The following is a 63957-nucleotide window of genomic DNA, read 5'->3' as shown; positions in this document are numbered from 1 at the left end:
GGTTCTAGCCCCGTAAAGCTAATGCACCTCCAGTCCCGTGGGGGCTACAGCCCCAGAGGACGGTCGAACTCCGGGGCAGACCCTGCACGCATAACGCCTGCGGGAGTCTAGAGGGCTATGAAGGTCCGCTGGGCGAGGCCCTCCGGTCCGCCAGTCAGGTTTTACCCCTCATTCGTCCCGCCCCTCAGGCCCCACCCCCACCGCGGCGCTTGCGGGTCAGAGTGTTCTTCCCAGCATGCATTGCTCGGGATCTGCAAGTCCGGCGGCAAGCGCGGGGCCGAAGCGGCCTTCCCGGAGTCCTTTGCGCGGCACTTGGCGACAAAATGGCTGCCCGAGGGAGACGGGCGGAGCCTCCGGGCCGGGAGGCACCGGGCCCCGCGGCGGGCGGCGGCGGCGGGAGCCGATGGGCTGAGTCGGGGCCCGGGACATCGCCCGAGAGCGGGGATGAAGAAATGTCGAGCCCGGTGTCGGGCGGCGTGAACTTGTTCGCCAACGACGGCAGCTTCCTCGAGCTGTTCAAACGGAAGATGGAGGAGGAGCAGCGGCAGCGGCAGGAGGAGCCGCCCCCGGGCCCGCCGCGACCCGACCAGCAGGCCACCGCCGCCTCCGCGGGTCCCGGGGATCCGAAGAGGAAGGGCGGCCCGGGCCCCACGCTCAGCTTCGTAAGGAGCCGCGGGGGTGGGGGCGGGCGCCAGGGCCTGCCGTGGCAGGGGGAATCGGCCCGAGAAAAGGGATCGGGATTCAGGTCCACCCTCCGACCCCGATGAAGGGGCCATCCGGGTCACCCGTTGAGGATGCGGAACCTGGATTTCCGATGCGCGAGGTTTGGGGGTGGAGGTGGAGATCCCCGGAGCTTGCCTTCGAGAACCGGGAGCCGAGGCTGGGGAAACCAGGATTCCTGTTTAGTGGTACTTGAACTTCAGGTACTGGGACCATTTCTCAGTATTCGGAAGGGAAGCAGATTCAAATCTGGAGTCTAAGATGTGTGTAATAGAGACTCAGACCGCTTACTGTGTGACTTAGGAAATTTGCTTGACTTCCTGAGTCTCCTTCGGCTAGTGTCCGTTTATTGAGCACCTTACCTTGTGCTGGGCATTGTGCTTAGGTGCTGGATATGCCCTGTTGAACATGACAGACAAGACCTCTGCTTTCCTGAGCATCTGGGCCTATCTTCATATTTTCTGTTTGGAAAAATGGACATTGTCCCATCTTCTGAAATGATGAGGGTTCAGTGAGGCCATCCTGGAAAAGTGGTTAGATAGCATGACGCCTGTCTTATAGGAAGGGCTAAACCAGTGGTTCTCATTTGGGGAGGATCCCCCCATTTAGCAAAGTTTGGAGACAGTTTTGGTTGTCAGAACTGGGGGAGTGGGGTGTTATTGTCATCTGAGTAGAGACCAGGGATGTTGCTCCACATTCTACAATGCACAGGACAGCCCTCGCTGTCCCCCACCCCATTCCCCAGCAAAGAAGGATCCATCTCAAAATGTCATTAGTGCAAGTTTGAGGAGCTCGAAACAAATGGCACCTTTATTGATGGTCCACTCTGAGCTTGCTTTGTCTCTGGTATTGAGATCAAGTCCCTGTGGTGTGAAGAAAAAAGTGTTGACTCGAGAATAATGGAGTGGGGGTCAAGTTTCATCATCCACCAAAAATGGGTGTGAGACTAGTCCCAGCAGGGCAGGTCACTTAATGCCAGGTTGAGGGGAGGAGATGATGCCTGTGAAGGCTGTTGCAGCCCTCAGTCAATGGGAGAAGATGGAGGCCCAGGATGCAAGTCCAGACTGAGACTTCTGTTTGAGGAAAGGGAAATGTCAGTACCTGGGTTGGGATGGTGTAAGAAATGTGTAGAGGCCAAGTACCTCTCCTTGAGTGGGAGTAGCAGTAGTTGTCACTGCCTTTATTCATTGTTGTTGGAGCACCCTATAGAAGCCAGGCCAGGCCAGGTTAGGTGCAGGGGATACATCGTTGCTTAGTTGTTACGGATGCTGCTCTGTGGCTTGGACCCACCTGACCCTGAACCAGCTCTATTGTTTGCTGCCAGGATGACCAAGGGTAGGGGCCTCACCTTCTCGAAGATGTTTCCTCATCTATAAAATGAGGATGGTTATAACCTTCATCTTAGGGTAACTGTGAATGTGAAAGGAGATGATGATACATTCAAAGCACTTGGCACAGGGCTTAGCATACAGTAAGTGCTCAGTAAAGGGAGGTGTTGCTGCCTGCATGGTCACTGCCAGGGGAGGGTGAGGTTTTAGCATGGAGAGTGAGGACAGAGTCCATCCCCACGGATGTGGGGGTTCTTCTCACTCCGTGGGAAAGCAGCCCGGGTGCCCAGGATTGCCTGGGCATCATGGGCCCAGGACAGGCGCTGAGTCGCGTGTGCTCCTCTCTGATTGCTGCGCAGGTCGGCCGGCTGGCGGAGCTGGGCGCGGCGTCGGGACGGGCCACCGGGCCGGGCTAGGAAGGTGTAGTGGGCCTCAGCGCCGCCAAGGGCGGGCCCGGCTCCTGTAACCGTTGCAGTCTTCTGTCCCTTCACCCAGGTGGGCAAGCGCAGAGGCGGGAACAAACTAGCCCTCAAGACGGGAATAGTAGCCAAGAAGCAGAAGACGGAGGATGAGGTGAGCAGGTTGTGTGTGGGGGGCTGCCCAAGTGGCCTTTCTTTTCCAGCCTCAGCACCTGGCTAATGAGCCCTGTCCCTCCCTGTCTAGCCTCCGGGCCTTGGATGTGGGTACTGGGTGGGGGAGGAGGGCTTTCAACAAGGACTCCAGATAACTTGACTCTGAATATCTTTACCTCAAACCTACGACCTCTGGGATGACACTGGGGGTGGGTCAGCTGTCTCAGGACAGTCCTGATCCCAGTTCCTGGCCTCCCTGGCATCCCCTTCCCAACCTCCTGTGCCCCCCCCCCCCCCACCCCACAGGTATTAACAAGTAAAGGTGATGCATGGGCAAAGTACATGGCAGAGGTGAAAAAGTACAAAGCCCACCAGTGCGGCGACGATGATAAAACTCGGCCCCTGGTGAAATGACTCCCTCCCCCCACCTGCCCACGGCCTGGGACTCTGCGATGTACATAACTATTTAATGCGGCGGCAGCGGTGGCAGCGGCGGCAACCTTCCCCCCAAGGACTTACACACAGAAGGAAACTGAGATGCTTCCCGCAGCTGCCGGCGATCCTCCAGGACTCTTTTTTACCTTGAGCACTTGCCTCCTGAGACTTCATAGAACAGTGGTTTACTGTCCCCTCTTCCCCTCCCATTTCCTCGCTCTCTCTGTCTTTCTCATCTCACCCTCCCCTTTCCTCTCCTTAGCCATCACTTCTGGAAAGTAAAGAACTTGATTTAGTGCCGGAGCTGAGTGCTTGGTTTGCCTTCTTTGCTCTCTCCAACCTAAACCCTTCCCCTTCAGCTCGTACCGTCCCACCAAAGCCTGGGTCTGGCCTGGTGACTGGGGGTTTGGCGAGGATGGGGGCGTGCTCTATCCAGTAAGCCTGGATTCTTCCCCAGGACCCATTTCCTTCCCACCCTGACTGCACCACCGTTGTTGCTCCTTATGTTCTGGGTCTCTTCATAGTCCCATTTGGCTGGGCTAAAGCTGTCATTCAGCAGACACTGAGTACCTACTGTGTGCCCTGGCTGTGCTGGGCCGTGGGGCCACAGCAGTGAACAGAACAGACTACATGTGCTCCCTGCCCTTGTGAAAGGAAACAGACAAAAAAGAGAAGCCATTTTGGGAGGTGCCTGTGAAGAAGTGCTGGGTAGAAGCTGGGGGAGTGGGTATATTTTTGTTGACATCTGATCTGAGACCTGAGGGAGGTGAGGAAGCGAGTCCCTAGGTAGAGGGAGCAGCCAGTGTAAAGACAAGTAGGAGAGTGCCTGGCCCTTATGGGGAGTTTTCAGGAGGCCCATATGACAAGCCCTGTGAGTGAGGAGGGTAGGTGTATTAACATACATAGCCTGTGTGTTAGGGTGGGAATGTGGGACTTCATTTTGAGTGAGAAGCATTTGCGGGGGGAGGGGATTGCACCAAGATCAATACAGTGTGTTTTATATCCTAACAGGATCTCCCTGGCTGAAGGGGGGCTGGGGTAGAACCTGGGAGATGAAGGCCAGGCCATGATCAGGGGAGCAGCGGTGGTGGGGTGTTGGCAGTTCAGGAGGTGAGGAAGGCTAGGATCTGGATTCCAGTGAGGCTCCTCTGTCTTGCCCGCTACTTGCAGTCCTTCCAGGGAGGCTGGGGTTGGCCCCACGCTGGCTGTGTATGTGATCAGGAGAAGGAGCTCACTAGGGCTTGTTTGTCCCACTTACAATCATGACTGTTGACCAGTCGGGACTGGGTGTCCTAAAGAAAGTCGGACTCCCCTAGTGACCCTCTAATGCTCTTTGTGCTTCTGTGCCTTCCTGGCCCCTTTGTTCATTCTGGTAGAGCTGTAATGTTTTAAGATGCCCTTGCCTCCCAACTCCTTCTCAAACCTAATAGACTTGAAGCAATATCTGGGCCCTCCAGACATGAATGCTGAGTAGCTCAGCACTCCAGCAGGGAAGCCATCCCAGGGCCAGGTTCCTGTCCCCTTTCAGTCGGGAGGACCACAGCTTATAGGATCATGGTGGTCACTGGGACAAGTGGAGGCAACAGGAGGAAGGGCAGACAGCTGTGGTTTTGGGAGAGGGCTGATGTGGCACCCGCCTGGCCTTAGACTCTGTCTAGCTTGTGGAGGTTGGGGTGGGGCGTTTCAAATACTGAGTACCAGAACAGACTAAACTCCCTGTCCTAGTGGAGCTAACACTCTAGTTGGGGGAAACAGACAAGAAGCAAAGTATAGGACACATCAGAGATAGTTAAACATTTTGGAGGAAAAGTATGGAAGGAGGACCGTGATGAGAGTGGGAGAGCTGGCAATTTTAAATTGGTCAGGGATGGCCTCCCTGAAACACTATTTGTCCCAAGTTCTGAAGGAAGTGGGACTGGCAGTGAAGATGGTCCTTGGAAGTGTTCCAGGCCGAAGGAACGGCAGGTGCAAAGACCCCAAGCTGAAACCATGCCTGCCTTGAAGAAGAGGGAGCAAGTAGGTTTTGGAACAGGAGACATGTCCCCTTTCACTTCCTGCCTATACACAGTAAGGCTTGTCTGGTTTATTTTCCACGTCGGCTCAAAGAGCTCTCTTTCCTACTTTGGGGCTGCTGAGCTGGCCCAGATGTGATGTTAGCCTTGAGGATGTAGCATTGGGGGGAGGGGACATAGGAAGCCAATGGAACCACCTCTATCTCCTCCTCACTCAAAGCCACCAGCAGCTGCTGGATCTTAAAAAAGAAACACAAGTGGGAGAAGTAGGTCGACTCTGCAGCAGCTCAGCCTCTATTCTGGAGCGTCAGGAGGCAGAAGGAGCTGATGGAGTCCTGGCATCTCCATCCACAGTGCTCACCAGCCCTGACCTGGGGAAAGTATGAAGGGGGAGGAAAATCAAATTTCAGGTTTTGGTGAGTCACATAGCCCTGGCTTCAAACTATTCTGGTGCCTGTTTGCTGTGTGATCTTGGGTAAGTCAGCCTTTCTTTGGTTAAGGTTCTTCATCTGTAAAATAGGGGTAACATGCAGAAGCATCTCTAGAGACAAGCACTGTCTGAACGTTAGGGAATCAATGTTCATTCATACAGTCTATGTTAACCCTGACATTAAAAAAAAAAATGTATTGGGGAATAAATATTGGAGAACAGTGTGTTTCTCCAGGGCCCATAAGCTCCATGTTATTGTCCTTCAGTCTAGCTGTGGAGGGCGCAGCTCAACTCCAAGTCCAGTTGTCATTTTCAATCTTTAGTTGCAGGGGCGCAGCCCACCATCCCATGCGGGAATTGAACCCACAACCTGTTCAGAGCTCCTGCTCTAACCAACTGAGCCATCTGGCCGCCCCAGCCCCCAGCCCAGATATTTCAAACAGCTGTCTTTGCTTCTCTGGGTGAAGCAACTGCCTTGTGTTTGGTGGTCATATTTGAGAAATCCTGACCTTTACACGCAGGTGCAGTATGATGAGATGCTCAGGCAGGGAGGCTGTTGTAAAGTGAGAGGCGTTTGTCTCCCATCTCAGATTCAAGGTTGGGGAATCAGCTCCTTGCGTTTCTTGCCCTAAACGCTTCTAGTTGAAATAAGTTTGCTGTGCACAGGGCTGTTGTGAGAATTACGTTTGGAAACCCTCTGACAGACAGTAGGTGCTTGAGGAATGTGTGTGGGCGGGGGGCAGGGGGACGAGAGTCCCAATTCAGTATTCAAATCCACCAACTGGGGAGAGGAAGAAAGACTTCCGTGGTCACACGAGGCCCAATACTGTGGATCACACAGGCAGCAGGGGCCACTTTATTCTGCCCGGACTCCTCTCACCCTTGAGGTTTGTGCAGGGCTGCTGGAAACCGGACGTCTTAAAAGGGAGGGAATGAGCACTAACATTCTCTCCTGCGTCTCTAACTCGCTTCCCACATGACCCTTATCTGGGGCAACCACCAACCCTGAATAGAAAACTCCTACCGTTCGTACCCTTTCCCCGAATCCTCCAAACCTAGTTCCAGCCGCTCAGCCTCACTCTTCCTTCTGCTCAACGCCCACATCCAGGGCTCTCTAGATCCCCGAGTTTTGAGTCTCAGCCAGAGCCCGTAAGCGGGCGCCTGGCAGGACGGAATTTGTAGTTCCAGGCAAGCTCCTGAGCCAGGGAAGGCCAATGCGCATGCGTAGGCGCCGGCTTTTCGCACGTGTCCTCCAAGTCTGGTTTCTGTCTAGCCCAGCCTGCTGAGGTGAGAATTCAGCCCGACTGTCGGACGGAGTTAGGCACCAGCTGACCTTTCCGAAGCCAGTACTGGTTAAGAGAGGTCTTAGGTCCTATTTTTCATGAGTGAATGGAGCCGGAACTGACTTTGCCAATGGGAAATGGGCTGAGAAGCCTGTTCACCTCCTCCAGGCTGGGGCAAAAATTGACTTCGTGCCTCTCCCGAGGCCAAAAAGTCTCGGGACAGGGCTGGGTTGTCCTTTGGGATCAGAGACCTAGTTAATTAAGTAAATTTAGTAAATATTGATTTAGGGAAGGGCTGAATACGTGTACAGTGAAAGTTCGGCCTTGAGCCTCGGGGGCTAGGCACTGCGTTATAAGAGAACAAATTTTGGTGATGCTTAACTTAGATTATCTCTAACCAAGCAAACTATAAATATTCTTATACTCATTTGACAAGATGGGAAACTAAGGCTCCGAATGGCAGGAGGTCACCCACCTTGTTATCAGTAGGGTTAGGAACAGAACCGGGTGCTTCTGGGTCTCCATCTCCTTCCTGCTCTTAAAAGAAAAGAGGGCCATACTTTGTCCTCCAACGGCACAAGGATCACGAAAATGTGTTTTTCATGACCCTGCTCTTGCTTGAATTTCCTGGGCTGTTCCACTTCATTCAACTTCAGGTGGGGAAAGGGATTAGGCTTTTTGTTCCAGCGTTTATTTTATTAGTTCATTTCATTTAAAATTTTATATCCTTGTGTTTTTTTCATATCTTATTAAAAATCGTCAAACAGTACTGGAAAATAAATAACGTAAAATGTGGCAGAGGCTTCTGTAGGAACCCAGCCCGTCTTAGGCACTCCCTTTGTCTGGTTTTCCTTTGTCTCTGGGGTATAAATCCACCCCAAGCTGTCCCCTTCCACTCCTTCTTTGCGCACACAGACTGTGCTCCCAAATACCCTCTGGATGGGGACAGGGAGAGACAGTTCAATTCTTAGAGGAGGGGGTGACAAAGATACAGCTGACTCTAGCCGAGAGGTTCCCGGGTCCACGACACCCCGAAAGTGCCCACGCGCCACCAAACTCAGTTTCCAGCAAAGAGCTGCTGTCAGGCCGGCTTGAGAGACGCTGAGAGAAACGAGACTCTGGGAGGACCGGCGGGCCAGAGAGGCCAAGAGAGCCGTCAACTCCTCGGTCACGTGACCCGGTCTCGGCGGGGACTGGGTCTCTCCGGTGCCAGGCCACGTGTGACAACCGCTCCTTCCGATTGGCTGGGCTGTATCAGTTTGAACGGCATACGGAAGCCGCCTTAGCTCATCCACGGCCGCGTTTTTTTAATTCCCTCTCTTTGGCTCCCTCCTTCCGCGCGAGTCTCAGGAGAAGCCGCAGCGCAAGGCGCCGCTGCTCCGGCCCGGGCCGGGTAAGTGGGCCTCATCCGGAGCTAGACCGTCTCGGCACCGGCTTGTTTCGACCGCCGCCAGGGTCCGGACCTATGCCGCACGCGGCCCGGGCAGCCGGGCCACGCCTGACCGGGAAAGGCCGAGAACCCTGTTGGGCCTGATTCTCGAGGCAGAAAGAACGGGCCGGGGGGGAGGGGGAAACCGAGCCGGGTTTAGGGGGTGGGGCCTCGAAGTCGGGCTAGGTCCCGGTGCCGCGAGAATCGGGTCAGTGGGGCGCCTGGGGTCGGGCTCCAGGGGATCTGATTGGGGGACGTCGTGAGGATCGGGTATGTGTTTTGGGGGTGTTGTTTCGGCGGGGCTTGGTTGGGTCTGATTGGGGAGGCCGCATTGAAAAGTTGGGGGGGCTTGTTGGACTCTGATAGGGAGGGAGTCAGACTTCCGCCTGGAAGGTTTTGCTGGGTCTGACTGCGAGGCCTCTCTGGGATCCGTTGGGGGGAATGCTCCGCAGGGTGTTCGGCCAGGCCTAATTGGGGGAAGCCGCAGGGATGCGACGAAGGGAGTTTCCGGCTCGAGATGGTGGGGGGCTTGGTGGAACTTGATTGGAGAAAGCAGCAGAGATCCGTCAGCAGGAGTTATTGCCGACCGGGGCAGGGGGCGGGAATGGGGGAAGGCTTGCCCAGACCTGATTTAGGAAAGGGACAAGGACCCGTCCAGGGGGCTTCTATCGCGGGGTGGGCGGGCTTGGCAGGCTCTTTCGGAGAGACAACGCGAAGCTATCTGGGGATTGCTTCGTACCTGAGTAAGGGGAATCGCTGTACGGGGTCTAGCTAGGTCAGAAAGGGGGGCGTCTGGCATCCGGCTGAGCTTGGAAGGACGGATAAGGGGAGACGGCAGGGATCAGGACGATCGGAGCGCCTTGGGACGGTGCACCTGGGGAGGATCAGGGACCAGACCGGGCAGAGGAGGCGTCTGAGATCTGGTGGAGTTTGCGGGCTGGATTTCGGGAGCAGAAGGGGTATCTTTCGTGACCGTGCCTGCAACGGGGAGACCAAGGCGGCCGAGGCGCTATCATGGGCTGGGGCAGGGCCCCTGGATGGAGAAGTGGCTGGGCCCTCGCCTAGTGGCTGCGAGGGAAATAAAAGCCTTAGGACCCGCAGCCAGGGGAGGCGGCAGGGGCAGCCCTGGGACGATGGCTGCGTGTCAGGCCTGATGAGGACCCACTGGGGGAGGCGGCAGGGGCAGCCCTGGGACGATGGCTGCGTGTCAGGCCTGATGAGGACCCACTGGGCCCTGCCACCGCCTCCCATGGCCCGGTTCCACCCCACCCCCCCGCCCGTACTACCAAGCCCACGACTGCGCGGCGGTGGATGTCTCAGTTGGCAGGGACCCCGCACTTGGGCTGGCGTGGCTCGGCCTCCTCCACCTGTCTGCGGAGGGCGCTCCTGTGGTGCTGCCGCCGCTGCCACCTCCCCGGGGGCTCAGCCTGCGTCTCACACGGAGCTCCGTCTCACACGGAGCTCCGCGGACCCAGCGCTGACCCAGGCCCCTCCCCTCACAGCTTGCCTTGCGCCATGGACTGGCAGCCAGACGAGCAGGGCCTGCAGCAGGTCCTACAGCTGCTCAAAGACTCGCAGTCGCCCAACACAGCCACACAGCGTATCGTGCAGGATGTATCCTTCCTTCCTTCCGGGCCTGCAGGCCGGAGAGAACGGGGACCACCCCCTAATCCCCAGACTCTTTCTGCAGTGCCTAGGAGCTGGCCTTGGCAGAGAATTAAGGATTAGAATTTAGGGTCCCAGTCCCTGGGGAAACGCGGCTCTATTGGGGGGGCACCTCTAGTTGGCACTCAGCTTTTGTTTAGGTTCATGGTTAAAATTTTTGTTTCAATTGGTTGTTTAGAATACTATAAGTTAAACTTTTAAAATATTTAAACCACTGGCAAGTTTCACAGGAAAATTCGTATTCCCCTTTTTTTAAAAAAAGCTGGCAACATTAGACTGTTAGCAGAGCTGAGAAGCAGCTGCCACCTTCAGACAGAGCCAGGTAGCCAACCCTTTCCTGCTCTGGCCAGGTCTTCAGGAGTGGTGGGGAGCTCAGGTATGCTCCCCCACCCTCTGGGTGAATTTGATGTGCCTGAAATGCTGCCTTCTTCTGGGCATGGGGGTTGATAGGTGTGCTCCCAGGAACTGGCTGCTTGGTCCCAGTGGTCAGAGATACTGTCAGCTACATGGTAGTAAGGGGGTCCCCCCCGGGGAAGCCCTTGTCTCCCAAGTCCCTTAACAACCTGACAGAAACTCAAACAACTGAACCAGTTCCCTGACTTCAACAACTACTTGATCTTCGTCCTGACCAGACTCAAGTCAGAAGGTACGTGGCCCTCGGTGCCCCTCCACAGGCCAGACCCCACTTCCTCCTCTGGTCCTCTGAGCCTCAGTCCTCTTCCCCCAGATGAGCCGACTCGCTCTCTCAGTGGTCTCATCCTCAAGAACAATGTGAAGGCGCATTACCAGAGCTTTCCTCCGCCGGTGGCTGACTTCATCAAACAGGAGTGTCTCAACAACATTGGCGATGCCTCCTCGCTCATCCGAGCCACCATAGGTGAGGCGGCCGGCTGTAGTTGGCCTGGGATAATGCCCTGAGCACTCACTTGGCCAAGAATGGTCTCAGCATGTTAAGGGTATGGAATCACTGGGGATGGTACGACTGTTACTACTGCCATTTTGCAGATGAGGAAACTGAAGCACAGTGAGGTTAAGGGACTTGCCTGGTAAGTGGCAGAGCTCAGAAGTGACCAGTGCAGGTCCATGCTCTGAGCCACACTCCCTCCTGAAACAGCCTTTCTTTTTTTTTTTTTTTTTTTAAGATTTTATTGGGGAAGGGGAACAGGACTTTATTGGGGAACAATGGTCAAATTGTTGTCCTTTCAATCTTAGTTGTGGAGGGTTCTGTTCGGCTTCAAGTTGTTGTTCTTTCAGTCTTAGTTGTGGAGGGCGCAGCTCAGCTCCAGGTCCAGTTGCCGTTGCTAGTTGCAGGGGGTACAGCCCACCATCCCTTGCGGGAGTTGAACCGGCAACCTTGTGGTTGAGAGGACATGCTCCAACCAACTGAGCCATCCGGGAGCTCAGCGGCAGCTCAGCTCAAGGTGCCGTGTTCAATCTTAGTTGCAGGGGGCAGAGCCCACCATCCCTTGTGGGACTCGAGGGATTGAACTGGCAACCTTGTGGTTGAGAGCCCACTGGCCCATGTGGGAATCGAACCGGCAGCCTTTGGAGTTAGGAGCACGGAGCTCTAACCGCCTGAGCCACCGGCCCGGCCCGAAACAGCCTTTCTTGCTTCTGAGGCAGTTACTTAATGTCTGCAATTTTGTGTTAGGTCCTGAGGGTGTAGCAGATTAAAATCAGAGCTCCCTACCCTTGTGGAGTTTGGTGTCATTAATGATTTAGCTGAACTCAATCAAACCAATAATGATTTAGCTGAAATGTGAGTTAGCTTTGCCTTGGTGTCTTCCTGACTCCTGGAAGGCTGCCTGAAGGAGTTAACAGAATGATGACCAAGAATTTTCCAGCAGTGTTATCTTAAGTCTTTTCACTACTGTTTAATACCAACCTTACTATTTGTTACCGACTTATTTCCCCACCCCCAGCTTTATTGAGATATAATTGACATATAATGACTTATATGTCTTCAAATCTATGTCAACTTTTAAAACTTGCTTTAAAAAGGTTTTTGTATGTAACTGTTTTAAATGAAAAGACAGATATGCTTGCCCTAAAGGGAAGGCAGTCTTAAAATGCAGTAAATACAGAAAAATGGTATTCAATTTGAGATAGCTGCTGGGGCATGCCAGAAGGGCTGATCTTTGGGCCTGCTTCCTCTGTGAAAGTGACCCTTAGCTCTGCCAATACCCCTTCTGAGGCCAGCAGAAGGATCTGGTCTTACCAAGCTCATCCAGGTGTCAGGTTCTGCCCTGAGTACTTGAGTTAAGTCACCGAAGTTTCCCAGTAGCCCTAGGAAGTCATTGGTCTTTGTCCCCATTGAAGCACAGAGAGGTTAAGTGATGCAGCCAACATCACACAGATAGGGATGGGACTGGGACTGTCCTCAGTCTACCGCAGGGAGCACTTTTCCTAGCAGACGTGTGACCGGGGTCATCTAGAGTGTTGGCAGGGCAGCTTCTCCCCCTGGGAAACACTGCCACCTCCTGGCTTTAAATACCATCTCTGCGCACGGACGTCACCCACATTCAGCTTCACTGCCCTCACGCTTCAGATGCCTGCTGCAGGTGGTACTTGCGTTTTGGGTTTCTAGGAAGTAGTACACGTCCTCCCTGAGGCCACTGCACCCTGCAGGACCTGTCCCTTGCACCCTCCCAGCCCTTACCTTACCCCACTGAGCCCCATGGGCTCCTCCCTCGTCTGTAAGCTCTCTAGGCTTGCTCCGGCCCCCAGGCTTTTGCACTTGTCATTCCCTCTGCCTTGGATGCTTTTTCTCTAGGGACCTAGATGGCTTCTCCCTCACCTCCTTCAGGTCGTTGTTCTGATATCAAGATGTCACCTGGGGGAAGCTCTGGACACCCAATTTTAAATTGATACCCTCACCATCAGTCCTTGTTAGCCGTCTTCTCTGCTTTATTTCTCCCCTTAGCTCTTGGTGTCTAGCCTCCCAGTTCCTATGTGGGTTTATCTTGACTTCGCAGCCTCCTTCATTAGACAACTTCTAAGGGTAGGGACTTTGTGTTTAGTTTTGCACTGTACCCCAGGGCCTGGAACAGAGCTGACTTACAGTAAGGCTCAGAGAATCTCAAAAGGGGTGTGTAGGGCTCTTGGGGGAGAGAGTCTGGAGAGTGGCGGGGAGGGCTGCCTGCACCCAGTGGTGGGCAGGCCTGTCTGCACCCAGCCTGAGGCAGCGTCCTTTCCCGGCCGCCCAGGCATTCTCATCACCACCATCGCTTCCAAGGGTGAGCTGCAGATGTGGCCTGAGCTGCTGCCCCAGCTGTGCAACCTGCTCAACTCAGAGGATTACAACACCTGTGAGGTAGGCAGCAAGCCATGGTCCGCCCGGGCAGGAGCTGGGGCTGGACCGGGACCCGTGGCCATGTGTGCTCCTCCCTGTTTAGGGAGCCTTTGGAGCCCTGCAGAAAATCTGCGAAGACTCATCCGAGCTCCTGGACAGTGATGCCCTCAACAGGCCCCTCAACATCATGATCCCCAAGTTCTTGCAGTTCTTCAAGCACTGCAGCCCCAAGATCCGGTGGGTGCAGCTCCCCAGGCGTCTGCAGGGGGCCTGGGGTGGGCGGGGTGGGGGTGACCCACGTACCCGCTCCCTGCCAGGTCCCATGCCATTGCCTGCGTGAACCAGTTCATCATGGACCGGGCCCAGGCGCTGATGGACAATATTGACACCTTCATCGAGGTGGGTCGCCAGGCTGGGGGTGAGCAGGGCGAGGGCTGGGCATCCCCGCTGTGGCTGAGCCCGCCCTCCCTGCAGCATCTGTTTGCGCTGGCTGTGGACGATGATCCTGAGGTGCGGAAGAACGTGTGCCGTGCCCTGGTGATGCTGCTGGAAGTGCGAATTGACAGGCTCATCCCCCACATGCACAGCATCATTCAGGTGTGCACACCGAGGCCAGCTGGGGCTGCAGGGTGGGGGCACAGGGGAGCTCCCGCGAGCCGGATAGGGCCTTACCTTCCTCCCATTCCTCCCCAGTACATGCTGCAGAGGACCCAGGACCACGATGAGAATGTGGCCCTCGAGGCCTGTGAATTCTGGCTGACGCTGGCCGAGCAGCCCATCTGTAAGGAAGTCCTGGCCTCCCACCTGGTCCAGTGAGTACCCCTCCTGCCTGCTGCCCCTCACACCCCACGCTCCACCTCTTCTATCTCAGTTTACTTTCTGTACCTGCAGACATTTATTTTGCAAGTGCTATGAATGTAACTTGAATGCCTTAAAAATTAGATAAGTTAAGGTGGAAAAAATGAGAAGTCAACAAAGGCTTCAGGCATCGTTGGATCCAGGTGCTCAAAGGATGTGAAAGGTATCTGTCTAGCCTCAGATCTAATTCCTCTACTTTGGCTTCGTTCTCAGGCATGACCTTCCCTCATGGCCATGCTGTGGTCAACAGCTTTACAGCTTAGGAACCTCTGAGAAAAGAATTTCTCTCTTGACCAGTATTTCCAGCAAAAGTTCTAGAACCAGCTTGGATTACTCGCCTATCCCTAAGTCAGTGAAGGCTCTAATCAAAGTTTCCAATCCCAAGGTACATGGGCTCCAGCTGAGGGGGCCGGCTGTCCTGCCTGTTAGCTCCCCTAACCTGGCCCCATCCCAGGGAGGGGCCTGGTGACTAGGTCACATGTCTCTGCTTTATGGCGTCTTAGGGAATCAGGCACCGTTCCAAATATCTCAGTGTATTCAGGAGGCTGGAGTTCCCAGAGTGGCCAGGTTTGGGTCAAAAGCCTTCTTGTGGAGCCTGGAGTGGTATCAGCTCTGTCTGTGTTACAGTGGTTGAGACTACATTCCCACAAAGGGAAATGAATGGGTGCGGGGCCCTCAGAATCAGCCTGTTCCATCTAGTCTGCCCGTGATGCTCTCATTAGTACCTCTGCTTCCTTCTTGCCCAGGCTTTGAAGCCCCCAGGGGGCCCCGCCTCCCGATGAACAGCCTTATCCTCTCTCCTGACAGGTTAATCCCCATCCTGGTAAATGGGATGAAGTACTCGGAAATTGACATCATCCTGCTAAAGGTCAGCCGGGGCCCATCGCTGGGCACAGGCAGGCAGGTGAGGGCCAGGGTGTTGGGGCTGGGACGGTGGTGGTCCTTAGCGGTCTGCCTGGCCCACAGGGGGACGTGGAGGAGGATGAGGCAGTCCCTGACAGTGAGCAGGACATAAAGCCACGCTTCCACAAGTCGCGCACGGTGACGCTGCCCCATGAGGCCGAGCGGCCGGATGGCTCTGAGGATGCAGAGGATGATGATGATGATGATGCTTTGTCGGATTGGAATCTGAGTGCGTGGCCCTGGCAGGGGTTGGGTGGTGGGGGTGGTAGGTGGGGGCAGCCAACCCTGGGTTCCCCCTCGGGAGGTGATGAGAAGCCCATGATCATAAGGATTCTAATCGTATCTGACATCTGATCTGGGGGTGTGGCTGAGGAGGCCCTGCCTGATGGGCTTCCCTGAGCCTGCCTCTTGGTTTTCCTTCCTGCCCCAGGGAAGTGCTCGGCGGCTGCACTGGACGTCCTGGCCAATGTCTTCCGGGAGGAACTACTACCCCATCTCCTTCCCCTGCTCAAGGGACTCCTCTTCCACCCTGAGTGGGTGGTCAAGGAGTCGGGCATTCTGGTGCTGGGTGCCATCGCTGAGGGTGAGTGCCCCGCCGGCCTGCCTGTGCCTGACCTCTGACCCCTGTGCTGATGTGAGACGGGCTGGCCCAGGCAGGGCTGCCTGGGGGAGCAGTGCCATTCCCGAGTTCTCTCCAGAGGACTGCTCAGTCCCTCCAGACAACTTTGGGATTTCAATGTTCCCCTCAGCCTGTGGGCCTGAAAGAAACCCCAAGCCCCGAAATGCAAGCCCTCTCCTTAATTCTCACAGACAGGCAATTCTATGAGGTCATAAGCATAATTATAGCAACTGCAATAATAAGAACAGTCACTTCTGCTGTGCTAGTCCATGGCAGGCAACCCGCTTCCGTGGGTTTGCTACTACCTGCTGAAGTGGGTTTCATAGACAGATGGATGTACACCACTTCCCTAGTCACCCAGGGTGCAGCTGGGCCTCAAAGCTGCTTCCAGCTGTGGGGCTGGCCTGCCAGAATGAGTGTGCAGTGGTGGTGTTTCCTCAAATTTCACATGGTCTGCTGCTACTGCCATGGCTTTCAGGTGCCCTTGTCCCGATGGGTTGTACAGCTGGAATGACCAGAGGGCTTTGCGAGTCTGTTACAGGCTTCACTCGTGACCGCCTCGGCATCCAGGCCTGTCCTAAAAAGTTCAGACATGGTGATGGGGCAGCCTGTTAGCTCAGTTGGTTAGAGCGCGGTGCTTGTAACACCAGGGTTGCCGGTTCGATCCCCGCATGGGCCACTGTGAGTGGTGCCCTGAACAACTGGATTGAAACAACTACTTGACTTGGAGCTGATGGGTCCTGGATAAACACACTTAAAATAAATTTTAAAAAAAACCTTTAAAAAAAAATTTTCCGACACAGCAGCAGGAGCCCTCAGCAAGAAAACGTTTCCTTATATGATAAGTGTAATACAGCTTACGTTAATACATGTGCATATATGAATAGACTACCTTAGGTGTTCTGCATATTCATGGGAAAAGACCTAGAGGAACTAGGTCCTAAAGCAGTGAAAAATAGATCACTTGTCTTGGATTATTAGCGGGTGTACCATTATCTGTGTTCTCTAAGTAAAAGACATATGCAATTGTTTTTTTAAAAAAGAAAATGAAAAATAGAGAAAGAAAAGTCATACACATCCAAGAAAAGTTTCAAAAGAAAAGTAGTTTTCATCCATTGGGGTCACTGTTACCCACAATGCCCGAGTCACTGTGCAGCCTGGTCATCTGTGAATGAATGAGTGACCATGATGGGGTGGAGCCAGTGGTGGGGAAAGGTTATCCAGATGCTGCTTCCCCTCCTGACCCTACCTTCCACTGGCTCTGACTGAGCCAGTTATTTAACTTGAGTCTCAGTTTCCCCATCTGTCAGATGCCATTGATTCTCTTCCCTAGAGGTGGGAGTGGCCAGGCTCAGCTGGGCTCAGGCTTCCTCCTGTGTCGTCTTTGCAGGCTGCATGCAGGGCATGGTGCCCTACCTGCCCGAGCTAATCCCACACCTTATCCAGTGCCTGTCGGACAAAAAGGCCCTGGTCCGCTCCATTGCCTGCTGGACGCTGAGCCGCTATGCCCACTGGGTAGTTAGCCAGCCACCTGACATGCACCTCAAGCCTCTGATGACGGAACTGCTCAAGCGCATCCTGGATGGCAACAAGAGGGTGCAGGAGGCAGCCTGCAGGTGACCCCTGACCCCTGGTCCCACAGTCCCCACCTTTGAGCCACTGGCACATGCCCTCTGGGAAGTGATGATACACATTGCCCCTGACATCCCGCTGATTTCTAACGTGTTCGTACTGGCTGATCCCAACTACCCGCTCCTGTCTCCACTTGCCTGTGGCCCTGCCCCGCCAGTAGACCCCCACTGAGCCCTTCCCCGCTTCCAGTGCCTTCGCCACCCTGGAGGAGGAGGCCTGCACGGAGCTGGTACCCTACCTCAGCTATATCCTGGACACCCTCGTCTTCGCCTTTGGCAAGTACCAGCACAAGAACCTGCTCATCCTCTATGATGCCATCGGCACCCTGGCCGACTCTGTGGGCCACCACCTCAACCAGCCGGTGAGACCCCACAGCGGCTCTCTCCTTCTGATCCTGTGCCTCTCGGCATCTGGTGATCTGGCGGTGACCCTGTGTCGCACGCCAGGGACATGGCCATGACCTCAACAGGCAGACAGACCTGGCCCCAGTTTAGTGGGGGAGACAGACAGTTCTGAGACAGTGTGGTAAGTGCTGTGCTGGGGGAGTTCAGGGGCCTATGGGAACCAGTAGGTGCTGACCCAGGTTCTGAGGGGGCAGGGGTGGGTAGAACGGAGCTTGGGACAGATGAGAAGGGCCTAGAGGTCTGGCTGGATGGTGAGGCCTTGCAGGACCCCGAGCCACAGCAAGGAGCCCAGGCCTCACTGCTCAGGCAGTGGGTACCTCTGAGTCACAGGGAGCCCTGCTGGTTCCCAGGCTGCCACCCCTGCCCAGGGAGCTCCAACTTCCTGCTCCTCCTCCAGGAATATATCCAGAAGCTGATGCCTCCGCTCATCCAGAAGTGGAACGAGCTCAAGGATGAAGACAAGGACCTGTTCCCTCTTTTGGAGGTGGGTGACCTCCAGACTCCCTCCTGCAGCCCCGCCCCACCCCTCCTAAGCTGACCTCTCCTGCCTTCCTCCTGCTAGTGTCTGTCTTCAGTGGCTACTGCCCTCCAGAGTGGCTTCCTGCCCTACTGTGAGCCTGTGTACCAGCGCTGCGTCACCCTAGTGCAGAAGACACTGGCCCAGGCTATGGTGAGCTCCCACCCGCCACCACTCCTCTGCTGCTGCCCTAGCCGTCGCCTGCCCCCCTCACCCGCCCACCCTCGTCCGTGCCCAGATGTACACCCAGCACCCCGAGCAGTATGAGGCCCCTGACAAGGACTTCATGATCGTGGCGCTGGACCTGCTCAGCGGCCTGGCTGAGGGCCTGGGCGGCCACGTGGAGCAGCTGGTGGCCCGCAGCAACATCATGACACTGCTCTTCCAGTGCATGCAGGTGGGTGAGTGCCCCCCAGTGGCCTAAGGCTCACTGTGACGACACCCAGCAGCCTGTGTAGGCCACCTTGGGGGCTGGGGTGGGGGGCTCAGGGCCCGGTGGTAACCCAAGGACATCAGGGAAAGGGGGCCCATAGAAAGACACTTGTAATTATTTTTAAAAGGGATTCAAATAAGACATGAGTAAAAGCTCATTTTTCAGGCCAACAATGTAGAAAAAGTAGAAAAGAGGAAATGTGAAAGCACAGGTCCATCCAACATCACCCCCAACCCATATATCAGGATGGGCAGCAGTTACATGTGCCCCCCTCTGTGGCAGTGCCCGGAGCGAGGCACTCATTCATGTGCTCCCCAAGTCCTAATGTACAGAGGGGGTCCACATCCTCCGTGCTGGCAAGTAGAAGGGTCAGGCTGTGCTCTGGGGACTGCTCCCCTAGCTGCCCTGCACTGAGGGATTGATTGGGACCCTGGCTGGTTGGTGGGAGGGGAGCCTGCCAAGCTGACGCCACCCTGACCCTCCAGGACTCCATGCCCGAGGTCCGGCAGAGCTCCTTCGCCCTCCTGGGAGACCTCACCAAAGCCTGCTTCATCCATGTCAAGCCCTGTATCGGTATGACACCCGTTTCATCCTTACCCCATGACCCCAGCCCTGGCCTCAAGTGATGGAGCAATGACCAGGGAGTACTGTGACCGAATTGGGATGTATTCGTACTGTCTGATGGGGCCTGCCCGGCCAGATCTTGGAGCTCACCCTGGCAGGCCCTCCCGCTCAGCACTCCTCTTTCTCCCCACCAGCTGAATTCATGCCCATACTGGGCACCAACCTGAACCCTGAGTTCATCTCTGTTTGCAACAATGCCACCTGGGCCATTGGCGAGATCTGCATGCAGATGGGTAAGTGTCCTGCAGGTGGGCAGGCTATGCCCCTCTTGTGTGTTCCCCGCCTGGGTGCAGAGCCTCGCTCTGACTGACAGGTTCCCTCAAGAGGGCGCTTGTGCTCCTCGAGGAAGGCTCCCATGGGCCAGGGGCAAGAGGATACCTCTGAGCATTGTTATCAGAGATGGGCTGAATGGCTGAAAGGCCATCTGTGGTTGGCTTCTGTAAGGCAGGATAAGAGGTCTGTTCTGATTGGGCTGTTGAGCAATTTCCCCCATCACCTCCACAGCAAGGCTGGCTGGTGTGGCCTCACCCTGCTGTCCAGCAGTGACTCCAGGGAAGCTTCTGGTATTTGGAGAATGTGGGTCTGTCTCGGGTTGGCCATGGGTCCTGGGCTGGGGACCATCTGGAGAAGGTTTTTCACTCCCTCACCAGTTATGGTCAGCCAGTGTCTAGATGCAACTGGGGCTGTCAGCGAGGGTGGTGTGGGCTGTGTGGGGCTCTGACTGGCTGGTCCCTCAGGGGCAGAGATGCAGCCCTACGTGCAGATGGTCCTCAACAACCTGGTAGAGATCATTAACCGGCCCAACACACCCAAGACGCTGCTGGAGAACACAGGTGGGCATCACATCTGGGCCTGTGCCGCTCTCCTGCCTGGCTCCTGGAGGTGGGCTTCCTGGCTGGGAGGGTAGTTGAGAAAAGGCCCTGGGAAAGAACTAGGGAAGGTGTCTGGAAGGGGTTCTGGGAGGAGAAGCAAGAAAGATGCTGGCCTCAGGGGAGACCCAGGCTGAGTCAAGATCCAGGGTCAAGCTCTGGGCCAAGGCTGGCGGGAGCTATTCCCTTGGGGCCCATGGGGCGGGGCTGGTGCCTCATGCCAGAGGCCTTGCCACGTACCGTCCCGGGGCCGCTCGGGGTTGCAGGTCGCCTGACGAGTCCCTCTGCCATTCCAGCCATCACCATCGGCCGCCTGGGCTACGTGTGCCCACAGGAGGTGGCACCCATGCTGCAGCAGTTCATCCGGCCTTGGTGTGTGCTCACCTGTGTGGGGCCTGCCGTACGGTGGGCTGGGCAGTGGGGTGGGTGGGACAGGCCCCACCCATCCCTCACCTGTGCCCACCCAGCCCTGCCCATCCATAGATGCACGTCGCAGCCCCTCTGCTCACTGGTCCCCTGCTTCCTCCACACCTCATAGACACACGGCCCACCCCAGCCCTGCTGTCCCCCATGGATGCCCTTCTGCCCCAGTCCTGCCTGCTGACTCCCCAGTGCTCACCTTCCCCACAGGTGCACATCCCTCAGGAACATCAGGGACAACGAGGAGAAGGACTCGGCCTTCCGAGGCATCTGCATGATGATAGGCGTCAACCCTGGGGGCGTTGTGCAGGTTGGGGCGGCTGGGCTCTGAGGGAAGGCGCTGGGGCTGGGCTCGGGCGGTCCCTCACATGGGATCCGTCGTGTTTCAGGACTTTATTTTCTTCTGCGACGCTGTAGCCTCCTGGGTGAGCCCGAAGGACGACCTGAGGGACATGTTTTATAAGGTGAGGCTCCCGCTTAGCCCTGATGTAGTCCCAGGAGGCAACGGGAAAACCCTCTGGGGGAGAGGCTGAATTCATCTTGCTCTGCTCTGGGTGCCCCCTTCCTTCCACCACAGATTCTTCATGGCTTCAAAGACCAAGTTGGGGAGGAAAACTGGCAACAGTTCTCAGAGCAGTTCCCACCACTGCTCAAGGAGAGGCTGGCTGCTTTCTATGGGGTCTAGAATGTTGCGACTGCCAGGTGAGGAGGCCGCAGGCAGGGGGCTGGTGCTGTCCTAGGGGCTGAGGTGGCACAGGCTCTGACTCCCCTCTTCTCTCCCTGCAGGTTTCTGTCTGCGTCGTCTTGGAGGGGTTGCTGTGGATCGCGCTGCGTCCAGAAGTTGCCGTGCCCTGGTCGAGGGGGGTTAGGGAGGAGTGAGTGGGACCCAATCCAGATGCCTTCCCTGTCCATCTACCTGCTACGCCCGGCTTGTGTGGCCAGTCAAGTGGTGGGCAGGTTGATGGGGCCTCCACACTCATCCTACAAATGGGAGGGGGGTGGGACTTCTTGGCAGCAAGGGCCCCTTGCTCTAAGCAGGGTCACCTCAGGCAGCCCACTTGGGCCAGCCATGTGGGAGGGAGGAATCAACACAGCCGACCGAATCTGGCTTAGGGTGAGACAGGGAGAAAGCAGGTGGGGAGGGGGGGTCCCTGTAGAGACACGTACTCACACGTACACATGTGGCCACACGCATGTGCGGGCACTGCAGCCAGCCAGGCCAAGCCAGCTGCCCCACCATTTCCCTGACTGCATGGAGACAGTAGAATTAGTGAACCCCTGAGTTAACCCGTAAGGCCTTCCGTGTAACCTGCATCTAGAGTTTAAGAAGCTTCTGCCGTTTTGCCAGAATTGGCAGTGATTGGGGAGGGCTGGGTGGGTTGGGGGTGTCCACTGGGAGCCCAGGGCAGGGGCAAGAGGATGGCTACCTTGGGGCTGCCCCGTCAGCACGCATACGCTTTGGACCTGCTCCGCACACTTCCTGCCAGCTCTGTGGCAGCCTCAGCCAGTGTGTCCCCCTTTGCCCCATTCCAGCAAGAGTAGGGATCACTGGAGCAGCCAGAGGTCCCTCTTTCTTCCTATCCTGTGCTTCAGTAACTTCTGAAGACACTGTGTTGGGACCTTTTTCTGGAAGAGAGCAGGGGGTAGCCAGAGCTGCTGACACCTACCCCTGCCTCTCCATAAGCAAATCCATTTCAAGGGCAGTCTGTTTCTCTGTGCTGAGAGCCCTCTTCTCGTGTTCCAGGCCCCAAGTTTTAACCCAAGGGCTGGGGCATTTAATTGATGGTGATGGGATGAAAGCTTATGCTTTGTTAATAAGAAGGAAACTGAGGGCTTGGAGGAGGGGAAAGGTGCCTCCCCCACCCTAAGGCCCTGAGGCTGCCTGTTCATCAGAGCTCCCAATGGGCTCCGAGATCCCACCAGATTGGGACAGTGATTCTAGGGACCCTTCTGGGATTCTTTGGGATGTGGTCACAGTGGGAGAGTCTCCTCTAGAATGGAAGGGAGTATGGTTACTTTCTGTTTGGCCTCAAGACTGAAAATGGGCCCTGCACTCCCCTTAATGTTTTCCTTTTTCTCCTCCCCTGCTTTCTACTTTTTTGGGGGCACCTTTTGGGGTTTGGGGGGGTTTGACTGGATTCCTGCATCCTGGGGCCTGCTCCATCCATCCCACCAGGGGCCTGGACCCCACCCCCATCACAGCCCTGTGTCTTCTCTCAGACAGGGTCAGGCCCTGCCTCTATTCCAAGGGGCACTTGGTGCACATTCCATAAACTCAGCTGGTTTCCCCCACCCCAGCCCTTTGAAACTCCAGCAGGTCTCTGGAAGCCATTTGTAAAAAAAACAAATGAAAAAAGAAAAAAAAAAATTAATACCATTTAATTTTCTGGTAATTCCAGTTTTTTGGAGCATCCTCTGCTGGGTCTTGGGGTATGTGGATGGACTGGCTGTCTGATGGGATTGGAAACCCCTTAACCCAGGATGGGGGTGCTCCAACCACCTTCAGGGAAGGGGGAGCCTGGTTCGTTGTCTTTTTTTTTTTTTTAAAGAAAACTATTTAATTTTTTAATTTATTTTTGGTTGATTTTTGCACAACGAAGTTGCAGCTTCTCAGTCTTCTCCCCTGCTCAGGGCTGCGGACCCTGACTGGCCTTGATCCGCAGTCCCACTCGGGCCCATGTCCCTCCTTCCCCTTCACCCTCTTCCTCCTGCGGGCTCCAGGGTCTGTCCATTTGTTACCGTGCTGTGCTGGGGATTGGCGCCGAGGTGGCGTGGGAGTCCACTTGTGTAGAACTTTGTTGAGTAAAGATCAGTTCTTGTGAAACCCTTGGTCTCCAGCTGGCCTGTATCCTTGGCTTTGGCAGTAGAGATGTGTGTGTGTGTGTGTGAGGGGAGCGGGGGGCTCAGAAACTTTAGAAATGGGGATATATAAGACTTAGGTCAGGAAATAATTGGGCAGTGGGGAAGGAAGTAAAGCACTAAGTAGGCACATTTCTTGGAACCCCAAGCCTCTGTTTTCTTCCTTGCAAATTGAGCAGGTGAATTTGAAAGATAAAGATTAAATGTGATAACATACATGTGGAGTGTATTCTCTCATACATAATTACAGCTCATTAAACGTCCTGAGTTCACTAAAGGAGCTGTTAGTGTTACAACCCAGGTTCGAGATCTCCATCTGCCTTAGACTAAACTGAGTGGCAAGAGGCAAGATCTTGCAGCACTCATCTTTGGCTTCACAACTCTGACTTCACAACTCTGGATCGCTGGGCATCTTAGGCATTTTTGTAGAAGTCTCAGCCCAGCACCAGGCCTGTGGGAGATGTAGATAACAAGTTATTGAGGCAAACGAGGCAAATTGCTCAGCCTTAGGGATGCACAAACCTCAGTATGGCCCAAGGGCCACCTGCATCAATCTGGGAAAACAACAAAAAAACCCCGACACATCCAACATTCATTAAACAAGTGTGTACATTTCAGTGAGAGGGAAGAGAAGATAAACACTGTTGTGTCCCATAGAGAAAAATATAGCGGGAAGGGGAGAGAACACGGGAAGATGTTCACAGTCTTACACTAGTGTACCAGGGAAGATATTTGAGCAAAGAGCCATGTGGCTATGAGAAGAGTCAGGTGGAAGGATCAAGTGCTGCTTAGAGATCATTTATGCAACACTGACTGGCTCAAGAAGCTTTCAGTAAGAGGTGCTGTGTTTATCAGTATGATTTTAGGTAATTCAGAGTTAACTGTTCCACCGATGGCTCTGCAGTTTTAGAGTGTATGTTTCTGGCTCTGGAAGGAGACACTTCGAATCACTAATATGCCCCAGACTGCGAACCCAGAAAAGGGGCTTTGCATTTCTAAGCTCGGTGTCACCTGTGAAAGGTACCTTCGACGGGCCTGCATTTTGCAAACCACAGTCCGCTGTCATTCTCCCTCGGCACCACCAAAGATTTTAAAAACGAAGGAGCCAGGAATTCGCGTCTCCCAGCTCTGGGCCCATGCAGCTCCAGAACGAGACCGCTGGAACGTACCCGCTTTCAGTATCCAGCCAGTTTTCACGTGTGTCGCTCACTTCCGGCCGGCGCCTAACGTCATCAGGCAGCGCCGGAAGTGCCCTCGCGCTGCCTAGGAGACAAGACGCGGGGGCCAGCCGCTGACAGGGCCGGCCTGGCCGCGCCCACTCGGTCGCCATGGAGCTGCCCCCAGGGCCGCGCGAGGATCCCTGCGCCTGGGACGATGACTCGGACCCGGAGCCGGAGCCCGACCCGGACGCGCAGGCCGAGGCTTACGTGTCCCGCGTGCTCAGTCCGCCGCAATTCGGGCTGGCGCCCCTGCGCGCCCCTCCGCTGTCCGCGCCCGCCGCGTTCTCTGGCGCCCCGGAGCCGCGGACCACGTCCAAGGGTCCGTCTGTGGAGGTCCCGGGTCTGCTGAGCCTTCCCCCAGAACTGCTGCTCGAGATCTGCGCCTACTTGGACGCGCGCCTCGTGCTCCATGTCCTGCCGCGCGTGTGCCGCGCGCTGCGAGACCTCGTGCGTGACCATGTCACCTGGAGGTTACGAGCGCAGCGCCGCGTACGCGCGCCCTATCCAGTGGTGGAAGGTGCGCGCGCCCGGGGGCCAGGGTCGCCCGCTTAGGTCAGGCGTAGGGCGGGGGAGTGGGTACCTGGGGTGCTGTTATCACAGCTCCGAGAGCAGACTTCCTGGCTGTCCTGGCTCCCGTGGAACCAGAGATAGTTACTGGTGGTGCCAAAGCCCGTGACTTCTGAGTGTACCATGAGGCAGACATTTGGGGTCCTGAGGCTGTAGAAACCTATCTGGGGGTTGGGGTCCCTGAACTCAGGATCCAATGATCCTCGGGCTTGGGGTCTGGTGGTACTTAGGCCCTGTCCTCTGGTTGGGGGTTGACACAGGGACTTGAAGTCTCAGGCTGTTAGAATCTGGTTGGGGCTTCACGGTAAGCTCAAGAATACTCAGGTTCTGGGTCTAGATGCTGAGGCAGCAACTGGTGATGCCAAAGCCGCTCACCTCTAGAGTCCTGACCTAGGTGGAGGTGAAGCAGGGATGCAGGTCCAGAGCCTGCAACCCTTGAACCCAAGCTAGAGTTTAGAGGTTGTACCAGCAATCACACATCCTTAAGCCCAGGGTCTAGCCTGGGATCTTAAGCATGGCCTGACAGTTATTCCCCCAGTGTCCCTGAGGTCATTAGTCCCTTGGGGATAAGATAGCTTTGTGACCTTGAAGTGATAGGACTCTCCCGAATAGCTTGATAAACATAGATGCTTGGGCCCCATCCACTAAATCTCTGAACCTAGAGCTTGGGTTCTGCATCTTGACAAGGCTCCCAGGTTTACAGATACTAGTTTGAGGAACACTTCCTTGGGTCTGGTTCAGATGGCTGAGGAAGGAAGTCCTAGCTCCTGTGCCCAGTGTGAGGGTTGAGGGACTGAGGTCGGAACTCAGCCGGGGTTGAGGAAGGTCCGTCATGTCCTGAGGCTGCCATCCTCCAGACTTGGGTTGCGGGATGAGGTCTGGGAAGGCGGTCCTGAGGCTCTAGTTCCCCCATTTCTGGAAACTGGGGTGAGGAGTAGTTCTAGACCTGTTTGGAAGGTATGTAGGCTGGTGGTCCCAAAGCTAGAGCCTGGGCCTCCTTGGGGTGGGGGGGTGGGATCCAGGTTGGGGTCTCTCCAAGTCTGGGGCTGGTTGGGCTCCCTGGAAGCCAGGGGTGGGTTTGGGCAGCTGGTGTGGATAGCAAGGTTCCTGCCCCCTGAAGACCCTGCCCGTGGTACCCCACAGAAGAAGACTTTGACTGGCCAGCAGCCTGCATTGAGCTGGAGCAGCATCTGTCACGCTGGGCAGAGGATGGGCGCTGGGCTGAGTACTTCTGCCTGGCTGATGGGCACTTTGCTTCTATTGACTCAGTGCTGCTGCTCCAGGTGAGATGGGGTTCAGCGAGGGGCCAGGCAGGGGTGGGTCAGGGTGACCTTGACATCACCACCTCACTCCCCTCCCAGGGTGGGACACTCTGTCTGTCGGGCTCCCGAGATCGCAACGTCAACCTGTGGGACCTGCGGCAGCTGGGGGTGGAGCCCAGCCGGGTTCTGGTCAAGGCCCTGGGCGCCCAGAAGAACAGCACCCACAAGGTGAGGGAATAGGAGGCATGAGGCCTGGGTAGGGTGTTGTGCTAAGGGTATGGTTTTTGGCACCAGACCTCATAGATTGCAATCTTGCTCTCCTATTGTTAGTGTGATTTGGGGTGAGATACATGACTTCTCTGGGCCTCAGTTTCTACTTTTATCCAGGGGTCAGTTAGGATGAATGAAATGAACAGGCATTAAGAACTTCATTCAGACTGGATACACAGTAGGTTCTCAATAGATGTCAGATATGCCTTGAGAGGCCCAGGGCAGGGCCGTTAGGAGGCTGCCCTTGGGGACTGGACAGCTCAGCATGATTGTCGTCTTGTGTGAAGTGACCATGGAGGGGCAAGTCAGTGAGGTGGTCTAGGCTTGTGGCCAAGAGCTTGGTTTCGGAGCCAGGCTGCTGGGGTCAAATCCCCATTTTGCTATTTCCTGGCAGTGTGACCCTGGACAAGGAAGTCAACCTCTCTGTGCCGTTTCCTCATTTGTAGAACAGGACCCCTTACAGCACTCTCCTCAGAGGGTTTGCTGAGGAATAAGTCAGTCACCAGCCAGTGCTTTGTGCATATTAGCTCCTGAGTCAGAGACTGTTTTTAATGCCCATTTTCCCAATGAGGAAACTGAGGGAGGGGACCTGATTTGTCTGGGTCATGGAGTGGAGGCCCCAATCTTAATCACGTTGTCATGTGGCCTCAAACCACTGCTGGTGCTGAGTCTCTGTGGGACTTGATTTAGGAATATTACTGGGTGAGGGGTGGGCATCTCCTGGGCTCTGCATCAGACCTACAGATCTAAGCTCTAATCTCTACACAGTGCTGACTTGCTTTGGAGTTTTTGAGTCGGGTTTCTCTCTCCTCTGACCCTCAATTTTGTTATCTGTGAAACTGGGACTGTCACGTGGGTCTGGTCCTGCAGGGTTGGGTGTGGTCACTGGCAGCGCTGGACCACCGAGTATGCTCTGGTTCCTGGGACAGCACGGTGAAGCTCTGGGACATGGCAGCTGATGGGCAGCAGTTCGGCGAGATAAAGTGTGAGGGGTCCTGGGGAGGGGGTACTGGGGGGGTTAGGGCCCTGCCTGGTCACAGCCCAGCCCCATGCTCCATGTGTCCCCAGGGGCAAGGCAGCTGTGCTGTGCCTCTCCTACCGGCCTGACATCCTGGTGACTGGCACCTATGACAAGAAGGTGACAGTCTACGATCCCAGAGGTGGGCTGGGGGCCGGAACTGGGGAGAGCAAGGCTGCCTGGGGGCTCCAGGGTCATGTGGGGGAGGGAGACACTCAGGCCCACAACCTGGCTGGGGTGAGAGTCATAGAAGCAGATGCTAACCACTCAAGAGTGGCTTATGCTGTGCTGAGGGCAACACAGGCGACGTCTGAGGTGGGGAGGGGGTAGAGGAAGCCCCACCTTCACCTGGGGTGGGATGAGGGACAGAGAGGATGCCCAGAGGTGGGGCCTCTGAACTGGAATCCCCTGGGAGGCAGACAGCCCCTGACAATCCTGGCTCCCCAACTCCCCAGCTGTAAGACACCAGTCAAGCTTGAACCTCGGTTTCACCATCTGTACAATCTGGGTAACTCCAGCCCCATACGGTTAATGGGAGATGACAATTAGTACTTTGGTGGATTAACTGTTAGTTTACATAAAACGCCTAGAACAAACACTGCTTGGCACATAAGCTTTTTCTGTTGTTTATTCATTCCAATTTTAATTGAAGGGCCAGCGTGCCTTATCTGGGCAAAGCTGAGTGGGGGTGGGGATAGAGGCGTGCGTCTCCTGGTATTGCTTGGCATTTTATGCTGGGACTTGGCTGTCCACTCTGTACTGAGAGCAGATGGGACAAGAGGGAGATGGGACACAAATTGGGGGTTGGGGGGAAGAGGCCTGGGGATGCTGGGAGGCCTAGATCCAGCTGGGGCAGAAAAAGAGAGTCAGGGTCACCTGAGGGATGGGGGATGGGGAGGGAAGCCAACTGAGGGTTTTGCCATGGAGGACAGGGATCCTCGGGTGGGTCTGAGAGGCCTCTGAGGAGCTCTGATGTCCCCCTCCTCTCGGGGCCCATCACCCATGAAGCTGGCCCAGCGCTGCTGAAGAGCCGGCGGCTGCACTCGAGCGCGGTGCTGGCGTTGCTGGCGGATGACCGGCACATCATTTCGGGCAGTGAGGACCACACACTCGTGGTGTTTGACCGCAGGGCCAACAGTGTTCTGCAGCGGCTGCAGGTGGGCCCTCCCCAGGGGCTGGAGGGGCCGGGGCTGCATGTGGCCCAGCCTGAGCTGCTCTATCCTTCGTCCCTCCCACAGCTGGACTCCTACTTACTCTGCATGTCCTACCAAGAGCCCCAGCTCTGGGCCGGCGACAACCAGGGCCTGCTGCACGTCTTCGCCAACCGGGAAGGCTGCTTCCAGCTTGTCCGGGTTGGCCAGGGCCCTTGTCCCTGCCCCACTCTCCCTGGGGTTCCTTCCTACCCCTTAACCCTTGGTGGCAGTGGGCTGCTGGCCTTGGAGAGACCCGTCTGAGTGTCACCTGTTCCTCCTGCAGACCTTTGATGTGGGCCACAGGTCTCAGATTACAGGGATCAAACACTCGCTGGGGGCCTTGTACACCACGTCCACTGACAAGACCATTCGGGTGAGGCCCTTGGACAGGCCCCGTCCCCCCCTGGCCAGGAACACACCTCTTGACTTTGCCTGTTGCCCCCTCGCCAGGTGCACGTGCCCACAGACCCACCAAGGACCATCTGCACCCGAAGCCACCACAACGTGCTAAATGGGGTAAGGCTCTGCCCTTTATGCCCTGCTGGCTGCCCGGAGCGCCCCTGAGTCCTCATGTCCCTGCCCAGATCTGTGCTGAGGGCAACCTGGTGGTAGCTGCCTCTGGGGGCCTGTCGCTGGAGGTCTGGAGGCTGCAGGCCTGAGCAGGCGGACGTGGACGTGGATGTGGAGCTGCTGACCGGCCTGTTCTTGGGGGACCGTCCCCCTCGCTGGTGCTGCCCCTGATCCGGCCCACAGGCCTAGGGCACGAGGAGCCCCCGTCACATTTGGGTGTGGTCCCTGGGCTGGGCCCCAAGCCAGGGGAGGTGAGGTTGGTGTTTTGGCCCACCCAGAGGGCTGCTCCCACCCTCGGGCCCCGTTTTTGTTAAGATTTGGGTACCTGCTCTCCCTTGAAAGTGCAGGAGAAATAAACCTGATATACTGGTGCTGTGCCCTGAGTGGTACCTGCAAGCCTCGGTGACAGTCTCTGCTGTTTGTGTCTGGGTGTGCCTGTACCCGCTCAAGTGCATTCGGGATCCTATGTGTCTGTGTGTCCCTGGGGAGGCAGGCTGGCTGTGTGTGTTGTTACCCTAACCCCAAATCCCATCTGCACCTGTCTGTGTGCCTGTGAGTGTATGTGTATGAGAGGAAGACAGATTCTGGAGGACGTGGGCAGCTGTCTGTATGATGGCACCTTTGTGTGTGTGACACGAGTGGACATGAGTGACGAGTATGTGTGTACGTGTTGGCATGAAGCTAGGGACGCTGCCTCCGGATGTGTTTCTGCAGAGGGCGATGGGATCTGCTAAGGCTAGCCCATAGGTGTGGGGCAAATGGGTGGAGGTACTCTTTTAGCCAGTCCAGGGTGGGTGTGACCCTGGAGGGGGCAGGGGGAGGCTGGGCCAGGTGCCCCTGCCAGCCTGCAGCCCCACTTCGCCCCCCACTGCAGCCCACCAAACCCTGAGAAGCGTTCACTTCATGTTTATTGAGGGGTCCTCAGGACCAGTGTCATAGGATGGCACAGGGCTTCTTCTCCTTGAAGGGGTTGGTGGCAGCTGGGATGCCTACCAAGAAGGGGTCGCTCTTGGCCTGCTCCATGCAGAACTGCAGCAGGTCGGCAGCCGCGTGGGACACCTGTAGGCCAGCCTGGTCAGCCAGACCCCGCGGTCCCTCTGCCCCCTTGCCCAGAGGTGCCCACCTCGCCCCACCCTCACCTTCACACGGTTGATGCCAGCCTCCATCCGCAGCTGCTCCACGGCCCGGCGGGCCTGCCCAATGTCACTGCCAGTGGCCACCTTGCCAGACATCTGGGGGGAAGGAGCGCAGGGCCATAAACATCAGGGTGAACACCAGACCTGGAGTCCTAGGGCCACCCGAGGGTCCCTGCACCGCCTTTGATATCCCCTAGGGACTGCGGGATGTGGCGGCTGCTCCCCGCCCATCAGGACCACACACCTCAGCTGAGGACTCCGGCTGACTCCTGGCTGTTTAGTCCTCCTCCCGCAGCCTGGCTCTGCCTCCTTCCCAACCCCCCTGCCTCTCAGCCCCTTTGCCCTCCCCTACCCCTGCAGAGACTTTGAAGCTGGGACACTCATGGAGTAAAATGTCACCAGTGACAGTAGCAGCAGCTGCCTCAGCCAAAGGGTTCCCTGCCCCAGGAGACCTGGTGGCTGCCCCATGGTCACGTGTCACCTTGGCAGGGGGATTGCAGGGCCCTGGCCTCTCACTGACCTGATTGATCTCCTGCTAACTGGCCCCAACACCCTCCTTTGTCAGCCTCTGTCCCCCCCCCCCCCACCAACATGGGACACCAACATGCAGAGTGTCCCCCGGCTCCGGTGCAGCCCTGCCTCTGCTCTGTCTGCACTCACTGCCCAGGGGTCTATTCCACAGATGACTCAGTCCCCCCCACTTATGAAGAAGGCTTCCTCTGCCCCATCGCAGACCTCAGACCCACATGAGGACCCTCCGCTCTCCTCGGTCCATCCTACCTGTCTCTCTCTGGTGTCTCTCACATAACTTGGTCAAGCTGGACTCTGGATTATCTTCCCCCCAGATCTTCTGCCTCTAAATGTACCACCATCCACCCAGCTGCCGGGCCCAAATCTTGAACTCCTTCGTTCCTTTCTTTCTGGTATTCCCACATCTAATTCCTTCTCAAGAGCCAGACGATCAACCTTCAAATTAGGTTCTCAATCTCATCACTTCTTTCTACCACCACATGGGTCCCACCACCATCTTTGCTGACTTGGACAAGTGCAGCCGCCCACCCCCCGCCCCGTCTCTCCTGCCCTCCCCACCACTCCCACCATTTCCAAGGCAGCCAATGGGATCTGTTAAAAAATAAATCAGAATATAACATGGATGAACTTTGAGGATATTATGCTGAGTGCAATAAGCCAGCTACAAAATGACAAATACTGTATGATTCCACTTATATGAGGTCCGTAGAGTAGAGACAGGAAGTAGAATGGTGGGTGTCAGGGGCTGGGGTGGGGGACGGGAAGTTAGTGTTTAATGGGGACAGAGTTTCAGTCTGGGAAGATGAACAAGTTCTGGAGATGGACGGTGGGATGGTTGTTCAACAGTGTGAAATTGCTTCATGCCACTGACCTATACACTTAAAAATGGTTCAGATGGTGAATCTGATGTGTAGTCTCTCAGTTCCTTTTTCAAACTCTCCAGGGATTTCTCAGTCTCCTTACTACAACCCCCACGATCCTGCCTGGTCTGGCACCTTCTGCCCTCATTCATCTATCAACTTCTCCCTCCTTCATTCCTCATGGATCACACTGATGCCCTTGGGTGTGTTCATTCATTCATTTAGCATCTTTGCTGAGATCCTAATGTGTCCAGCACTGCGCGGAGTAAGAGGACTGGCAGTGAAACCAGGCACAATCCTGTCCTCATGGAGCTGTCATTCTAGTCAAATAAAATGTATTAAGTGCTGTGAAAGACAACAAAAGCAAGGTAAGGGCAAGAGTGGGTGTTCAGGGCAGGCCTCATGGAGGTAACAGTCTGCACTGAGGCCCAGAAGAGGAGCTGGGGGAGGGATGTCCCAGGCAGAGAGTAGCAGGTGCATTGTCCCTTGGTCAGGAAAGAGCTTGGTGGGTCCTAGAACAGTGAGGGGGTTGGTGTAGAGAGGAGTGTGTGAGGGCAAGTGGTGGGAGATGAGGGCAGGGAAGTGAGCATGCGCCTTCACAGGCCATGGTGAACAGCCTGGATTCTACTCCCAGGGAGAAGCCACCATTGCTAGAAGGTTTTAGAAAGGAACAACACATCTGATTTCTGTGTAACACGCTCTCTGGCCAGAGCTCGGACGTGGACTGGAGGGAGTGCAGCATGGAGGCCCTGGGATGATAAGCGCCTGCATGCAAACGACTTATGTTGTGTACCTGACATTAATATATGTTATGTATCAATTTTTAAAAAACAACAAAAAAGCACTTGGATTTGGGATGTATTTTGTAGGTAGAATTTAGCACATGTGCTGGGGGATGGACGTGGGGTGTGAGAGGAGACATCAAACTCAACTCCCCAGTTTTTAGCCTGGTAGATGAGGGTTGTTTGCTGAGATGGGGAAGATGGCATGCAGCAAGATCAGGGTTAGGTGGAGAGAAAGCGGAGGTGGTGCGTTTGAGATCCAAGGCAGGAATGTCAAGGCTGTCAAGGAGGATGTTGTTTCTCCAATTAAGTAGGCTAATTTCCAGCCTCAGGGCCTTTGCACAGGCTGTTCTTTCTCCCAATGAGGGATGGTGGGAGAATGGCCTCCCCCATAAGTTCACATATGGGGCCTTTCTTGGCCTTCTGTCTTTGGCTCAAATGTCACCTCCTTGGTGTCCTTCCTCAACCACCTGTCCCTCCAACTAAGGCCACCAACCCCTCCAACCACCACCACCCCAAAGATTCTTGCATCATCCTGTTGAAATCCTGACTAGCACTTAGCATTGCTAACTTTCTATATTCTGAAACTGTGGGATCCAGGAAAGCAGGGTTTGCATCTTGTTCACCACTAAATCTGCACCCAGCACAGAGCCCAACATATAGTACAGTATAGACTCCACAAATGTAGTGATTAAGGTGTCCCCTCTGGACCAGACCCTGTGCATGGTTAGGAGGACCCATGAGATATAGTCCCCGCCCTTGAGGGTCTCACAATCTTGCTGGAGGGAACGAGATGTCAGCCCTGGATCCCAGAGGAGGTCACTTACCAAGAGGAAGGTCAGGGAAGGCTTCCCAGAGGAGGTGACAACTGTGGCTGCTGGGGGAAGACCAGAGGGTTATGCAGCATGTGGAGGCTCTGGAGATTTGCGAGGCACGAAAAGGATCAATATCTTATTTGATGAGGATGCTCAATGGCAGAAACTGTCTTGACAGTTCCTGATGACTCGAATTCTAAGAAGACATTCCCCTCAGGGAACAGAAATGAATGGACAAGCGCCCCGCAACGCGGGGAGTCTCCAGCAGGTGGCAGTAAAAGTAGGACTCTTCCTTCATGTGAGCAGAGAACACATGAAACAGGAAATAACGGCTCCGTACGGCTTCCGTATTACAAACACAGGCCGCGTCCTGGACTACGGGTGCCGAAAGAGGGTCATGTAACGCAGCAACTTCCGGACGTGTCTCCAGTTTTTCCTACGCTCTCGTAGAGAAGCGTGTGCCAGTGCTTAGCGCGTTTGGAAGCCATTGGAGGCCTGGCCTGGGGCTGCACTGATCTGAGAGCGCGGCCGCAGGTGCATGGAGAATTCCCCGGAGGAGGAGGCGCCCGCGGCGGCGCGGGCTGCTGTGCTGAAGCCCAGCTCGGCGCTGCCGTTCGAGAGCGCCCAGGTCCGGGGCTACGACTTTAACCGTGGCGTGGACTACCGCGCGCTGCTGGAGGCCTTCGGCACCACTGGTTTCCAGGCCACCAACTTCGGGCGCGCGGTGCAGCAAGTCAACGCCATGGTGAGGCCGGGGGCGGGACTTCCTGGGTAGAGGGGGGTTTGGCTTCTCCGAGCACCAACGCAGTACGGTAGATGGGAGGGCGGGGCTCCCCTGGGGAAGGAGGCGTGTCCTTCGATGGGGTGGCCCAATAGTTGGAGAGAGGTGGGGCCTAGTCGGGGCGGCTGTTTCTGTGCTGGGAAGGGGACGTTGCCACCCAGCAGCGACATCCTAGTATCCTGAGGTGATGGGCACTGATTCTGGGTTGGGACTAGCTACGTGTGAATGCCCTGGAATGGGCGGAGCCTGACACAAGACGGTGAGTTTGAGGGACGAATTGGAAAAGGAGCCTAAGTCAGGGCGGGGCCTTGGATTTGCTTTTCCCAGCGGGGAAGGGGGCTGGGTCCTGCTAAGATGCTTTCTGACTCCGGATGGGGGCAAAGCGTGACCGTGTGCCCTGAGCGCTGGGCTGTGAAAGGGATGGAACCTGCAGAGGGGTCGCCTGTTTCCTGGTTCCAGGTAGAAGAGGTCCCGTTTCCCTGAGTGGGCAGGGACTGGGGGTAGAGTCTGATTCTGAAAACCACCAGGGTCCTTGGGCTGGAGTTTGGGTCCTGAGGTTAACTCGACCCCACCCTTACATGTAGATAGAGAAGAAGTTGGAGCCTCTGCCGCAGGATGAAGACCAGCACGCAGACCTGACCCAGAGCCGCCGCCCACTCACTTCCTGTACCATTTTCCTCGGCTACACATCCAACCTCATCAGTTCAGGGATCCGTGAGACCATCCGTTACCTCGTTCAGCACAACATGGTGGGGAGCCACTGGGGCTGTTGTCTAGGCCTCTCTGGGTCTAAATGGACAACACGATTTTTGGTCATTTTAGTGAGATTGGGAAGTATGAGTCAATTTTAAGCAGTGGGACAGGATTGAGTTTTGTTTCGCAGCAGAGCTTCCTGCAAGGTTACTAGATGAAAGTTGGGAGGTAGGAGTCCTGCCTGGAATGAAGGCAGGGCCCCCGTTTCTGGGCCAATGTAACTGCTTTGTGACTGCAGGTGGATGTTTTGGTGACTACAGCTGGGGGCGTGGAGGAAGATCTCATCAAGTGCCTGGCACCCACATACCTGGGCGAGTTTAGCCTCAGGGGGAAGGAGCTACGTGAGAACGGGATCAACAGGTGGGAAACCCTGAGTGGTGCTGGGCAGGGGAGCTGAGCTGAGGGTCCTGGGGCCTGATGCCCATCTGCCTCCTGACCCCAGGATCGGGAACCTGCTCGTGCCCAATGACAATTATTGCAAGTTTGAGGACTGGCTGATGCCCATTCTGGACCAGATGGTGTTGGAGCAGAACACAGAGGTGGGGCTGGAGCAACCTGGGGGGCCAGCATGGTGAGTCAGGGGAAGCACCGCTGGCTGAAGCTGGTATCTCCTCCTAGGGTGTGAAGTGGACACCTTCCAAGATGATCGCCCGGCTAGGCAAGGAGATCAACAACCCAGATTCGGTGTATTACTGGGCCCAGAAGGTGAGGGGCTGGGTGGGGGCAAAGACGCCAGGCCTTGGCCTCTGTTAACTTGTTTCATCTTCACAGCCACCTGAGGAGTCAATGCTGTTCTCATCACCTGCACTCTCAGACCAGGAAGTTCAGACCCAGAGAGGTTAGGCAGTTTGAGGTCACACAGCTGCTGAGTATAGTCCTGATATCCTGGGAATAGTTGGGGCAGTGCTTAGCAACCCTCCTGGTATAGGGTCCCCTGCTCCTCAGAGGCTATGAGGCCCAGCAATCAGAAAAGTAACAAGAGCTCCCATTCTTTGTGTCAGGCTTGGTCCTACATATTTTATGTGTGTTTTCTCACACACGCCTCTGTGTTGGAGATACTGTTACCATCATTTTAGATTCAAGGAAACTGAGGCCCAGAGCAGTTAAGCACCTCGCCTAGAACCAGGCAGAGGGAGGGAATGCCTGCACTGGGTGCTGACTCCCACCACTGTCCTGCCCTCCGCCAGAACCACATCCCCGTGTTGAGCCCAGCGCTCACAGATGGCTCGCTGGGCGACATGATCTTCTTCCATTCCTACAAGAACCCAGGCCTGGTCCTGGACATTGTGGAGGGTGAGGCGCTGGGGCCAGAGGAGCAGGGGAGGAGGGCTGGCTGGGCCCAGGGCCTGACCACAGCGCTCTTCCCTAGACCTGAGGCTCATCAACACCCAGGCCATCTTTGCCAAGCACTCGGGCATGATCATCCTCGGCGGGGGAGTGGTCAAGCACCACATCGCCAATGCCAACCTCATGGTAAGCAGGGACGAGCACCTGGGCCCTAGTGTGGGGGTGGCACTTGGGCCTGCTGTGCAGAGATGGCTGTGTCCTAGGCTTATGCCACGTGCTAGGGACACAGCTATGGGCTAGACAGGACAGGATTCCTGCCCTCCTTGGACTGACATCAAATCAGGTGGTGGTTATTGCCATAGAGAAAAATGAGGGATGACAAGATGGCAAGAAAAAGGGGGTACTGTTCAAAAAAGGGAAAGCTTTCTGGGAAATGTGACCCGTGAGCAGGTTTTTGGTAGGTGCCTCCCGTGAGCCACGTGGTTGCCTCAGGGAAGAGTTCCCAGCAGAGGGAACAGCCAGTGCAAAGGCTGAGATGCCTGAAGTAAATCAAGGTACAGCTAAAAAGACTGTGAAGGGGAGAGTGGGAGGTGAAGTGGGAAGGTGACAGGCAGGAGTTGCAGGGCCTTGAGAGCTGCCACTCAGGTGCTCACGGGCGCCCTGTGGTGACTGGGGGGGGGGGGGGACAGGACAAATGGGGCCAAGACCAGGGTGGAGACCAAGGGGGTGCAGAGGTCTTTTGAAGGTAGAGCTGGGAGTAGCTCCCTCAGCAGATGTGGGAATATTGTTGCTACCTAGGAGGTGGGTCTGGGGCAACACTGCCCATCTGCCCAGCAACCTTCTAACCCCTCACTCTACCTAGGCATTCATGTTGGGGCTCCTCCCTTGCTGGGAGGGGCCACCAAAGGGCCCTCCTTCATCCAGGACAAATGGCTCAGTCTCTCTAGCTGCAGTGCCATATGTGTGTGTCTGTGTTTGTCCATCCTGGCTGACCGCCTGCCCTTCCCCTCCCTACAGCGGAATGGAGCCGACTATGCTGTTTACATCAACACAGCCCAGGAGTTTGACGGCTCCGACTCTGGTGCCCGGCCGGATGAAGCTGTGTCTTGGGGCAAAATTCGGGTGCACGCACAGCCTGTCAAGGTGAGGGACAGCCCGCAGGCTTGGGCACGGCGTTGCCCAAGCTGTGACTCAGGTGCTCACAGGCGCCTTGTGGCTGCTATGGGGGGAACAAATGGGGCCCGGACCAGGGTGGAGACCAAGGTGGGTGGAGAGGTGGTTGGGTTCCAAGGTCTCTTGCAGTTAGAGTTGGGAGCAGCTCCCTCTGAACTCCTGGGTCCTGTCCTCAGGTCTATGCTGACGCCTCCCTGGTCTTCCCCCTGCTCGTGGCTGAAACCTTTGCCCAGAAGGTAGATGCTTTCATGCCCAAGAAGAATAAGGACTAAACAGCTGCAGCCCCAGGGAAGTCTCCCTGCCTCTATTAGTTTGCAGACCCAACCCCTCTCCAACTCCTTGGGCAGCAGCATGTCTACAATAAATGTTCTCAGCGGTCCTGCGCCTGTGTCTGTGTCCGTGGTGGTGGTGGGTCCCCTGGCTTCAGCCTGTGTCACTCTCTGCCTCGTAGGCCTCTTCCCGCCAGCACTGGACGCTGCCCCCCATGGCGGTCAGCAGGCAGGGCTCCGTGGGGTGGTAGGCCAGTGACTGTACCACACCGGGACCCACAGGCAGGGCCAGTGCCAGGGCACCCTGTGGAGCAAAGGGGTGGGGAGCAGTTAGTGAGCCCCTATCCCCTGACCTTCAGCTACCTGCCTCTCATGGCTTTCCAGACGCTGCAAATCCAAAACTGTGCCCCTAGGTGGCTCCATCCTTTCAGGTGCTCAGGCCAAACTCTTGGGAGTCTTTCTCTCTCATACCTCACATCCCTTTATCAGTAAATCCTTTTGGTTCTGCCTTTAGCCCATGTCCAGAGGCCACCCATTAGTCTCCACTTTCATCACCACCACCTTGTTCTGAGCCCCTTATGTCTGGCTTTCAGCTTCCCTCCCCCATGGCCGCCATTGAGGCTCTCACTTGGCAGCCTCAGTGTTTGCACCTCAAACTTCATCACCCTGCAGATGCAGTGCCACATAAATGGTTTCTCAAGCAGGCCACGGTTCCTTTCTCCACCCTGAAATGTCCTCTCAGGTGACTTCTGGTCTACTGAACCCTCGAGTAGGTAGAATACTGGCACTTTCTTAGTTCCCCGAGTGAGAGCTGGCCCCTTGAGTCCCCAGGATGCCCCAGTTCATGCCAGCCCCTTAGGGGGCTTATTTCCCCTGGCCAAGCCCCAGTACCCATGTCTCCTTTCCTAAGGCTCCCCACCCCTGACCCTTCTAAGCCCAGCCAGTCTGTTCCCTGCGGATGCCTCCACCAGGACAGGGCACTCGGTGGTTGGGATTGGAAACCACAGGGATACTCAGAGGTATTAGGTTTTCTGAACTACAGCCTCGCTTCCCCTGGGCTCAGCTGCTGCTGTCTGCTCCTTCTCCCCTAGGGTCTCAGTGTCAGCCTGGCATCGGTGGCCCTGCCTGACCTGGATCCTGCTGCTGCTACTACCATCCCGAACTGCCTCTATTTCCTGAAATGCATGCCATACCTCCAAGCCTTAGCACATACTGTTCCCTTTGCTGGGAATGCCCTTCCTGTCTTCTCACTCACTCCTTTGAGCTCCTGGTTCTAGTGGCACTCTCTTTTGCAGGTCTGGGAGTGAATGAGTTAAGGACAAAGTGGGGACAGGGTAGGGGCCCTGGTATGGCGTGGGGGTGGGGAGGCTTACCTCCACCAGGTCCCAGAAGAACACCTTCCCATCCTCAGAGCAGCTGACCACGTGTGTGTCACGCTCGCTCAGGCAGCAGTCCAGCTTGTACTTCTGGTTCTTATGGCCCGTGTACCTGGGGGTAGGTAGGATCAGTGGGGCTTGGGCCTTACCAGGGGCAGAGGTGGGCGGAGGGGCCCCATGACCCCAAGGACTCACTCCCCCAGGAGCTCCCCCGTGTCCTTGTCTAGAAGCCGCAAGGTGGAGTCCAGGCTGGACACCAGGGTGCACTGCCCATCCCGGCTGAAACAGGTACAGGTGATGGGGCCTGAAGGGAAGGGAGAAGTGGGCAGGCCAGTGAGGCTGGGGCCCTTTGCTGTCCCCGCCTCCCCTGCCTCCCACACAGTCCGACCACTCACTGCCCACGTAGTCTGAGAACAGTTGTCCCATCCTCAGGTCATAGCGCCTAACCCGGCCGTCCACGGAGCTGCAAGAAAGGGTGGATCTAGCTTAAGCCTTGACAGGCCAGTGAGACCATGGCTCCAGGTACCCTCAGTGTTCCTGTACCCTTTCACCCGGCCAGGGCCCTGGGCAAGGCTGGCCCTGTCCTTCCTACATACCCCTCACTGTCATATTCCCTCAGGGCCAGCCATGGAAATTACGCAGCCATGGAAAACATGCATTGAAGTGAATCCATGAGTGGAATTCTGAGGCACTGGCTTTGAGACTCAGACCTAGGGGCCAATCAGAGTCCACTCCATCTGTTTCTGATATGTACTGAGCATCTTCTCTGTGGGCTTGGAAAGCTGGGACCAAGTCAGTAGCAATTTCTGCCATCATGTAGCCTCATTGACTCAGGGTAACCTAGGAAGGCCTCCCTAAGGTGACATCTGAACTGGGACTCAAAAGATGAGAAGGACCCAACCCCTTATGGATGGAGTCCAAGGGCAGATATGTGGGAACATAGCCAGTCAACAGGCTGGGCAGTCCAAACTCCCACCACAGTGGGAATGGCACTCCCTTGGGTTGACAACACTTGGGCAGCCCTGCATAGAAGTTTTTTTTTTTTTTTAATTGTTTGTTTCCTGCACCTAGATTATCAACCCAATGTGGGCAGGGATTTTTCCTTATTTATTTCCCTGTCTTGTTCGCTGCTATATGCTTTCACTAAAAAAGTGGCCCGCGGAAACTGCTCAAATACAGTTGGAAGTAGTAGGATGGCAGTCCAGGCAGAGGAAGAGCAATTGCAAAGGTCCTGGGATGGGAGCATGCTTGGCATATTTACCTGAAATGAGACTAGGAATGAATAAAAGCTGAGAGATCAGCAGGGATCAGACTGTGCAGGGCCTTAGGAGCCACAGTAAGGTGAGGCACAGAGGCAACTATGATCCCCAGTGGCACCTGGGGAGGGGCCAGGTCCTGGCTCCACTCACCCTGCCAGGACCTCGTGGTCTGACACCTTCACACTGGATACGCCATCTCTGGCTTCGTCGAGCTTCTGCACTGGCTCAGGTCTCCGAGATCGGCAGTCCCAGCAGCGGATAGTGGAATCGATAGAGCCTGTGAGGCCAGCATGAAGGTGAGGTCAGGTGTGGAGGAAAGGGCAGCACCCTGGGTTCCCCTGCCTAGGCCCCTGACTCACCAGACAGGATGATAGTGGCCTCTTCATTAAACTGCACCGTGTTCACCTTCTGAAAAACAGCAACTGCCACTCAGAGGAGGCTGGACTTCGAAGGATTGGGATAAAGGCAAGGTTCCCAGCGCAGGTTAAAGCAAGGACAAAGACTAGGGATAGCGAAGGTGTAAGGTTTTGGGGGAACTGCAAGGACAGGGGTTGGTGAATGCCGGGCCATGCAATGTAACGGTGGTGTGTGTGGTCCCTGTCACCACCTACACGCTAATGCGTGTCCCCTCCGCCATCCGCGCTCTAATGAGGCCTCTTCTTGCTTGTACTTACCCCTGCGTGGCCCCGGAATTTACGTACGACCTGGCCCGATGCCACGTCCCACAGCACCACTGCCTTATCCCCGCCACCAGAGCAGAGATTGCTGTTGTCAAAGGAACTAGAGGGCAGAGGAGGGAAGGTCAGGGTTGACCTCCGATGCCCGCCTCAGTGCCCTGATCACGGCCTGGCCCCCGACTCACCCGGCGGCGTCTAGCACCTCGTAGCCGTGGCCGCTGTACGTCCGCAGCAGCGTCCCTCGCAGCGGGTTCCACAGCTTCAGGGTCTTGTCGCTGCCGCAAGTCAAGCAGTAATTGCCATCCACTGAGGAAGACCACGCGGGGGGTTACCGGGCCGCCGACCTCAGGAGGCGGGAGGAAAACCCGGAATGAAGATGAGGGCGCTCACCATTAAATCGCACGGCTCGCACCGCTCCCTGCCTGCAGTCCAGCGTCTTCAACCTTTTTTGCGGCAGCTCCGGGCCTCGCGGCTTTGGCTCAGGAAAAGCCATTGCTCTTGGATCCCTTCCTCGCCGCCCTATATCGGTCTGCACCAAGGTTTTCCAGCCGTACACATTTGGGTGTAACCTTATTATTGTCCTCCGTGGTCTACTTCCTGTTCCCCACTTCCGGGCTCAAAATTTCGGCATTTTGGGAACACAGATAAGGAACACTAAAAGCTGCTTCCAGGTTTCTTTCCCCACTTCCTGCTTCCAGTAAGTATTTTTTGGCTGCTTCTAATTCTCTTTCTCGACTGGGGGATTCCTGGCCCACGAGGGCTGCGGGTGTTACTGTAAAAACCACCCTCCGTTTCCACGCCGGAAGCTGCTGTTTCCGCAGCGGAAGAGGCGTGACCTGAGTCGCCATGTCCACGAACAATATGTCGGATCCACGGAGGCCGAACAAAGTGCTGAGGTGAGGACCTCAGTGTCATGGGAACGGGGCTCGGGTTGTGGGTCCGGGCCCAGGGAAGCGCTTGTCCATCCCAGGGGACGGACATCAGTGCCCCTGACCCTGCCGCAGGTACAAGCCCCCACCGAGCGAATGTAACCCGGCCTTGGACGACCCGACACCGGACTACATGAACCTGCTGGGCATGATCTTCAGCATGTGCGGCCTTATGCTCAAGGTGGGCGGGGCTGTTTCAGTCCGCGTAGCTCCGCCTATGAGCCGGGAGCGGGTTCGGAATGAAGCTGGGCGGGCGCTGAGGGGGCGGGGTTGGGGTGATGTTGGACTGAGAAAAACAGTCGTGGGGGAAGCCAGGGATCCGGGTCAGAGTTGCTACTTGGGACGTCGGTCTGAGTGTGAGGCCAGACTGTAAAGCAACTTGGAGGGGGCTGGTGGAGAAGGGGTGGAGTCTTTAGCATGATGGGATATGTCAAAGGCTAGACTTCTTAGCTCTGAGGGGACTTGGTGTGGTCAGAGGCGTAAGCCAGAGAGTAGGACCAGAAACTGTACCTGGAGTAGGCTATGAGGGGTTGGGTGGGACTTGCCTCCTGGGGAGGCAAGGTCCAAGCTGCTCCCATTGAAACCAGTGGGTTGGAACTGGTGCCTGGGAATTCCCCTTGTCTTCCTCTGACCTAACCCACCCATCCACCTACCTTTTCCCAGCTGAAGTGGTGCGCTTGGGTCGCTGTCTACTGCTCCTTCATCAGCTTCGCCAATTCCCGGAGCTCTGAGGACACGAAGCAAATGATGAGTAGCTTCATGTGAGGCTGGGCTTAGAGAAGGGGGGAACTCCTGAGTAAGGGGAGAGGAGATTCAAGCCTACCCATCCTGACTGACACCTCTCTCTCCCGTCTTAGGTTGTCCATCTCTGCTGTGGTGATGTCATATCTGCAGAACCCTCAGCCCATGACGCCCCCCTGGTGATGTCATTGTAGAGGGGTCACATCTTGGAGCCCTCTGTCCACCTCCCACCCAGGCCTGGTCTATGGCTGCTCAGCCTCCTGTCCTCAGATGCTGTCCTGGGCTTCCCTGGCTGAGGTGGTCGTAGGGTCTGCAGCTGGATGGAAGGAACCTGGCCGTTTCTCTGGGATCCCATTTCTACTGAGGCAGAGAGGGGAATACCTTAGGCCTACCCCTTCTGCTTTCCTTCCCCACCCTGCCTGCTGCTGGGGAGATGCTCTCCATATTTCTAGGGGTACCCACTTGTTTTCTTGTTAAAACCAGTTAATAATAAAGTTTTGTGTTGTAGCTGTTCTGAGACCTCTCCTGTGCATTGTGGGTACATTCCCAGTGAGGGGAAGGGCTCCAATTCCTCCACTTACTCAGGCCTGGGGTGGAGCCTTCTGGTTGTTCACTTGCTTTTTCACAAGCCTCGTGCCTTAAGTCAGCTGCTGGAGACAGGAGAGTGACCGCCTCACCTCTGGCAACTCAGCAGATCGTCCTACTGACCTGAGGAATCTGGGCTTTGATTTTCTTATCAAAGAAACGGGCCAGTGTCAGTGAATAGATGGATTGGCATGGACTGGGAAAGGCTGAAAGACTGAGTCCTATCCCACTGTGGAGGAGAGACTGTTCCCTGACGTGACTACTGCTGGACCTGAGAGCTGGACCTGAGCTAGAAGGGGGAAATTGCTTACTGAAAATTTCCCTTAGAGACTGATCGTATTTGGTGTTCATTCTGATATGCATCGGCACTCCTCCCCTACCTCCTGCTGTGTGCTGGTTCCTGGAACAGGTTGTCCTGACCTGGTCAAGCATGTGAAATAATTTTCCATACCTGATAGCATTCATGTACTAGTACTGTCCCACCCCCCTTTACCCTATATAATTCTTTGGCACCTGCCAAGTGGTGCAGGGATCCATTTCATTTTGCAGCTGCCCAAGACACGCCTCATATGTAAATTGCCCTTAATAAGCTCCATTAATTACCAGACTGGAGTGGCCAAGCTGTTTCTTAGGTCTTTTCTTGCCCTCTGCTTATGGAGGTAGATTTTCAGTCTCAGAGCTTTTCCCTGGGTCTGTATGTACTAACACCAGTAATCCTCCCAACCAGGCTGGATGGATGCTTCCCATCCCCAGCACTCCAAGGGCAGTTCCTTTACCCAACATCCCCATTGGACAGAACAGGACCTCTCATCAACCCTTGCTCCTAGCCAAGCGAGGTCCCAACAGGACCCTAACTAGCCCTGAAGGCAATCAGACAGCCTAGGATCCCAAGCACATATTCTAATACTTTCTAGGCAAACAGGTACAGGTAGGAAAATCTGAGACCTCTACGCCCACGGGGACAAAGAGGCACTCTAGGTCCACACGGAGGCGCCGAGACGCTAAAGTCCCCCCGGGGCCAAACAATCACCCACAGGGTGAGACACAGCCAGTGCCCTCAGGGGTACCCAGAACTAAGGCCTTAGTCCCTTTACAAGCCAAGCTGCGTCCTAGCCCCGCCCCTCCAAGCCCTCATTGGCGAGGCCAGATTCTGGGGGCGGGACTTTTACCCCGCCTTGGCCGGGAACCCGCTGGAGGCAGTGGTGGTGGCGACTGCTGCGGAACGATGGGCACCAACGCGCGGCCTTCGGGGGTCCGTGCTGGCGGCGGCCGGGGCGCGGTAGGGTCCTGGACGAGCTTCGGCGCGCTGCGGCCGCCGCTCCAGTCTCTCTCCTTTCTTTTTTTGTTGCTGTTGGCTCCCGGCGCTCGGGCCGCAGGATACAAGGTGAGCGCGGCCCGCGAGCGGAAATGTACACTAGCAGGAGGGAAACGCCAAATAGGGTCAGTTCTGTGGGTGCCTAGTGAGTGGTTGCTAATATGACAGCGTGGTCTGAGTGTGAGCTTTGTGTCAGTGAGAGGTCTGGCTGTTCGCGTCTGAGAACGGAGCTGCCTGTACCTGCCTCCCTGCTTCTGTGGGTCGCCTTGCTTGGACTTTGCATGTACTTAACTGTGTGATTGGGTGTGTGTGGGGGGGTGGGGTGGGATGAGGGTCGGGTGGAGGCTGGTTGAGAGCTGGGACTCTCAAGTTAGCCTGCCTGGAGTTCCAGCATGGCTCTTTAACTTGTGGCTGCTTGAACTTGGGGCAGTCACTACACCTCTCTGATCTCAGTGCTCTCATCTGAAAACTGGAGATGATACTGTCTCCGCCTCACAAGGTGGCTGGCTGCTTGGTATTTACAAATGCTTACTAAACATCAACTACTACTAATATGATTTCCTCAGGGTGTGAATGAGAGCTGCCCTGAGTTGTGCCATTAGGGAGCTGTATGTGTGAGCACAATTACCGTGTTTCCCTGAAAATAAGACTGGGTCTTATATTAAGTTGTGCTCCAAAAGACGCATTAGGGCTTATGTTCAGGGGATGCCATCCTGAAAAATCATGCTAGGGCTTATTTACTGGTTAGGTCTTATTTTTGGGGAAACACGGTTTGTGTGTGTCCTCCCTGGGAGGGCCTGTCCCCACCTCTCTGAGTTACGTCTAGATCAAAACTTGTGCCCTGCCACCAGTCCCACCCCAGCCTGCCTCTTAACCTTGGGGTAAGTGACAGGGTGTGCGAGTGTGTATTTGGGGTCCCTGTGCAGACATGCCCCACGGTACAGCCGGACATGCTCAACGTGCATCTGGTGGCCCACACACATGATGACGTGGGTTGGCTCAAGACGGTGGACCAGTACTATTATGGCAGTGAGTAGAGGGTGGGGACTGACCCCTGGGATTCCCATGGTCCCTCCAAGTCCTTCAGATCCTTTCTGGGTCCTGGATATTAGGGTGGGGACAATGTCCAGCGTGGGTTCCTGTGTCATTGAATGTCCTCCTGGCTCGCTGGTCCCTGATTGCCTTACCCCTGTGCTTACAGTCCACAATGGCATCCAGCATGCAGGCGTGCAGTACATCCTAGACTCCGTCATCTCCTCCCTGCTAGCAGAGCCCACTCGCCGCTTCATTTATGTGGAGATAGCCTTCTTCTCCCGTTGGTGGCACCAACAGACAAATGCAACACAGGAAGTTGTGCGGAATCTGGTGCGCCAGGGTGAGCTGCCCCAAGGAAGTGAAAAGAGGAAGTTCAGTTTAGCTTCTGTTTTTTCCACCCTGGCTTCTGAGATTTTATCACGCCATGTGCAGTGTGTATGTGCATGTGACTTCCTGAAATTTCCCTTTATTTGGAGAACTCCTATGCATCCTGCAAGGCCCCACCTCCAGTGGATCCTCTGGCAAGCCTGCTATGCAAGGGGGGCCCTGTGTCCCATATCTGGCTACACTGGCCTGGGAGAGACCCCTCTTTTCTTTTCAGGGCTGGGCATGCAGGCAGGTTTTCTCACCACCTGAATTGCCAAGCCCGGCTCCACTCCTGGCCATGACAACCTGCTCAGACTTTGCCCATCCCGGCACAGGGCGCTTGGAGTTTGCCAACGGTGGCTGGGTGATGAACGACGAGGCGGCCACCCACTACGGAGCCATCATAGACCAGATGACACTCGGCCTGCGTTTCCTGGAGGACACGTTTGGCAACGACGGGCGCCCCCGTGTGGCCTGGCACATCGACCCCTTCGGCCATTCTCGGGAGCAGGCCTCGCTGTTTGCTCAGGTGCTTTACAGACCTGTCTTGGACCCGCCCCTTCACTCGCTCTGACTCCTCCCTCGGCCACTCAAGCCCCGCTCTTCCCTGCAAGCTCACACAGACTAGGCCCTGTGTCCCCTGTCCCTCTGACTGTTGGAGTGAACTGTGAATCCCACTCCTTTCTGACCTTGGTCTTGCTCTGCCCCAGCCCAGACTAACCCCGCTCCAGTTGGATCTTCTCCCCTTCCCTTGACCTCGCCCCGTTTGCTAGGATCCTGGCTCCTCCCCAAGCCGGGTGGCAGGTGGAGGCCTGCTCTGCTTTGCAACCGGCTTCCTGTCCTGTACCTTGACCCCTTCCATTCTCAGCCTGCCGAAGGGGGAAGATCTCCTTGAGTCAGTCCCACTTTCTGAGCTTGGGAAGGTGGACGTGGGTTCAAGCGTTGGACTCACCCCCTCCCGGCTCTCTCGCCGTTAGTTCTGACCCTTCCTCAAGCTTCAAAATGCGCTGGAGTCCTCCGTGGTTTCAGACCTGCTTTTTCTATGTGCTCTGGCCCACCCCTCCCACACTGAGGGGGCTGGCGGGTGGTGATGAGAGGGCTTGGCACTTATTCATCCTCCCCTCCTATCCCCCTCCTTATCGCCCTCCTCCTTGCTCACCGCTCCCAGATGGGCTTTGACGGCTTGTTCTTTGGGCGACTGGATTATCAAGATAAGTGGGTGAGGAAGGAGAAGCTAGAGATGGAGCAGGTATGGCGGGCCAGCGCCAGCCTGAAGCCCCCTGCTGCAGACCTCTTCACCAGTAAGGGGGTGGGGGGTGGGTATGGGTGTGGGCAGGGCCGCCTCCAAGGACATGTGACCTGTGCAGAGTGTAAAACCATGCCCAGAAAGGCTCCAGGCTTGGTTTTACACTCTGCTGTCATCATTTTGATATTCTTAATAATTTATGACCAAGGGCTCAGTATTTGCCTCCACAAATTGTGAAGTCCGACTTGGGTGGGGTATGGCAGGCTTTGACCCCAGGGCAGGTCCAGGGCGTTAGGCCACCCCCTGAGCTTGGTGTGGCCCACAGGTGTGCTCCCCAACATGTACAACCCGCCGGATAATCTGTGTTGGGACGGGCTGTGTGCTGACAAACCTGTGGTGGAGGACCCCCGCAGCCCCGAGTACAACGCCAAGGAACTGGTCGATTACTTCCTGCAGTTAGCCACAGCCCAGGTAACCCCAGTGTCCAGAACCTGGGAGACTGGTATACATAATGCACAGGACCCTTCCCACAGCCCCTGCATTCCCTAACACCTCATATCCTCAGAGGAAGGTAATATTCCATTCACCCTCACCATACCCTCCTTCTGGATTGGCACATTCCCGATGAGAAACATATGGACTCCCCCACCACACACACTCACCATAGTCATGAGACAGAATGGCACAGTGCCTTAGTACCCTCGTCTGTGTGGCGGGCTCAAGAGAATTAATAACTTGTGGCTGTTATTTGTGTCCCTGTGTTCCCACGTGACACACTCCCACACACTCCCCTCCCCTCTCGCCACTGTGCACCCACATTCTTGACCACGTACATACCAAGACACAGCTGTACACAGGGGTGGCCAGGACACCTGGTCTGAGGACACTCCATTCTGCCTGCAGGGCCGGTACTACCGCACCAACCACACTGTGATGACCATGGGCTCAGACTTCCAATATGAAAATGCCAACATATGGTTCAAGAATCTTGACAAGCTCATCCGGCTGGTCAATGCCCAGGTGAGTGCCCACCCTGTGTGCATGTGTGTGCTTGTATCCCTGGGCCTTGGGTCAGACGAGGAGCTATGGGTGCTATTTTAGTAATTCTCTTGCTCCTATAACAAATCACCACAAACTTAGTGGCTAAAAGAACAGAAATATATTATCTTACAGTTCTGTAGGTCAGAAGTCCAACATGGATCTCACTGGGCTAAAATGAAAATGTCAGCAGAGCTGCATTCCTTCTGGAAACTCCAGTGGAAAGTTTCCTCGCCTTGTCCGTCTTTGAGAGGCGACGCACATTCCTTGGCTTGTGGCCCTCTTCCTTCATCTTCAAAGCTGACTCTACTTTTGTTGTCCCATCTGTTTCACTCACTTTCACTTCCCTCTTCCACTTTTAAAAACCCTTGTGAGAATGTTGGACTTGCCCAGATAATCCAGAATAATCTCTATTTTACGGTCATCTGATTAACAACTTTAATTTCATCTGCAACTTCAGTTCCTGTTTGTCATGTCACAGGTTCTGGGTGTTAGTACATGGACATTTTTCTGCCTACTACAGATGTGTTGGTGTGGCTCCTGTAAGTGGCCTTTGGCTGTGTGGGCAGGCATTCTCCCATCAGCACAGAACCTTGTCTCCCCTCTCCCATCTAAGATGCCCCTTCCCATCATTTCCTTCCTCAGAATTGCCTACCAGCACAATCTCCACATCCTCACCTTCCATTCTCTCCCTGCACTGCTGTTTCACCAAAACAGCTCTCACCAAGGGCCTTCCAGAGGACATTTTTCAGTCCTCCCCATCCCCCTGAGGAGCCTTGAACACCTTGATTACTTTCTCCTGCAAATACCATGTTCCTGGGCTGCCAGGATGTCATACTCTCTTGATGTTTCTCCAGCCACTGACAGCTTCTTTGCTCACTCCATTCTACCGGAAATGGGAGTCTCTCAATTCAAATCCTGGCTCTGCCACTTACTGGCTCTGTGACCTTGAGAAATGTTAAGCACTCAGTGCCTTAGTTTTCTTATTTAGAAAATGGGCATAATGGTTCCCAGATGATAGGGCTCGATAGGGCTCTTGATGAGAGTTTAATGAGTTCATTTACACAGATCAGTTACAACAGTGCCAGATGAATAATAAATATTATGGTGGTTTTGTTTATTATTATTTGGGGCTGAAAACATTCTACTTCTCCTTTAAGATACCAGCTGCAATGTCTCCTCCTCCAGGAAGCCTTCACTAAACCCCAGGCAGAGCTCTTGCTCTTTCCTCTGTGCTCACATGAGTCTTCACAAATACCTGTCATGCCATATCCAGGCCAACTGACTATCTATTCAGTATCTCTCCTGCACTTGGCTGTGAATTCCATGAGAGTGGGTGGGCTTCTGGTTCTAGATTGTCTGTGATCTGGAGCACACTGAAGAATCGAGTGACTGCTGAGTGAATACAGAGTGTGTGTGGGTCTGTGTATGTGGCTGAGTGCAGAAGTAAGGCATGTGGTCCCACACATTTCTCTTCATTCACTAAAGTGTTTAATGAGCACCTACTGTGTACCAGGCACTGGGGACACGATACAAGCAGAACGAACATTTTTCCTTATAGAAGGGGTCACCTTGTTCCTGTACCTCCCTCAGTGGAAAGCGAGCCTCCATTCATTATAATAATTGTGTCATTTGGCAATAACCTGATAGTACTGAGAAATTATTATTTCTGTCCTCTATGTCATACTTTTTTTCATGAAAGTTTTTAGTAATAAAATTGAAATTATTTAAAAAGTTTACTAAAATTTCAGGTTTATTCTTGCATCTCTGAAATTCTTTCCAGGCAGGTAATATTTAGCTTTGGCCAAAATACATTTTCACACTTGGTTATTGGTTTGCACTCAAAGTGTGTATTAAGAGAATCTGAACACATTGAATGCATGAATGTATGTGTGTGCGTATGTGTTGCACACCTGTGGGCCCCCCAGGAAAGGTGCAGACTCCTGTGGGCTCACACACACACACCTTCCCCCAGCAGCAGTCCAACGGAAGCCGCGTCAATGTTCTCTACTCCACTCCAGCCTGTTATCTCTGGGAGCTGAACAAGGCCAACCTCACCTGGTATTTGTGGGGCCTGGGCAGCTTGAGGGTGGTGGTGGTGGCATGCCCTGTGGGTCCTGACCCTGCCTCTGTTGCTGCAGGTTGGTGAAACAGGATGACTTCTTCCCCTATGCCGATGGCCCCCACAAGTTCTGGACTGGCTTCTTTTCCAGCCGGCCGGCCCTCAAACGCTATGAGCGCCTCAGTTATAACTTCCTGCAGGTGGGTGGGCGCTGGGCTCAAGGGGGTGGCCTACGGGTCCCGACAGACCTTGTGACTCAACACCCCTGCCCCCCAGGTGTGCAATCAGCTGGAGGCGCTGGTGGGTCCTGCAGCCAACGTGGGACCCTATGGCTCTGGAGACAGCGCATCCCTCAGTAGGTGGCCGGCGGTGAGGGGCTGGGGGCGGGGCTCAACCTGGACACTGGATCACGCAACCTCCTTGAGTCCCTTCTGAAAGCCCCTAAGAAAATCCTGCCCACCCCTGCACATAACATTTTGCATCTCCTTGGGGTCGGGGCCCAGAGTCCTGCAGAGACCCCACCCAACTTCCCATCGCCTGCCTGCAGACGAGGCAATGGCTGTGCTCCAGCACCACGACGCAGTCAGTGGGACCTCCCAGCAGCACGTGGCTGATGATTATGCGCGCCAGCTGGCAGCAGGCTGGGGACCCTGCGAGGTGCGTGGGGCGAGGCCTGGAGCGAATAGGAAGGGGCGTGGTCGAAGGCAGTGGGGTGGAATCTAGAAGGACTCGTGGGGCAGGGCTTGTGGCAGGAGGGGCGGAGACGAGGCAGCAGGGCGGAGTCTGTGAGCTCATGGGGGCGGGACCTGGGATGCCCTACGAGGCGTCCAGAGCGGACCCACGGCTTTACGCTCTTCCCCAGGTTCTCTTGAGCAACGCGCTCTCGCGGCTCAGCGGCTCCAAGGAGAAGTTCACGTTCTGCCGCAACCTCAACATCAGCGTCTGTCCGCTCAGCCAGACCGCGCAGAGCGTGAGCGGCGTCCAGGGCCGGGGGTGGGGTGAGGGGCGGGGCCGGGAGGCAGGTCCCGTGGGTGGGTCGAGAGCAGGTGAAACCGCGGGGCGGGGCGAAGAGGAGGCGGGACCCGTTGCCGAATAATTTTGGAGGATGGCTCTGAACCAGATCATGTGGGGAGCAGTAAGCTGGGGCTGGACGGACACCTGTGCACCACATGGGGATCACCCAGGGTCATTGTTGTGCTTGGTGGGTGGCTTTCGAGAAGGCCTGCTGTGACCCATGTCCACTCTGACCCTCCCATCCCAGTTCCAGGTGACCATTTATAACCCCTTGGGGCGGAAAGTGGATTGGATGGTGCGGCTTCCGGTCAGCCAACACGTTTTCCTTGTGAAGGACCCCAGTGGCACAGTTGTGCCCAGCGATGTGAGCCCATTCGATGACTATTACTCCCATGAACACCCCCCTCCCACAACTACCTCCCCCCTTGGATACCTCCCTCTTTTGGGTACCTAGCCTTCATGGATACCTGCCGCCCTCCATGAATACATTCTGCCCAGTACTTTTTCTTTCCCTGATTCTCCCCACCTCTGCCCCTTAATATCCCACACCCCCTTGGGAACATTCCTCACCTGTGAGTATCTACCTCTCTTTAATATCTCCCCATGAATATTTTCCCTATTTATAAATATTCCCCTCATCCTGGAAAGCCTCTTTCCACGAACCTCTTCCTCTCCGAAGAATGTCTTTCTCTCACTCTCCTGTCTCAAGGATCGCTTCCCTCACTTCTCCCTCCTCCCAGTCTCTCCACCCTCCCAGTGGGGTTTTTATCCCCCACCTTATAAATCTTCTCTGCAATCTTTTAACTCATAATTTCTGTCATCCCCATCCCCCCCACCCAACACCTAAATTTCTTCTTCCCATCCTGGGGCCCCCTTCACCTCCTGGAGTGTGACCCTTCCCTGTATGTGTGCTTCTATATATGTACGCATAGCCTCTTGACTCAGTTTCCCTCCTCCCTTACCTGAGGTGGTGACAATGCCCAGCTCAGACATACAGGAGCTGCTTTTCTCAGCCTCAGTGCCTGCCCTTGGCTTCAGCATCTATTCAGTAACCCAGGTGCCTGGCCGGAGTCCACAGGCTCACACCTCCCAGCCCGGATCCCAGAAGCCCTCGTCCCGCATCTTGACCATCCAAAATGAAGTGAGACCCCACTCAGACCCTCTTCTGTGCCCCAGTGACAAATTTGAGGTGTCATGGTGAGCTGCATAGACTAGGTTAGCAGGTCATGGGTTCATGGTCTCGCGTCACCTGTCCTCCATTGTGTCCAGTGACCGCCTTCCTTTGAGTCTCAGTGTCCTCTCCTGAGGCTGTTGTGAGGGCCCAGTGTGATCATGGGTGACACTTGACAGATATGTCAAAGCTGATGGTGGGAGGGGTTTGCAAATTAAGTGAAGGTGTATCAGAGACCTGAGGGAGGGAGCCGTGTGGCCATTTGGAAGACATTTGGGGGAAGAGGGATCCAGGCAGGCACGGAGCAGCGGACACAAATGCTCTAAAGGAAATTAAAATTTATGAATTTTCAGGGTTCTCTAAAAGTCTCATGGACCCTGGCACTGGGGTTCCTCTGTCAGTTGCACAAGCAACCTCCCACCCCCACCAGCTAAGATCAGATTTAAGGTGTCACAGGCGCCCTCTGGCGGCTATTGAGGGTTGACACTAGGCAGCCAAGAAACCAGGAAGGGGTCAACTGCATTAGTCCTGGAAGGCCTTGGAGGTGGTGAGAAGAGGTCAGATTGAGGATAAGTTAGAGGGGGGAGCTGTTAGGATTTGCAACTAGGGTCAGATGTGAGGAGTGAGAGAGAGAGAGAGAGGGAAGGGTGACTCCAGGGTTCTCTCCTGAACCCCTGGAAGGATAAAGCTGTCCTTGGCTGAAGGGATGGTCATTAACGTCTGTCCACCTTTTTCTGCCCAGCACCTCCGGGCTAGGTTTGACCCTGACACAGGGCTCTTGGTGGAGTTGAAGAACCTGGACCAGGACCTTCTGCTGCCAGTTCGCCAAGCTTTCTACTGGTGAGGGAGGACCACCAGGCCAGGGAGGGGACGTAAGCGGAGCTGAGGTCCCTTACCTGATGCTCACCTGTCCTGGCCCCAGGTACAATGCCAGTACAGGCAACAACCTAAGCACCCAGGTCTCAGGTGCCTACATCTTCAGACCCAACCAACAGGAACCACTGCTCATGAACCACTGGGCTCAAACCCGCGTGGTGAAGGTCAGGGGCTGGCATTGATAAGTGGGCATTGGGGGTGTCTGTGGAGCCTGGGAGGGTGGTGTGTGGGGTGGGGGGAAGGTTTCCGTCCCTGTCAGATCAGAGGGCTAAGACCTGAGGGGAGGGCTTGAGGATTCTTCCACAGAGCTGATATTCATCAGTCATACTGTGGCACACAAAGGCATTCACATCTGCTCTGGGTGTCAGGATTATACTTAGCTTTTGAAACTGGGGGTGGGGTGTTCCCACTTGTCCCATGAATGCAGAGAGCCAGGTGGGGCTACTTGAGTTCACCAAAGATCTGTGCTAGGATGGGATTATATCCAGAGTTCATGCTTGGATAGGGCTTGGGTAATTCTCACTTAGGGTGGATATCTGAGCATGCATCTGGCTGGGAAGAGGGGCTCAGGTTTGTGGGGTTTCCCGGGTCCTCTTGTTGACATTTTCTTTTAGGGTGGGAATGGGGAAGGTAATGGCAAGAAACACCTTTGATAGGACTCCCTTTGTGGTGAACGTCTGCATACATGGGTTAGGATACAGTTTTGCCCAGTGTAATAGAGTTATTCAAATGAACTGTGCTTAAAACAAGACAGAAGTTTCTTTTTATCAAACAGAAAGTCTGGCTGGGTCATCCAGGGTAGGTGGGGTGGATGCACAGTCATCCCGGCCCCTTCTATCTCATTGCTCTGCTTTCCTCAACATTCAGCTTCTACATCATGACCCAAGATAGGTGCTCAAGTTCCAGTCATCACATTTGCATTTGAACTAATGGGAGAGGAAAAGGGGCAAGAACATTATTCACACCACTCTGATCACTTTCCACTGGGAAGACATAGTCACACTACCCTCAGAGAAGACTAGACAATATAATCTTTATTCCAGGTTGCCACGTGCCCAGCTAGAATCCTATTCTAAAGAGGAGAGGTGGGGTAGTGGTGGGCAGCAAGCATGTCTGCCACACTCAAGAATTATGTGGCAACGACTGAGGTGGAAAGTATGGGCATCACACCTAGGCAGGTGGGGAAGGTGGGTGGTGTTCTCATGCTATTAGTGGGGTTGACCCTGATGGAGGCCTTTGAGAGGTTCATGGCAGGGGTGGACATTTGTAGGGTTCACCTTTGCTCGGGTGGGGACTCACACCTATGCTCCACCCCCATGTGCCTACAGACGGCCTTGGTGCAGGAGGTGCACCAGAACTTCTCAGCCTGGTGTTCCCAGGTGGTTCGCCTGTACCCGGGACAGCGGCACCTGGAGCTGGAGTGGACGGTGGGACCAATACCTGTGGGGTGAGTGGTACAGGCTGGGACTGGGGGCTGGGGGCAGGGGCAGAGTGGAGGTAGGTGAGCCTCACAGCCTTACCATTCCATTGGTATAGTGACGGCTGGGGGAAGGAAGTCATCAGCCGCTTTGACACTGCGCTGGAGACAAAAGGACTGTTCTTTACAGACAGCAATGGCCGAGAGATCCTGGAGAGGAGGTGGGGGTGGTTGGGGGCGTGGAAGGGTGGTCTCTGATGCTGAGGGGGGTCCATGGGTAGTGGGGGCATCTGCTGACCCTATGAGTGGGAGGGAGAGGATGAAGGAGGAGTGAGAGTGGGTGAGCTGGGAAAGGGGAGCTGGACCCCAGGTCTGACCCTACCTCCACCTCCCCAGGCGGGATTATCGCCCCACCTGGGAGCTGAACCAGACTGAGCCAGTGGCAGGAAACTACTATCCAGTCAACAGCCGTATTTACATCACGGTACCCCCTCCCCTATCGCGCTCCCCTCATCTTCCTGACACTCCTCTACAGAGTGGAGGTTACCTCTCATTCCTAGCTTTCCCCAACTCCCAACTGTCTCCGGCAGTGTCCTCCTCTATGGGGCCTGCCTGGGGGTCGGGGCTGGCTGGCAGCGAGCCCTCTCACTCTCATCTATCGCCCCCCAGGATGGGAACATGCAGCTGACCGTGCTGACCGATCGCTCCCAGGGGGGCAGCAGCCTGAAAGATGGCTCCATAGAGCTCATGGTGAGTGGCCCATACCCCATCTAAGCTAGGGTTCTCCCACCAGTTCCCGCCCTGGCTTCCGGCTGGACTTTGAAGCTGGTTTCTATGCCAGTTCTTTGCTAGGTGCACTCCTCCGTTTGGGGTCCCAGTAAGCTGAGACCTCCGTTTCTATGTGAAGTTACTCCACACTTTTATCCAATCCCCATCCAGACGCCCCCTCCGGGTCCTGACTTGCCCTATCCATGCCCCCTTAGGTCCTTACCTCCCTGCCCTAGTCTCCTGCTAAGTCGGATCGGCACTTCTGCTGGGGTCCCCCCTACCAGACCTTCATCCTCATCTGTTCCACCCACTCTTCAACTTCTCTTGAAATTCCCACAAGCCCTTACTCAATTTCTGGCCCCGAAATTGGCCAGAGGGCCCTCACCCTCTCCTGGCCTCTGTCCCCGCAGGTGCACCGAAGGCTGCTGAGAGACGACGGACGCGGAGTTGGGGAGGCGCTGCTAGAGAAGGGGTCGGGGTCGTGGGTGCGAGGACGCCATCTCGTGCTGTTGGACAAGGCCAGTACTGCGGCTGTCGGGCACCGGTTGCAGTCGGAGAAGGAGCTCTTGTCCCCGCAGGTGGTGCTGGCCCCAGGTGGTGGCGCCCCCTACCACCTGGGGGTCGCCCCAAGTACGCAGGTGAGAGGCGGAGGGCCTCGCAGGAAGAGAGGACCCGGATGAAGCCTGGGGTGGGGTCGGGTCTCCCTAGGCTTAGCCGGACCCACTTCGCCCCTCCCCAACTCGTCCTGGGGAGGCCATAAGCTAGCTAGCCCCGAGTCCCGGTCCAGTTCCCTCGGGTCCGGACTGGGTCCTCAGCCTCAGCTCCCGCCCCTCCTCCCTTCCTCACCTCGGCCCCGCCCTCTCCACTGCCCCAGGTTGGGTCCCACGCCTCTCCTTGGCCAGCCCCGCCTCTCCGCGCTTCATCCCCGCCCTCAGCCGGGTCTCAGGCCAGATCAGTTTGGCCCTTTCCGGGCTCGGAGCCGCCTCCAACCTGCCACCGCCCTACCCCATCATTGGCTCAGTCCTCCCCTTCCTGGCTTAGTCCCCTGGCTCCTAGGTTAACCCCCACCCCCACCCCCATGACCACAGATAAACCCCGCCCCTCACGCTGCTCGGCCTCGCCCCTCTGGCTTAGCCCCGCCCCATCCCCGCCCTTATTTCGCAGTTCTCGGGGCTGCGCAGGGAACTGCCGCCCAATGTGCACCTGCTCACACTGGCCCGCTGGGGTCAGAAAATGCTGCTGCTGCGCTTTGAGCACCAGTTTGCTGTAGGGGAGGATATGGTCGGCAACTTGAGCTCGCCGGTGACCTTGGACTTGAGGGTGAGGAGGGCAGAGGTGGGACGGAGACAAGAGAGAGGGGAGAGTGGAAGGTCTGCTTTGTCCCCACTCAGCCTGGCCCATCCATTGCTTGCAGGACCTGTTCTCCACTTTCACCATCACTGACCTTAAGGAGACTACACTGGCTGCCAACCAACTCCGGGCTAGTGCCTCCAGGCTACAGTGGACACCGAGCACAGGTTGGGGCCTGCCTGGGGGGCCAGGAGCTGGGGGCCGTGTTGGAGGATCCAGGTCCAGCTCGAGGGCCTGGGGCGGTGTTCAGATCCACTTTAGGTGTTTAAGGGTTTTAAGTGGATCCAGCAAACGAGCGGTGGGTCTTGGGTTTTTGAGGTTGGAGTGCAGTCCCAAGAACAAAATTTGTGTCTCTGTCAATGTCTAGTTCCAGGGTGGGGTTGTCCATCATCCCTGGGGTTGGCTTGATGGTCCTTGAGGTGGGGCTTGAGTGTGTGAGGGTGGTGGCCAGGCACAGGGGAGGGATTTGGGGATATGGGGGTGATATCTAGACCCTGGCAAGCAGTTGAAGGGTCTGGGAGTGAGGCCCTGGGACAGGACTCTGTTCAGGCCCAGGGGAGAGAGCATGGGGGTGGCAGGGAGGCAGAGGAAGTCTGCACCCCTCACTCCTCTGCACTGTCCTAGGCCCCACACCCAAGCCTTCTCCATCCCGGCTGGACCCCGCCAGCGTCACTTTGCAGCCCATGGAAATCCGCACCTTCCTGGCCTCTGTCCAATGGAAAGAGGATGACTAGACCTGCTGGGGGCAGGCTGCCCGGTTTCCAGCCTGAACCCCCTCCTGCAGGGATGAGGCAAACTCTCCCCCTTCTCTTGCTGCTGCCGCTAACAAAAGCCATTAAAATCCACTACCAAGCCTCTGGTCAAGGTGTGACTTAATGTGGGTATTTTTTTTTTTTTTTTTGAGGGTGATAGAATTGATGACCCAGAAAGGTCTACCAACTGTAGCTGACCCCTGACCTGAGGCCTCGCAGAGAGGTCACTGAGCTGCTTTAATGCTCATACCAGACTGCACTGTTCACACCACACCTCATCCACCACTGCGACTTCCACTCCTGCTACACTCCTTTGTCCATTCATGTGGTGGCCTGGCTCTCTTGAGAAGCCACCAAGGGCAGGCCAGGGAACCAGACACACTCTGAGGCCTCCCAGACCCGGCCCTGAATTGAGGAATCTGGGAGGTCCTGGGGGAGGAAGTAGATTCAGTGATAGGTCAGAAAGCCGGGCCTTAGACAGGTGGATTGGAGCTGCTGGCCTATGAGGAGAGAGGCAGAGAGTCTGGCACGCCCTCGTTCTGGTGTGCTCTAGGGTCAGTTTCAGAAGGAGACGTTGGGATGAAACCTTAGGTTTAGGGTCAAAATGACGTGACTTCTGTGTACAGGTCCTTTGAAGGCAATTTGAGGCCGCAGAAGGGTGTGTTTGAGCTGTGGTCAAGGGGCGGGGTTTAATCAGGGAGGGGCGGAGCTCAGCCTGAAGACGGAATGTGCTGAGCCAAGGAGGGCACAGTGCGGTGCCAGGTTCGGGGCGGATCCCACCTGCAAGCCAAGTGGAGACCAGTGTTCTGCTGCACCCGCAGGGTCGTCTGCACCTCTAGAAAATGTGGGGTAGGGGACAGGTAGCCTAAGCCGGCTATGACCCCCTGGAGAGTGCATCCTGGGCCTGGATGAGGTCATAGATGGGATCTGTGTGCCAGATGTGCCTCTTGAAAAACTTTCTAAGTCTTTCGCTAAAGAGATGGACCAGAGAGACCCAAGGAGGGCACCCCGTCTAGTCACCATCCCACATGGGGTCCAGTTGTTGGGTGTATCTCCTGAAAATGTAAAATTCTCATTCGGAATAGGGAGGCAGCAGAGCCAGCCAGAGTAGTCCTGGGCATGTGCCCCAGGGATGTCTGCTGTCCCACATGGGTCCCTGTCATAGAGGCACCTACCAAAATTGCTTAGAAATACTCCTTTGGTGGCAGGGATCAGGATGGGCTGGGCCGTGGGCCCCAGCAATGGTATCTTGGGCCCATTGGTATATGTACCTCCTGAAAAGGTATCCAAGTCCTCTTCCAAAGGCGGACACTGCCCTGGGCTGGCCAAGGAGACTGGTGGAAGTCATCCTGGGTCCTCCTGTTACCGGAGAGTGGGCCCTCCTCGGCGTGCTGTCCAGGTTCTTGGTGTCTCGAGCAAAGAATTGAACAAGATACTGAGGTAAAGTGCAGAAGCAGTTTATTAGAAGAGATAGTACACTTCAAGGAAATAGGAGCAGACCCAGCAGTAGAGAATGGCTCAAGGGCCCAAGGTGACATTATTAGGAGAAAAGGTACACTTCAAAGAGTTTGGAGCTGGCTGAGCAAAAGAAGAGGCTCAACGGCCCAAGGGGCTCAAGGTGGCATTATTAGGAGAAAAAGTACACTACAAAGGGTTTGGAGTGGGCCCCGAGCAAAGGAAAGGCTCAAGAGGCTCAAAAAAGGCTCAAAAGGCTCAAAGGCCCAAAGGGCTAAGGGCCTGGGCTCAAAAAGGGCCTGACTGGTGAGGACTTGGAGTTTTTATCCCTTTTTCTCTAGAATGGGCTGTTCCTTTCCAGGAGTGGGACCACTTGATTGACACCTGTGATTGACAAGAGGCTTTTATTTCATCTTTAATTTAGACTGCGCATGTTCCTTCCCAGAATTAAGTCTGTTATAATGATATTAATGAACTTCCGGGCATATATATGATATTATAATGATAGTATAATGAGGCCCAGGTGAAATGAAGGTGTATCGCGTCCAGCGCAACATGGGCAGTGAGGGTGCTAGCAGGGGCGGTGTTGGGTTAGGTTTTAAGAAAGAAAGAAACAGAGACTTAATGCAGGTAAATCTCAGAAGGTCAGGGGATCTCGCAGTCACTGGAGACTGGAGCCCCGAATCGGGCCAACTGGTGGCTTTTATTGATAATCATACAAGGAAGTAGCATTATCTTTTCCACGGTCTGTGAATCTGATACATCATGTCACAAAAGTGAATCAAACCAATTATCTTTGTCCCCAAGCAGCCGGAGCAGAAAGTCTTGTGGTGACTTAGGTGAGGTATACACCTCCCTGGGGGGCAAGTCTCTCATGTTGTAACCATTTAGTTGAGGTAAGTGGAGAGAGCTGATCTTTATTGCCCTCATGACCTCTCTCACAATCAGGTGAGCGAGCAAAGCCAGAGTCCGCAATGGCTTTTCACAGGCAGGGGGAAAGGAGAGGCAAGGCTCCTTCCCGGATTTTCTAAGGCAGGTCATTGGGGGTTCCCATTCGGTTCCACCTGTCTTAGGTTGTATCTCACGTGAGATATCTTACCCGTCTTTGGCTGCAAACCATCTTTTGGGGACTAAACAGAGAGACATAAGGTGTAAAACATTGAGATAAGCAAAGTCCCAAAAAGGCACAGTCTCACAGAGTTTTCTTTCCTCAAGGAAAGACATGGGGGGACAGTCAGCTAGGCTGCTGTGTGACAACAAAGGTGGTTGTGGCCCTTACTGCCCAGGTGTGAGTGACTGGTCTAATCTAGTTGGGTATTTTGTACCCATTTATTCCTCATAGGGGTAGATAATTACAATGAAAAGGGGAAGTTTTGGACAGACAGGGGAGGTCTTTTGGGCAGTAATGCAGAGACCTGATGTCTATCTCTAACTGCCTGCCTTGTTTTCCCCTTGAGAGACGTGATCCCCATAAAATCTCTATGGGAAGTTGAGGGACAGGAGGTCTGTTTTTCAGTATCTGCTTCCTGCTGGACAGGGGCATAGAGCTGTCCCTATCTATTGGGGGATTCACCGAACTCTCACCCTATCTCATCTTAGATGAGAGGAAGGGGTTTCGAGATCCGCCTGGAAGACCGTGTTGGCTTCTTTAGTTGGGACTGGTAACCTTGCTGGGGTATCCTCTGTATCCCCAAGACCCCTGAATGAGGAAAAATAGATTTTAATGAATAAATCCGTTAGCTCTATAAAGCCTGTGGCACTCAACTGGTCATTTAGGCAGCATCAATTGTCCAGGAGCTGAGCCCAGAATGGATTGGAAACAACATTAAGCTTCAATGATTACAATCAACAAGTATACTGGCCTGGGGGGTCCAGAAGGCTTGGGGGATGTTGGGGAGACACAGGCTTTCAAGTAGTTATCTGAAGCAGGGGTGAGAGACATGCTGTGATTCAGGCTAGGAGCAATCTTTAGGATTCAGAAACTGATTAGAAGAACAATCAAAGCCAGGGGCTAAGGAGCTAAGAAACTAGGGAAAAGGAGATGTAAAGTTTATAGTGAGGTGGCTCTCCCGTATCACTCCCTCTGTCCTGCAAGGGGCCTGATGGCTGTAAACCCTATAAACCTGTCTATCCTTTGTGATGGGGCTGGCACAGACTAGCCAGAGAGACTCAGGGGTGGGTGTCAGGGCCAGGCTGTGGTTCTGTATGGGCCCTGGTATGGGACCCACCTGTTAGTACCTCCTGGAAAATGTATCAATGTCCCCATCGAAAGGAGAGTTACTGGCCTAGGCTGGACAGATAGACCCATGGAGGGTGCCATGGGCTCAGGTGTTGTCACTCTTGGGTCCCTGTTATTAGGAGTGCCTTCTGAAAAGTTCCTGAAAACTTTCTATGACCTTTTGCGGCGGCCAGGACTGAACTGCAATTAATTGCTGGATGTGCTCCCCTCTCCCACCATTTATATCAGTCTCCCTCTGGAGGCGGCAACAGGCGCTAGCCGTCTAGGGAGGCCCAGGGAGTGTTCTCTGCCCAGCCACAGTCACACGTGGGCCCTACGCATCACTTCATGCCTCTGGAAAATGTTTCCAACTGCCCCTAGAGGGAGGCAGGTAGTGGCCTAGTGGGTTAGGGACCACCGTGGACGGTGTCCTGAGTCCAGCTGCAGTCCCGTTTGGGGCTGGGTCGCCAGATGTACTTCTCAAAAATGTTGTTAAGCCCTGTTGGGAGGGAGAGACTCCCAATAGTATAGTCCCCTCCCCTTCATCCCAGCCCAGGTTGGGTCAATGGGGGCACCTCCTGAAAAGTGTTTGAAGTACTCCTTTGGAGGTGGAGGTCAGCCCTGGCTATCCAGGCAGTTGCGTGGACGGTCCCCCGACTTCTGTTGGCGGAGATACACCGTTCGAGTGAGACCCGAAAGAGGTGGCATTTGGGGTCCAGGTTGGCGCCACCTGGCGGCCGCTTTTATATCATCACTTGGAGCCCTGCAGCCATGGGCGCGGGTTGGGATCTGGCTGCTCAGCTCAAGGCCGAGTTCCAGGAGGCCGCAGCGATACCGTCCCCGCTGCGACACACTCCGCCTCCAAACGTGCTCCCTGAGACTGTCAATATAGTATAGTGGAGTGCGGCATCTGGGAACTGCATGGGAGGGCTGACAGGCGCACAGAGGTCCCATACACCGGCAGGGACCGACTTGGGCCGTCACAGACCATCGAGTAGGGCACCCTGGGCTCGGATGCATTCCCACATGATGTCTGGCTGTCTGAGGGTTTCCCGAGAAATTTTCTAGGTTCCCCTCTTGGACCCGAGATCGCGGCCAGGGAGGCCCGGGAGGACCGGTCAACTGGCCTCAATCCCACAGGGTCCCTGTGACTGGATGTGCGTCCTGAAAATTTTCCCTTCTGAACAGGGATAGGAAGGCTGAGGGAGGGCATGCGGTTACACTGGGTCCTGTTCTTGGACACCACCCCCAAACCTTCCTAAGCCTCCCTCCAGTGGCAGGGACCATCCTGGGCCAAACGGGGTCAAGGGGTGTGTGCCTTGGATTTAGTCACGGTCCACAACAGGAGTTAGATCTTTTCAAGAACCTGCTAAAAAGTTTCCAACTATGCTTGGGGTAGGGATGGGGCACAGGCCCTGGATGGTCAGGGAGGTTCCAGCAAGATGCCCTGGGGGTATCATTCCTGTGTGGGCCTTTTAGAAAGCTTTTTTTTTTTTTAATTAGTTTCAGGTGTACAAAACAATGTACTAGTTAGACATTTACACCACTCACAAAGTGATACCCCGCTCCGCCCACCTACTACCCGTCTGACAGCATATATAGCTGTTACACTTCCACTGACTCTATTACCTATGCTGTACTCCACCTCCTGTGACCATATATATATTAAATTATAGTTGACATTCATTGTTATTCAGCTTCAGACTCAGGTGTACAGCACAGTGGTACAGGTTGTGGTCTCGTGGTCCCAGTTGTCACATTCGTCACTTGAAATTGTTTCCAATTTCCTCTCCAAAAGGGGTCACTAGTGTGGGATGGTGAGGGACACCTGAAGGGTGCCTGGGCCTGGCTATAGTCACATGTGATGCCTGTTTGATGAAGGCACCTCACCAAAAATTCTTGAAGTATCCTTCAGGAGGTACAGGGGCCAGCCAGCCAGAAATAGAGGCCCACAAGAGGCACCTGGTCTACACGTGGTCCTTCATAGGGCCCAGCTCTCTGTTTACACCTTCTGGAAATTTTGCTAAGTCTCCCTCTGGAGGAAGGAGCGCTGGGTCCTCCTTCCTGCATGGGAGATAGGGGATACCTTCTAAGCCAGTGGTGGAGAACCAGCTAGTCTGGTCAGTGATGATGGGAAGGCACCCAGCGCTGGCCACGTTGTTGCACTAGGTCACAGTTGTCATATGAACCTTCTGAAAATGTTTCCAAGTTCCCTTTCTGTGGGGGAGGTGATGTAGGATTTCTGGTGTCTGGTGCCTGGGGTTTGGGGCCTCACACACTGGAAGAATGAGAACACGGACCCGGAGAGGTGAATTGGAGCAGTTTATAGTTTTATTGCAGAAGCGAATAAGCGCAAGGGTACAGTGCTCTGAGGGGAGATCTCGGAGAGGGGGGATTGGAGCAGAATACCCTGCAGGCTAAGCTGAGCCAGAGACTATGTGGCCCTGGATCCATAATCTTTAAATTGTTCACCAGGAGCCGGTTGGGCTCCCCCCTTCCCTTCCTGCACTTGGGCT

At 55.3% G+C, this 63957-nt stretch overlaps 8 protein-coding genes, 1 long non-coding RNA gene and 2 other non-coding genes across 25 annotated transcripts; 8 read left to right on the top strand and 3 right to left on the bottom strand.

The window, feature by feature from the left end:
- The first annotated feature begins 239 nt into the window (after window positions 1-239).
- TRIR (telomerase RNA component interacting RNase) lies at window positions 240-3358 on the top strand. 2 transcript variants are annotated; one of them, XM_019746174.2, is made up of 3 exons: window positions 247-662; window positions 2544-2621; window positions 2927-3358. In XM_019746174.2, exons 1-3 carry the CDS (start codon window positions 324-326, stop codon window positions 3032-3034), a joined length of 525 nt encoding a protein of 174 aa, XP_019601733.1. In that variant the 5' UTR covers window positions 247-323; the 3' UTR covers window positions 3035-3358. The 2 variants fall into 2 exon arrangements, with proteins under 2 accessions (XP_074194146.1, XP_019601733.1); XM_074338045.1 differs by lacking the exon at window positions 2927-3358 and having other exon boundaries at window positions 240-639; window positions 2544-2620.
- A 1982-nt stretch (window positions 3359-5340) lies between these two features.
- Window positions 5341-6637, bottom strand: LOC109454953 (uncharacterized). The gene is made up of 2 exons (XR_012498082.1): window positions 6522-6637; window positions 5341-5438 (listed from the first exon to the last, which is right to left on the bottom strand). It is a non-coding gene; the product is annotated as an uncharacterized LOC109454953 (long non-coding RNA).
- On the top strand, window positions 5384-22817 carry TNPO2 (transportin 2). 8 transcript variants are annotated; one of them, XM_074338042.1, is made up of 25 exons: window positions 5384-5542; window positions 9712-9823; window positions 10445-10520; window positions 10602-10751; window positions 13081-13187; window positions 13270-13403; window positions 13484-13565; window positions 13641-13763; window positions 13860-13978; window positions 14832-14892; window positions 14991-15156; window positions 15358-15510; window positions 16937-17162; window positions 17368-17539; window positions 17980-18066; window positions 18145-18252; window positions 18338-18496; window positions 19018-19105; window positions 19291-19389; window positions 19894-19989; window positions 20322-20397; window positions 20656-20755; window positions 20835-20909; window positions 21023-21147; window positions 21232-22817. In XM_074338042.1, the coding sequence occupies exons 2-24, from the start codon at window positions 9725-9727 to the stop codon at window positions 21128-21130; spliced, it is 2664 nt and encodes an 887-aa protein (XP_074194143.1). In that variant the 5' UTR covers window positions 5384-5542; window positions 9712-9724; the 3' UTR covers window positions 21131-21147; window positions 21232-22817. The 8 variants fall into 8 exon arrangements, with proteins under 8 accessions (XP_074194143.1, XP_074194140.1, XP_074194141.1 ...); XM_074338039.1 differs by having other exon boundaries at window positions 5459-5483; window positions 20292-20397; XM_074338040.1 differs by having other exon boundaries at window positions 5460-5483.
- LOC141572976 (small nucleolar RNA SNORD41) lies at window positions 17221-17290 on the top strand. The gene has a single exon (XR_012498565.1). It is a non-coding gene; the product is annotated as a small nucleolar RNA SNORD41 (small nucleolar RNA).
- LOC141572992 (small nucleolar RNA ZL2) lies at window positions 19147-19221 on the top strand. Its single transcript, XR_012498579.1, has one exon. It is a non-coding gene; the product is annotated as a small nucleolar RNA ZL2 (small nucleolar RNA).
- Window positions 22818-24561: 1744 nt separating the features above from the next.
- Window positions 24562-29805, top strand: FBXW9 (F-box and WD repeat domain containing 9). 3 transcript variants are annotated; one of them, XM_019746183.2, is made up of 10 exons: window positions 24562-25041; window positions 26235-26374; window positions 26453-26581; window positions 27494-27606; window positions 27692-27783; window positions 28650-28798; window positions 28880-28993; window positions 29118-29207; window positions 29285-29350; window positions 29419-29805. In XM_019746183.2, exons 1-10 carry the CDS (start codon window positions 24633-24635, stop codon window positions 29491-29493), a joined length of 1377 nt encoding a protein of 458 aa, XP_019601742.1. In that variant the 5' UTR covers window positions 24562-24632; the 3' UTR covers window positions 29494-29805. The 3 variants fall into 3 exon arrangements, with proteins under 3 accessions (XP_019601742.1, XP_019601741.1, XP_019601743.1); XM_019746182.2 differs by having other exon boundaries at window positions 28650-28993; window positions 29419-29557; XM_019746184.2 differs by lacking the exon at window positions 27692-27783 and having other exon boundaries at window positions 27494-27608; window positions 28650-28993; window positions 29419-29557.
- On the bottom strand, window positions 28252-33934 carry GNG14 (G protein subunit gamma 14). The gene is made up of 3 exons (XM_019746191.2): window positions 33541-33934; window positions 30544-30636; window positions 28252-30463 (listed from the first exon to the last, which is right to left on the bottom strand). Exons 2-3 carry the CDS (start codon window positions 30634-30636, stop codon window positions 30338-30340), a joined length of 219 nt encoding a protein of 72 aa, XP_019601750.1. The 5' UTR covers window positions 33541-33934; the 3' UTR covers window positions 28252-30337.
- Window positions 33935-34066: 132 nt separating this feature from the next.
- On the top strand, window positions 34067-37904 carry DHPS (deoxyhypusine synthase). Of its 4 annotated transcripts, none has more exons than XR_012498081.1 (9): window positions 34067-34273; window positions 34894-35058; window positions 35301-35422; window positions 35505-35601; window positions 35681-35767; window positions 36250-36355; window positions 36432-36535; window positions 36800-36903; window positions 37367-37492. XR_012498081.1 is itself a non-coding variant. In XM_019746185.2 (9 exons), the coding sequence occupies exons 1-9, from the start codon at window positions 34067-34069 to the stop codon at window positions 37792-37794; spliced, it is 1110 nt and encodes a 369-aa protein (XP_019601744.1). In that variant the 3' UTR covers window positions 37795-37904. The 4 variants fall into 4 exon arrangements, 3 of the variants coding, with proteins under 3 accessions (XP_019601744.1, XP_019601745.1, XP_074194145.1); XM_019746185.2 differs by lacking the exon at window positions 36800-36903 and adding an exon at window positions 37699-37904; XM_019746186.2 differs by having other exon boundaries at window positions 36811-36903; window positions 37367-37494.
- On the bottom strand, window positions 37800-41890 carry WDR83 (WD repeat domain 83). Its single transcript, XM_019746189.2, has 9 exons — window positions 41494-41890; window positions 41289-41409; window positions 41101-41206; window positions 40786-40834; window positions 40577-40703; window positions 39563-39630; window positions 39363-39471; window positions 39165-39279; window positions 37800-38095 (listed from the first exon to the last, which is right to left on the bottom strand). The coding sequence occupies exons 1-9, from the start codon at window positions 41594-41596 to the stop codon at window positions 37946-37948; spliced, it is 948 nt and encodes a 315-aa protein (XP_019601748.1). The 5' UTR covers window positions 41597-41890; the 3' UTR covers window positions 37800-37945.
- WDR83OS (WD repeat domain 83 opposite strand) lies at window positions 41854-43285 on the top strand. The gene is made up of 4 exons (XM_019746190.2): window positions 41854-41999; window positions 42108-42213; window positions 42696-42793; window positions 42890-43285. The coding sequence occupies exons 1-4, from the start codon at window positions 41950-41952 to the stop codon at window positions 42954-42956; spliced, it is 321 nt and encodes a 106-aa protein (XP_019601749.1). The 5' UTR covers window positions 41854-41949; the 3' UTR covers window positions 42957-43285.
- A 1236-nt stretch (window positions 43286-44521) lies between these two features.
- On the top strand, window positions 44522-57869 carry MAN2B1 (mannosidase alpha class 2B member 1). 2 transcript variants are annotated; one of them, XM_019746175.2, is made up of 24 exons: window positions 44522-44742; window positions 45600-45702; window positions 45875-46048; window positions 46410-46603; window positions 47243-47375; window positions 47646-47791; window positions 48224-48340; window positions 50334-50419; window positions 50500-50620; window positions 50697-50775; window positions 50968-51077; window positions 51283-51390; window positions 51682-51798; window positions 52402-52575; window positions 53348-53445; window positions 53528-53645; window positions 54810-54928; window positions 55018-55119; window positions 55295-55382; window positions 55568-55648; window positions 56077-56304; window positions 56831-56986; window positions 57081-57183; window positions 57641-57869. In XM_019746175.2, exons 1-24 carry the CDS (start codon window positions 44584-44586, stop codon window positions 57748-57750), a joined length of 3024 nt encoding a protein of 1007 aa, XP_019601734.2. In that variant the 5' UTR covers window positions 44522-44583; the 3' UTR covers window positions 57751-57869. The 2 variants fall into 2 exon arrangements, with proteins under 2 accessions (XP_019601734.2, XP_019601735.2); XM_019746176.2 differs by having other exon boundaries at window positions 44523-44742; window positions 50337-50419.
- Window positions 57870-63957: the final 6088 nt, after the last annotated feature.

The sequence above is a fragment of the Rhinolophus sinicus genome, linkage group LG07, assembly GCF_036562045.2.
Source record: "Rhinolophus sinicus isolate RSC01 linkage group LG07, ASM3656204v1, whole genome shotgun sequence".
In the NCBI taxonomy this organism is placed as follows: domain Eukaryota; kingdom Metazoa; phylum Chordata; class Mammalia; order Chiroptera; family Rhinolophidae; genus Rhinolophus; species Rhinolophus sinicus.
This window is presented reverse-complemented; position numbering and strand designations above follow the sequence as displayed.

Excerpts from the sequence above, each read along its gene's own strand:
- TRIR (XM_019746174.2), top strand. The coding sequence starts at position 324 with ATGGCTGCCCGAGGGAGACGGGCGGAGCCTCCGGGCCGGGAGGCACCG. Across the intron at positions 663-2,543 it reads CGGGCCCCACGCTCAGCTTC|GTGGGCAAGCGCAGAGGCGG; the intron begins GTAAGGAGCCGC and ends CCCTTCACCCAG. Across the intron at positions 2,622-2,926 it reads AGCAGAAGACGGAGGATGAG|GTATTAACAAGTAAAGGTGA; the intron begins GTGAGCAGGTTG and ends CCCACCCCACAG.
- TNPO2 (XM_074338039.1), top strand. The coding sequence starts at position 9,725 with ATGGACTGGCAGCCAGACGAGCAGGGCCTGCAGCAGGTCCTACAGCTG. Across the intron at positions 14,893-14,990 it reads TTGACATCATCCTGCTAAAG|GGGGACGTGGAGGAGGATGA; the intron begins GTCAGCCGGGGC and ends CCTGGCCCACAG. Across the intron at positions 17,163-17,367 it reads GTGCAGGAGGCAGCCTGCAG|TGCCTTCGCCACCCTGGAGG; the intron begins GTGACCCCTGAC and ends CCCCGCTTCCAG.
- FBXW9 (XM_019746182.2), top strand. The coding sequence starts at position 24,633 with ATGGAGCTGCCCCCAGGGCCGCGCGAGGATCCCTGCGCCTGGGACGAT. Across the intron at positions 27,607-27,691 it reads CAGCAGTTCGGCGAGATAAA|GGGCAAGGCAGCTGTGCTGT; the intron begins GTGTGAGGGGTC and ends ATGTGTCCCCAG. Across the intron at positions 29,351-29,418 it reads ACCACAACGTGCTAAATGGG|ATCTGTGCTGAGGGCAACCT; the intron begins GTAAGGCTCTGC and ends GTCCCTGCCCAG.
- GNG14 (XM_019746191.2), bottom strand. The coding sequence starts at position 30,636 with ATGTCTGGCAAGGTGGCCACTGGCAGTGACATTGGGCAGGCCCGCCGG. Across the intron at positions 30,464-30,543 it reads CTGGCATCAACCGTGTGAAG|GTGTCCCACGCGGCTGCCGA; the intron begins GTGAGGGTGGGG and ends GCTGGCCTACAG.
- DHPS (XM_019746185.2), top strand. The coding sequence starts at position 34,067 with ATGGAGAATTCCCCGGAGGAGGAGGCGCCCGCGGCGGCGCGGGCTGCT. Across the intron at positions 35,423-35,504 it reads CGTGAGAACGGGATCAACAG|GATCGGGAACCTGCTCGTGC; the intron begins GTGGGAAACCCT and ends TCCTGACCCCAG. Across the intron at positions 36,356-36,431 it reads GGTCCTGGACATTGTGGAGG|ACCTGAGGCTCATCAACACC; the intron begins GTGAGGCGCTGG and ends GCTCTTCCCTAG.
- WDR83 (XM_019746189.2), bottom strand. The coding sequence starts at position 41,596 with ATGGCTTTTCCTGAGCCAAAGCCGCGAGGCCCGGAGCTGCCGCAAAAA. Across the intron at positions 40,704-40,785 it reads GGCCACTATCATCCTGTCTG|GCTCTATCGATTCCACTATC; the intron begins GTGAGTCAGGGG and ends CTGGCCTCACAG. Across the intron at positions 39,472-39,562 it reads GTTCTCAGACTACGTGGGCA|GCCCCATCACCTGTACCTGT; the intron begins GTGAGTGGTCGG and ends CCTTCCCTTCAG.
- WDR83OS (XM_019746190.2), top strand. The coding sequence starts at position 41,950 with ATGTCCACGAACAATATGTCGGATCCACGGAGGCCGAACAAAGTGCTG. Across the intron at positions 42,000-42,107 it reads AGGCCGAACAAAGTGCTGAG|GTACAAGCCCCCACCGAGCG; the intron begins GTGAGGACCTCA and ends ACCCTGCCGCAG. Across the intron at positions 42,794-42,889 it reads CAAATGATGAGTAGCTTCAT|GTTGTCCATCTCTGCTGTGG; the intron begins GTGAGGCTGGGC and ends CTCCCGTCTTAG.
- MAN2B1 (XM_019746175.2), top strand. The coding sequence starts at position 44,584 with ATGGGCACCAACGCGCGGCCTTCGGGGGTCCGTGCTGGCGGCGGCCGG. Across the intron at positions 48,341-50,333 it reads TCCGGCTGGTCAATGCCCAG|CAGCAGTCCAACGGAAGCCG; the intron begins GTGAGTGCCCAC and ends ACCTTCCCCCAG. Across the intron at positions 55,383-55,567 it reads ACAGCCGTATTTACATCACG|GATGGGAACATGCAGCTGAC; the intron begins GTACCCCCTCCC and ends ATCGCCCCCCAG.